This window comes from Lindgomyces ingoldianus (assembly GCF_010093535.1).
Source record: "Lindgomyces ingoldianus strain ATCC 200398 unplaced genomic scaffold BDR25scaffold_27, whole genome shotgun sequence".
NCBI classification, from domain to species: Eukaryota; Fungi; Ascomycota; class Dothideomycetes; order Pleosporales; family Lindgomycetaceae; genus Lindgomyces; species Lindgomyces ingoldianus.
Genome location: NW_022985188.1, coordinates 172,440 through 238,780, shown reverse-complemented (window position 1 = coordinate 238,780; position 66,341 = coordinate 172,440). Strand labels below are relative to the sequence as shown.

Sequence of the window (66,341 nt, the reverse complement as noted above, 5' to 3'; positions counted from 1 at the left end):
TTAGTAGCTACCATGCACTACCACAGCCACTTCTGTCTCTAGCGAGCCAGTAGTAAGTGGGTAGGATGTCAACGGAGGGCAACGTTCGCATATATTGACAGGTCACTAGACCACATTTCGAACAGAATTTCCCTCTTTGAGAATAGTTTTGGATGCAAAATCGCTCTCGGTGGATGCTGGTGCGCCGGAAACGGTCTGAGATGCCGCCGCATGCACCGCGAACGCCTTCTCGCCCGGTCCCCTCCCGAGCGAGATCCCAAATTTGTGAGCTTTTCAGCATGTATGCTTGACGAATTTCGGTGGTAGCGATGAATATACTTAAGGCTAGTATATAGTCGCCCGGTTCCAAGGAGGTCCGTTCCGTCTTTAAGCCCGTCCTGTCCTCCACTTTCCACTCAGCTCATTACCGAAATCGAACAACATTTTTCACAATGTTGGCTCCTATCATTGCGATTATGCTCCCACATTTTGCCGTGGCAGCGGTCGTCTCCTTAGGCGCACTTGAGCCGATGGTGACCCCACTTGCCCTGCTCCCGAGAGCAATATCAACCTTCGGCTGGTACTCTACTGGAAGTAGTGGTGGAACCATTCTCTGTGAGAAGTCACGAATTTGTTCAAAAGAAACAGAGACTGATTCTCTCTAGACAAAGCTGCCACATTCTCTGATGCCTCTTTCCTGACGACATCCGGTGCCTACTTCCGCAGTTGCCCTAGCCAGGGTGCGGTATCATGTACGATGTTCACGGGATGCTCGTCTGGGTATGCTTTGTATCCATCGGGGTCCGTCACCTGGTGGGTTTACGTTCTCTTGGCCTCTTGGAAATCAGCTTGTTAATACGTGTACCTTTAGCGGAGCCTTTTCGAAATGTGGTTGGGATCTTCTATACACTTCATTAGGAGCCTCAAATCCCAAGTCGGGGATCTGGTGTGATGCCTCTGGACAAGCCGGCGTCGTCATCTACCAGGTTTCTCCGACATCCAGTCGTATGGAAACATCACTTTGTATTTTCATCTGTGCTCGAAGTTAACTAATAGACAGGGACATCCACCCCAAGTTCAACGCCGACGCCGACTCCGTCACCCACGTCAACGACACCGAGAAGTACAACGACTTTGCCTGCATCAAGCACGTCTACTATCGTAAGGGTATCGTCCACTCTTACAAGCCCCACCACGTCATCTCAGGCAAGGAGCTCTACAGCAAGTATGTCAGCCCCAAAGGGTTTGAGAATCAACATAGTTCAACTCCATGGGCTCGCTCATCTACGCAAGCTCTAGCAGTGGATTTTACCTCGTTTTCTAACTCAGCTGCAGGCACTTCTTCCTCAGCATCTCCATCCGTCACAGCCACCCCTCAAACACCCAAGACTGGTGTTATTGTTGGGGGAACAGTAGGTGGTATCGCCATCATTGGTGTCGCTGTAGTTGCTGTCGTCTTCTTGTTCCGCCGAAGGTCTACTCAACATTCAACCCAACCCGACACACCACTTTCTCCGTTGCCTGAAAAGCTACCTTCAAATAACGTAGCGCCTTTTGTTTCCGTCGAGGCTGCTAATACTCACCCTTCTTACTACTACCAGCCAGGACCTACAAGCCCGGTACCTGAGTCACCAGCGCCGCAGTATCCGTCAGGTTCTCCAGCGCCTCAGTATCCGTCTAGTCCATCTGCACCTCAGTATCCTAGCCAACCAGTCTACACTAGGGAATTGCCAGCTGGTGCGCCAGCACCACATTATGCCGCGCCACCGCCTGGTAATATGACCGAATTGCCTACTACACGCCCGTGAGGATGCAGCGAAGACTGGCTAGTGGAAATATCCACGATGGGGAGTCAATGGAGCCTTACTCCAGTTGAGTGGTATAATTTTATGACACTCGTCGACGATGGCAATTATGTACGAAATGGAATGCATTGAACTATTCAGGACTTGTCTTCTTCCTCACTTGACGATCGCCTTTCTGTCGTAGATTTCAGAACTCGATCTTCTACCAATGGCAGACCCAGTGCCAATTTCCGGTCTGTGTCCTCAAAGCTGCCAATATTCCAGTTTCTCGAGGTGTGACATTGCTCATTCGACTGATTGGATTGGTTTCACTGCAGATCGCGAACGGTTTCTAATCTGGGAATGATATCGCGGCGCCGAGAACGCCAACCACTAAACATGAGTTAATTAGCGAGGGACGCCACCAGCAACTTGACAAGCAGGCGACAGGTACTCCGTATTCGAAACAAAACAGGAAAAAAATGGTCTGCGTGTCTGGATATAATACCCTCAGGTACAGAATCGAGGTTTCCTTCAGCGTAACAAGAGCGCGATAGAGCTCGATGCTTTTCCATCCCTCCGGATTCTGAGTTGAGCGGCGCCTACAGATAAGGCTGGGCCGCTCTGGAGTTGCTTTTCTTACTCGCCTTTCTTGGGAATGTTTTGGCGAACCAATATCATCGTGGAACGCTGGACACTCAGCCGCAGGAGCTGGAGCTCCAAAGGTCGGGATTGGTACGCTAGATTTGTGTCTGAAGGGGCAAGGAGTTGCGCATCCCTAAGTAGCTGGAGTCCTCTCCCCATCTCCCTTTTCACAGCACACATTCTTTCAAGATGCTGCGATTCATCACACTGGGACTTCTGGCAAAACATGTCTCTACTGCAGTGATATCGGCCCCAGAACCCCTTATCACCGCACGTGCTTTGTTGCCGAGGGTGGATTCTGTGTATGGGTGGTATGCTGGGGGCAGTATAAGCGGGAGTACAATCTGTATGTATGCCCTCCAATATGGATCTCGAAAACAGAGGCAGCTAAATATCAGCAGGGAACGCTGCAACGTACAGCGATGCCTATGTCCTCAGCAGCTCGGGATCTGTGTATGGATTCTGTTCGAAAAACATTCCCTGTAATATCTGGCACGGATGTTCAAGTGGATACGTGCTGTTGGGGAGTACCAGCTCTTACTGGTGAGTTGGCTCTTCATATGTTTGCTTAGGGGCCTCATGCTAATGATATTTGTACTGAATTAGCGGAGTATTTGCATCTGTATGCAGTTACCATTTATTATATTCCTCTTCCGGAGCCTCGAATCCGAAGACAGGTTACTGGTGTAATGCAGTTGGATATACAGGCGTTGCGATCTATGAAAAGACGCCAGGTAGTTGTGTGTTGCCTTTCCTACTCTTCTCCACCCCCTACTGCACAAACGAACCACCTTGACTAACCTAAGGTTGCAGCACCTGCGACCCTTACCCCAACCTCTTCTCCATCCTCGATCCCTCCGACAACTATCCCGATCCCTACTAGCCCGACCTCTCCAACATCTCCCGTCCTGCCTATTTCCACCTCTCCCGCCACATCCAGCGGCGGGGGCAACGCAAAGATCGGCATCATAGTTGGAGGTGCAGTCGGCGGAATCGCTATCATTGGTGTCGTAGCCATTGCCGTTATCGTCCTGCTTCGGCGCAAAGCCAAAACCCCCGACGTCTCTCCTCAACCCATTCCTCCCGCTCCAAATAATTTCCAGCCACCGCCAGCGGGCAATGTAGGAGTTTCTGTCGCTCCACTGCCCCAGGAGAAGATGCCAGCCGTGTATGGAGAAGTCATGACTCAGGCTGCTACGCCAGTGAACCAAGCAGCCGATCCGTTGGTCACGTCATTTTATGGAGCGGCGCCGGGTGCGCAAAGTCCAGTCCAGCCAGGAAGCCCCGCACCGCAGTACCAGCCTGGAAGTCCTGCGCCACAGTATCCGGGACCAGGACCTGTTGGGTTGGTGAACGAGTTGCCGGCCATGAGACATTAAGGAAGTGCACCGGAATTGGTCCAGGAAAGGGTTCTAAAGCGGGCATGTAATTGAAAAGGTTTAATGTGTCGAGATTCATAGTATACTTAAGGTTTGGGTGTGCATTCATATCGCAGAAGAGTGGGTTAATATCTTTTTTGAGAGCAAAGGTCTAAGAAAGCATCCGGGACGAGACTGCTCTCCCTGAATTCTTTAATTAGCTCTGTCAAGGTTTTCCGGAGTTAGCAGTGTTGGTGGAGAGTGCATTGAAGTTTGGACGGGGCATGGAAGATATCAAATATACATAGGTCGCCAGAGATGGGTCAGAGATTGATAGACACTAGCTCAAATTCTGCACTAAATTTTATTCTTGTCCTTCACCAGAGCCGCGCTCTCTCACCTTCCCGAATTTGAATCGAGGGAGCTTGGACCTTTGGGACCAAATAGCAGCCTCCATCACTTGTCATCTGACTAACCTATTTTGTATGCGCCGAAATCGGTGTTTCGTGACACCAGACAGCCAACTACATCTGTACTGACCCGCTCGCTAACGCCATATTTATAGACCTCGCTGCCTTTGACTTTTGCAATGATCCTAGGACGAATGATATCTTATTCGGCATCTTTCACGCCAGAATCCTAATCGGGATGCCAGGTAGTACGACTGTGGTGAGGATCGCAAAGGAGGTACAAAAGCAACAAAGGGGGTTTGATTTAATTAACCAAATGATAGCCAGTGCTCCACAATCGTTTCCTTGCGACTTAGACAATGTGATCTATCGTCATAGAGCATATTGCACGACGTAGCTTAGTCTGTAGACAATCTTGAATCCTATGTACAGCGCTCTCACCTCTAAGGGTGCTTTATGACGTAGTCGCGACAAACTATGGCAAAGCGGAATTCATGTTAGCGATATCAGAGCCAGAGTAGCATTCAGCGTTCCCAACCGTACGTACTACGACTCGTAGATACGTGAACGTAGCAGTCACGTGAGCCGTTGAAACGTAGGAGGAGTGTGAGCCGTAACGTACGTAGGAGCCAGCTCCCATTACAGACTGTAATACGTCTTAGAGAGACAATATTTCCTAGTAATATAAGGTCTTATTAGACAGCTATAAAGACATGTTAGAAAGGTATTTAAAGTTATATTTTTAGAGTAATAATTAAGTAAAAACTCTATAGTTTATACAATAATTAAAAAGCTAGTAAAGAAGGGGATTAAAGCGTAGAATCTTATAATTTTAGTTAAAAATTATAATTACTTATAAACTTACTTATTATAAGCTAGATATTCTAGTTTCTTTAGTGTAGTAAGTGTATAGCTTTATTTTAAGGATCTTTTTAAGCTAGCTTTTTTTACTAAACTAAAGTTACTTATTATGCTAGTTTTTATTAACTTACTTAGTTAAGGTTTTTATTATTAAAGTTCTTAGTTTTTTTTTATAATAGCACACTATCTAATAGTCTTTTAGCTTTTATAAAGAAGTACCTAGACAACTTTACTTTTAATAATAAGGTATTATTTACTATTAAGTAGAATAACATCTAGATAGAAAATAAAAAGTTAAGGCTAAAAAAGCTTAAATACTAAGTAAAGCATAAAAGCTAATTACATAGTAATTATTAGTTATTCTAAATATAGCTTTATAAAGCTAATTTAGTGTATAATAATAAAAAAGATGCTTCTAAAATAAAGTTATAGCTTTATAGAAGGTGCTACACTAAAGGCAATTATAAAAAAGTAAAGAAAGTTAATAGTTACACTTATATTATTTACTACCTTAGAAAAAAGCACTAAATAGACATTAGTAAAAAAAGTAAAAGTGCTTTTTTACTTAATAAGCTAAGAATTTTTTTAAGTTTATTTAAAGTAGCTTATAAAGTTATAGGCTTATTATATATTATTTTTTATAGTGTTTAGTAGAAAAAAGCTTTATAAGTAGTAGTTATTAATTAAGTAATACTTTATAATATTTTTTTTTATATAGTATTATTAGTAAAACTTTAAAGTATTATTACCTAAAATAAAGCTAATCTTCTTACTGCCTTTTTAGCGTCTAACACTACATATTTATCCTATGTGTAGTAGGGATATACACAGTAGAAGTAGGAGATTTAAATAATACTAAGAATAGCCTAAAGTAAAATTATGTTAAGTATTAATATATAAACTTCTCTAAACTACCTCTTCTTTTTAGGTGTAGTGTTACACTTTATTAGTAAGTATATTTTAGCTTATTAGTTTAGTGTCTTAGCATCTTTTATTAAACTAAACACTAACTAATAATACTATGTAAATGTTAACTACTAACACTGCAACATTTTAATTAGCTTCTGCAACCTGTATAGTAACTATACTAGAGTAAATTAAGCGCTAGAGATTATTAAAGTTATTAATAACTTTAAAATTATATTAAAATTTTATTATTTAGTAGCTAATAATATGTTAAATAATAATAATAAAACTATCTTTACTTTTACTTAACATCTTAATATACCCTTTACCTCTAAGCACTGTATACGCTGCGCTAGCTATACAATTTAGCTAGTAGTAAAAGCAGTTATTTATAGTAAAAAGATAAGCGCTTTTAAAGTAAAGCTTACTTAAGTAGCTTTTTAAGAATAATTTAACTTTTATTACTACTATAAAGTTGTTAGAAAACTTTATAATTTTATAAACATAGTACTAGCATTATATAAATAATAAAAGGCTTTTATAACTTTTTAGGCTTCTTTTAATAATAATAACTTTTTTTAGAGCTTTAGGACGCTTAATCTTATACAAGATAGTAGTGTACACTAGTACAGTGTTTATCTTATGCTTCTTTGCTGTTTTAAGCTTAAGAACACTATTACTAAGTTTATATATAAGTAAAAAAGCACTAATAATAACTTTATAAACTTTACTATCTTTAGTAACTCTACTTTTACTAAAGTTATTACTAAAAATAAATAAAAAAAAGTTAATTACTTTTATAAGTTTTTTAAAGTTTTTTACTTTATAATAAAATACTTTAAAAGCAATAGCTTTTATAGCTCTCTTTAAATATCTATTATTAACTTATAACACCTTTATACTAAGCTTCTATGTATAGGTAATAAACTTAAAAGTAAGAGTAATAATTACTACCTTAAATCTAGCGTAGCATTTAGCATAAAAAAGTTGCTTATATACTAAAAAAAGTTTATTATTAAGCTACTTATATTTTATTACTATATAGTAATAATTTTAAACTCTTAACTTTATCTTATTTAGTTTAAGGACTACTAGAGAAAGCACTTTACATAGTATAAAAAAGCTAAGGCTTTAATAAAAGCTATTTTTTAAAAGTATATTAATGTAAAGGCTAAGGCTAAGGCTAATAATAATAACATTACCTAAAAGCCTATGTAATGCAAGTTACCTAGTAGCAACTATTATAGTAAGAGCTTTAAAAAGACTTTTTTTATTAACATAAACCTTCTTACTAGCAGCTGCTTATATAAAAAGTAGTAAAAAATAATAAAGTTACAGCAGTACTATAACAGCTACTATAAAGACATTACTATAGCTAATAATAACAGCCTTTTATTTACTAACTTTTTTACTTAGTAGAAATAAGTTAGACAACTTTTTTACTTTACACTATATAAAATTACTTTTAACTTCTTATTTATCTTTTTTATAAGCTGTAATTATAAGAGGTTTTTTTTTAAGAGTAAAAGAACTATTACTTATAATAAAAATAAGCTTTTTAGCTTAATAATTAAGGCTTTTTAACTGCAAAAAAACTAGCTCTAGTAGGGTTATATTTATAGTAAAATAGGGGACTTAGTAGACTATATACACTATAACGTCTTGCAAGCTGTTAAAATGTAGGAGGATTGTAAGCTGTAACAGTTACGCCCTATAAGTAGATTTAAATTCTCTTTTTACATTAAAACGTACTAACAAACTAAGAAGTTACAGCCTAAAAAACGGCGAGTTGAAACGTATTACGTACGGTTGGGAACGCTGAGTAGCATGTCTGGAATGTAACTCGGGTCGGTCACTATTCTGATTCGGGCTGTCACTCTGACGCCCTCACCATTTTTCATGTTCTAGGATCAGGTATACACTAGCATGATTGCGGCTACGGAGAGAGGTCTCTGAATATGGCCCGGTTGTGTGGACGACTACCCGAATTGTTTGAAAAGTACGAGTATCGTACCGGATGTAGTCGATTATTTTTTCGCCAAGGAGAACAGGGTGTTCAATGATTTCAACTGGGGCTGAATTTGATGTTATCGTTCTATATATGGCTGAGTTTGCCATGAGAGTGAAACGAATGTGCGCTTTTCAGGCGTTCTAATAATCGACCGAGAACGCTAGAAGCTTGGGAGAAGAGTAGAACTCAGGGTAGAGACCAGTTTTTGTCCACGTCGAGCTCGTCCTCCAACTCTTCATATTCCAACATACGGTTAAAATCCCCCACAAACCGGGCCACCTTCTCGCTGTCTCATGCTCGCTTAAACTATTTGGAAATCAGGAAATCAGGAACTCAGGACTACTACGGTGTCAGAAAACATAAAACAAGAAAGTCCCCCCGGCCCTGCCAATGCACCTCTCCATTCAGGTACCTCTTGGAATCCTACCATCGGGAATAACGGATAGAAATTTGCAATACTGCATGTTGGCCCACAATACGTTTCGGTGGAAGGATACGTGCAGACGGCCACCTCCACGAGCCAGTGACAGTCATTCACTTCGAAATCACAGGGTTAGCAAATGGAAAAATGGGTCCGATCCAAACAATTGTGTAACGCCTCGCCAATGGTTGCCTAGAAACGATGTGCGCAAGTTTTTGTGAGCACAAAATCCCTGGAAATCTTTTTTCGTTTCAATTTGCTGTGAATACAAACGGCCACCCGGAACCTTTTTCGAAACTACTATTTCAACTGACTGGTTTCCCCTTTCCTTTTCTCTGGACCCGCTACTCTCACAATCCAAGTAACACCCTGTGCTTTCTATAGCAGCAGATCTTGTTGCTATTGAAGTGTGTTCACGATGGACGTGTTCAACGTTTCCAACACATATGCCCAGTTCATGAGCAACCAGATGCAGGTTTTGCAAAATGCCAAAGGCCGCCAAGGTCTGCCACCTCGCGACCGGAAATCTAGAGAGGATACATCGACCCGGTTCATGACAACTCTCATGCTAACCAAAGGCACAGAAAAAGGACATATGATTCACTCCTCGTTCATCCCGCCAGCATATCATCCATGTATCACGCCGATGGCCGATTTGAGACGCATTGCGATTAGAGATCTTCAGCTTGAGACACACCACCGAGGCACGTATCTACTGTTACGATCCATCACGCCCCCTAGACGCAGGACGGGGATTATGGCTATCATGAAGGATGAGAATCGCGATGCTGTAATGCTACAATTATTCCAGCAGGAGGACGAGGATACCCGGAAGGCCATCGAAATCGTTGACGTTGGTACAATCTTGCTAGTGAAGGAACCGTACTTCAAGGTAATGGCAGACGGCGAGTATGGTCTCCGCGTAGATCATCTCTCCGATGTCATCCATGTCAATAGGGACGATGCCAGGATTCCAGGGCCATGGCAGCCGCGACTCGTTGAGATAGAACATTCAGCCGAATCTTTGAAGACCAAGGGAAATATTGCCCTGGTAGAAGGTAGATATTGGGATGCGATCACAGAGTAAGCATGCCATGTCAGGAAGAGACAAGCGTCCCTGACAACTTGGACAGGTACACGATTGCACTTCGCCAGCCTGCCACACCAAACGAAATCGATATCATCAAACGCAACAGATCGCTTGCTTTCCTTAAAGTCAAGAGGTTTGATTCTGCACTCCTCGACACAGGCTTCCCTACCTTCAACCCCAACGTTCCAGAGAAGGCTCTATTCCGTGCCGCGGAAGCTCTCTATTGCCTCGAACGCTTTGGCGAGAGCTGTGAAGTGCTCGAATTGCTTCGGAAGAACTATCCGCACAACGCCCGAGCCGTAGAAGTCCTTGATCGCGCTCGGGCTCGATACCTGGAGCAAAAGACTGGGTCTTACGATTTCAAACTGCTCCAGGCAAAAGCGAAGAAGCTTCGGCCGCCACACTTGGATCATGCTACGTACATTGGCCCTGTTGAAGTGAGACAGACGGAGTCTAAAGGCCGCGGTCTGTTTGTCACTCGGGCTGTGAAAGCGGGAGAATTACTGCTGTGCGAGAAGGCATTTAGTTATTCTTACGCAGACGAGCGTGAAGGGGGCAGATCCAAAATAACCCTGTTGTTAAACCCTGAGACAAAACATGCCTCTCTGGGCGCAGAGGCTGACCTCATCAAACTCATCGTGCACAAGCTGCATCGGAATCCATCAGTTGCTCCGCCATTCACCACTCTATATCATGGAACCTACGAGAAGGCAAGCACGCATACAGTTGATGCAGAACCGATCGTCGATACGTAAGTGCTCCCTCAGAAAAGCCCGCAAACGGTATCATTTGTACAGCATGTTATCACTTGAATTGGAACATGACCCCCCGCTAGAATAAGGGAGACTGTTGAAAGAATGCAAATCCTTATTCTAGATTACTCGTCCTGTTCTGCATTAAGCACAAGGATACAATACTGACACGCAAACGTATCCAGGTTCTCGTTGATCGAATCATCTCGTTCAATGTCTTTGGCTGTCCAGTCTCCAGTCTGGTGTTTCACAAGGACACTATGGCCAACCAAACAAAAGAGGAACCATCCCATTATTCATGTGGTATCTGGACAAAAGCATCGTATATAAACCACAGTTGTACCAGCAACGCCCACCGCTCATTTATTGGGGACATGATGATCGTACGCGCATGCTGCGACTTGGAGCCAGGCACTGAAATCACATTCTTGTACACCAGCCTCGGCGACAAGAACGCTCAGAAAAAGCTTAGCCATTGGGGGATTGTCTGTGACTGCGCCATCTGCCTCAACGCCAAGACTACGAAAGCTGCTGTTGTGACGGAGCGACGGAAGTTGCTGGAGCAGATGAAGCAAGAGTTCAATATCGCGGCAAATGGTGTCTTCCAGGCGAAGAAGATTGAGCGCCTGCTCGACGCTCTGGATACAACATACGCGCGGCCTGCAGATGGGCTCCCTCGTCTTCTGCTCTGGGACCCACAACTAGCAATGATACGCACGTACAATTCACGGTACAATTAGACCAAGAGCTTGGAGTTTGTTGGGAAGGCCCTGACTTCACTTGGCTTCATTGTCGTTGGTGTGGACCTTTCTCCTACAGCCTTCGCGGTTGTCAAGTGGGGCTTGGTGGTGGACTATTTGGTAGAAATATTCATGCACGCATGCACTGCCTTTGCGGCTAAGGGGGCTATGAAGCACTCAAAGCAGGCGGAGGAGTATGCAAAGGTGGCGTACAAAATCATAGTTGGGGAAGACACTTCTTTCAGTGAGAGCTATGGGAAATAAGGAATTAGTTGATGCTGGGAACATGTTGCCACGGTTGGAATTTATTGAATGGTAAAAGCCTCTAGGCTATTCCCTTTTGGACTATACCACATCATCCCGGACATGTAAGGAGAATTACCTGGGTTATTAGAATTATTTGCAAAATTCGATTCTCATTCGTTCCCCCTTGACCTTCTTCTCCCTTCTCAACCGCCTCTAATATTGTTGCAGGACCTTTACGGTTGGAACTTTGTGAGGCTTGCACTCCAATAACAACCTCATTGGTATGTTGCTACTCTCGAACCTTTGCGGATTTCTTAGAGACGATCATCGAAGCTATATCAAAACCATTAATCTGAGTTTTGCTAAGACTTGCGCTCATTGTTCAAGTGTGTTAACAGCCCACTGTGGTCATACAGAATATTACCTTACATGCATTATACGAATTGAGGCTTCTCAATCATGGTACAATCAGGCTGCATAGAGGATTTGATATACCACCAACTGCAGGTTAGAAGCTACCAAAGGGAAATTAGCAACAGGGTCATAAGATATCAAATTAAAGCTGGGAGGATTAACAACCTAGAGCAAGTTGGCAACTCCCTTATAGCCTGTAGGAGAAGTTTAACGACAACCATCTCAGCCGGGCAGGTGATCTACACTTCCCAATCATACTTCCCTCCCATCCCCATTCACATTCCCGCCGTCCACCGCCTGGCCTTCCGTCACATACCTACTCCTCCTCCTCAACCTCTCCCCCCACCCCCAAACTACTACTGGACAAATTCCCAAGCCTAAACTCGCAAATCCCCAAACACTCGTCGCCCAATCCACATGCAGCCTCTCATACATAGGCCGACTCGCCATCGTAAACCCCGCTGCAAACAAACTCCTCAAAAAGACCGTCGCCGTTAACACGCTATTCCTATACTCGGGCTTATAGATTTCAAGCGTATATGCCTCGCTCTGCTGGGTAATGAGCAGGACGCCTGCGCCGATGAAAATGCAGGATGCGGCTTGTGAAAGCCAGTGCTGGGTGCGGGAGTTCGTCCATGCGAACCAAAATAGTCCTGAGGGGAGGAGGAGGGCGCCTAGGAGGACGGGGAGGAGGCGTGTTTCAGGCTTTTTCATTTTGCCGTATTTTTCAAAGTAGCGAGTGATGAAGGTGAGGATGAAGTAGCTGGTTATTGTTGTGCCACAGAGGATGCCGAGGGTCATGGTAACGTATGGTGGGAGGGAGGAAGTGTCGGGACGCAGCCAGTGTCGGGTTTGGAGGAAGGGAAGCATAAAAGTTTCGAAGGTTATGTACAGGATGCCCAGAGCGAGCGCGGAGTGGAGGGTGTTTAGAAAAAGGAGTGGGTCTGTGAAGAGCATGATGAATGGCCGGTTCAACCATACGTCGATTAGACGTTTGGGTGATGTGCGGTGTCGTTCGGCGGCGCGGTCCGTCATCTCCTCATGATTTGTCGGGTGCATCTTCTTGGCTCGCATATTGTGGAGCCGATGAGGGCAAGTCTCTGGAATGATAAATATGGTGAGGTAGATAATGAAGGACATGATGATCGTCGTGTATTCCGTCCAACGCCAACCGTCATGGTTCCGACGGGTTGCAGGGTGTGTGACAACGAGATAGGCGCCAGCAATTGGACCTAGACAAGCTCCCTGTTTCTCTATCAACCACTACATCCTATAAACACAGTGGTTGAAAATATACTCACAACAAGCAAACTCGTCCCGAAACATAACATCGCCCACTCCCTCTTCCTCACCCCTAATACATCCCCAAAAATCGCATACACCGTTACCAAGGGTACAGAGCCAAAGAATCCCGTAAGAAACCTAGATACAAGAAGTGTCTGGATATTCTTTGCTAATGCGGTAGGGATCTGAAAGACGATGAAGAGGAAGAGACCAGTGGACAAAGGATATTGACGACCGTAGGCTTCCGAAATAGGGCCGAAGAATGCGGTGCCAAAGGACCAGCCCTTTAATTTTGCGTTAAAATATTTTAAATTTTGGGAGGATTGGTGGGGTGAAATGAAAGGGGGGAAATTACCTTCAAAAAGATGGATACGTTCAACAAAGCAAGCGGCGGCACCACATGCCACATCTGGATAATAGGACCAACAAGCGCACTAGTAATACTACTTTCAAAACCCAGTATGAAAGCTACCAGACACAAAGACGTCGCTATGGCGATCTTTCTCCAACCCGGTAGGCTGAGCGTAGGATCGGGGATGAAGGTGGTGGTCGTTGTGTCATCGGGACTGGAGGACGTCTGGGCGACCACCTCGTATATCTTCTCTTCTAGATTTTCAGCCTCCGATTTGAGAGGCTGTTCGTCTTGCGTTGTAATTACGTCCGAGTTGGTGGTCGAGGTTGCGGGGTGGATACTAGTATTGGAATTGGTACTGGTATTCCTAGCCGGAAGACAAAGCTCCTTCGTATCTTCGTCCTGTGGCTCTGGATGGCAGTAAGTAGCAGTTAGCATATATCTATACCCTTCGTTCGTTCTGAGGACTTACTTGATGGTACAATTCCTTCTTCATTGCTTCCTAGCCCTGGATTTTGAGATGTCCGAAGCTCCGCCATTTGACATTGAAACTTCAATACCTTTCTTTCGTATAGAACCAAGTATTGAATTATCAAAGAAACTTCTCGGAAGTCCAATGAAGAGCAGTCTAAACAAGCAATCATAAGGGGCAACCAGCGCTAGTTATATTCTTCCTCGACCTCCCAAGACACCTATGAAAATGAACATTCGAGATTAGCAGTGAACCATCGATCCATCCATCTCCGTGCCCACTTCCCCAAATCCCAATCCCCACATCCGTGCCGGGAGTCAAAAAGTTACAGCTTCAGCCGTTGAGCATCCTTACCCTGGCTCTGTAATGTTCACACGTAAGACGTTTCTCTTGGCGCTAACAGCCGGGAACGGGTCGATCTATATCGCATGCTAGTGATTAGACAAGTTTTTCAGCAGCGTTGACGTAAGATGCTGGGCGGTTTGCCTTAGAGTCGAGCTGAAATAGATATTGAGATTTATGCTAGGTGTTTTGATGGGGTGGTTAGAGAAAGAGAGGGGTTTGTGAGGGAGATGGAGGCTGGCTGAATATGGTGGAACGCCGACAGATGCATGTTGTGGCATGGCATCTTTCTTCTGTAGACGTGGGATGATTAGACTGGTGGGTGGTGTGTTCTTCTAAAGCCATTCGAGCTTCCGCTGAACGAAACCCTGCACAACTGGATGCAGAAACCGCACCACTATTAGTGTTCACTCTCAGTACTTTGTTTGGAAACTGGTGCATTTAGTAGCCATCTCATTGGTATCTAATCACTTGTTTCAAAAAGGTCCATCTCCAATTCTCCTTAAGGTAATCCTTGGGTGTTTAGGATACAGATATCTCACCCTCGCCGTACCTCATATGAGAAACAAGGATATCCTAAGCTGATGCCAGCATTCGTGGAGTATCGATGGCGCTGGCTCCCTCGCTTTCACAAACGTTGCACAGTAGTTCCGGCGTTCGTCTTTGGTTTTGGCCGATGCAGGTGTCTCGGGTAGCGGAGAATTTGCCGGGAGTTGGGAGTGCCGGGAGTAGAAAACGAGGAGATTTACCGAAAGATTCCCCGCACCCGCCGTAGAAAACTGGAGGCGAGATTAGAATTCTTACACTGGAGAAAAGGGCCTAATCAACCGTCCAGATCATGATCATGCATGTAGCAACCTAGATGTCGACGATGGATGAGCGAGTTCTAGGTTGGGGCTGGAAGGTTGAAACAAACTACTGCACTATCCCCGATGTGTTCCCCACGTGCAAACCAATTACGGAGTGTGAAAACGATTGCTGACTTAGAAGAACGCCCGCCTTTGCAAAGACTGGCGAATTATTGAGAATTCAGGATGATTACTCCAATTTGGCAGAGAAGCGGAATCTGGATCGAAGGATAGTAAGAGATAGCGTATCCTAAATTAGTGTCTTGTTTTAGGACGACGAGCCTACGAGAGGATGGGGAGACGACGAATTTTCTAAGGGTAAGAAACTGTAAATAAAAGCTATATGAGATGGGCCTGATGACGATCTCTTGCAAATCAGATCTGCCCAATTTAGAAATGGAACATGAGCGGATACGAGCCTTGCCAATAGTGTAAACGCTCACAATCTCCCCAACCATCATCCCAACCCCTTTCCCCAGCCCCCCGCATCTCAATTCACTCCAAACCGCCTCTATACACACTGCCTCCCCTCTGCAACTCCCTGCACATCCATCAAAAACTCCCACAACTCCCTCCCCTTAACAAAATCTCCCCAAATAACATTGACTAACCAAACGTCCTCTCTCACTGCACCCAACAACCTCGCCGACGGACTCACGGGCGGATAAACCCTCTGCCACTCCTTCCAAATACTAAATGCCTCTTCCCTCCAACTGCTAAAGCTCTCCCTCTCAATAATTGTAGGTGTGATAATCTCCTTCCCCGCAAACGTGCCCCACGTAACCGGATTCACACTACCCTCACCATTCCCCACAAGCTCGCCCTGGGAATTCCCCGCAAAGTATGTGATCTGTTCTTGGGCTTCAAGGCGGGGTTGCAGGACTGCCCAGTCGGATGTTGGGAGGAAGAACTCCACGAAGGGTTTTTGGAAGACGAAGCCGTTGCGAGGACCCCAGCCGAACACGGGGTCGGAGGATTTAAGCCCGTTGACAGCCGGTTGAGATGCTACGCTCCACCAGCCCTTGTTGTTTAGTGCGAGGAGCTCGTCTTTGATGGTGCTCGTTTCTGGACTTAGGCCTTGTTCGGACCAGGGGATTGCGTCGAGTTCGCCGGTGATGTGGCGACGGAAGATAGTTGAGATGTCGGCTTTGTCGACAGGATGGCCCCATAGTTTTAGAGCTTGGGGAGTGGACACGTGGAGAGTTGGGCCGTAACCATCTATTTCGCCGAATGCGGGAGAGCGTGCGTCGCCCCAGCGGCCGTTGGGGAAGTCGTCCCATGTTGCTTCTCTGCCGAGCGAGCCTTCGCCCTCTGAGATGGCGAGCGTGTTGGCTCTAGTGCTGATGGGGCCCTTGAGAATGCCAGCCTCATCTTCAGGTGCCTCGAAGCTGACGTTGCTGGATTTAGCAGGTCGTGAGATGATGACACGGTTGTGCGGGCTAGAGTTAATTGATGAGAGGCGACGACGATCACGATTCATCATGGCACCGTCTGGAGGGGATGGATTGCCAGGAGTCAGGGAGGCAATAGCTTCTTCATCGTCTTCGATTAGCGTTGGCGGGATGAGATGAGTGTTTTCGACAATGTGGGAGACGGCTTTTTCGAGATTTAGCGTATAGAAATGGAAGCCTCGCTGTGTTACGCTAGGGCGCTTTTTGATGTGATCAACCATTTCGCTCAAGATTTGCACTCCGACCTGTTTTACCAACTCGTCGTCGCTTTTGACGGCATCCAGCCTCCCCAAAATATCCGTGGGCAGCTTGGCATGACTGAGCTTTGTCGTCCGTCGTAATATCTGGTAGCTCTGGATCGGCATCAAACCCGGGATGATGGGTATCGTTTTGAAAACGCCAGACTCATGCTCCCTCAACATTTTCTCAAATGTGTCAAAAGCCTTGACATCGAAGAATAGCTGTGTCATAATGAAATCTGCACCAGCCTTTGTCTTATCAACTAGATACGGCAAATCGAATAAAGGATCTTGATGTTCAGGATTCGGGGTTGACTCATCAGAATGACCTTCCGGATATGCCGCGACACCAATGCAGAAGTAATCTCCGTACTGCTTCCGTATATAGCGGACCAAGTCAATGGCCCACGTGAAGTCCTTGTTGGAGTCGCCCTCCAACAACTGCGCTTCGTTGCGATATTCCTCACTGCGGGGTGCGTCCCCGCGTAGCGCCAAGATATTCCGAATCCCTAAGACCTTAGCCTGCTCGAGGGCTTCATCGATAAGCGAGCGGCTCATGTTGGTGCATGTCAGGTGCAGACATGTCGTCAAGCCCAACTGACGCTGGCAGATTTCAGCAAGTTCAAGGGACTTGGCAGCTGTCGAACCGCCGGCACCCCAAGTCACGGTGACGAAGAGCGGACGCAGAGCCTGGGACATACGCTCGAGGCGGGATTGAAGATTCGCAAAGCCCTGCAGACATGTCAATGACGTTGTATTACTTATTTAATGTGCTACACACCATGGATGTTTTCGGAGGGAAGAACTCCAGTGAGAAGTAGTTAGCGCCCTCAGGCAAGGCATTAATCTTATCCGTAACCTTCTCCATGGCAATGAATATGTGCCCAAGCTGGTGGTGCCGGGAAGAGGAGGACAGGTGGGTGTGTCATGGCAGAAAAAGGTGAAGTGAAGGTGGAAGTGTGGGCCGGAGAGGCACGCGGAGCAAAGAAGGAATGTGGGGCATATCGATCAGCGCATTCAAGCCACACCAGCCACATGCTTGTGATGATCTCGTATGTGCAATTCGTCCTCATGTTCGGCCCGATGGGGGTCCGAATACTACTATGAGTGGTCCGCTCCAATCTATTAAAATAGCATATAAACTGAGTCTTGCCGTTCACTATTGTGTCAGCCATCAAGTCCCGCCGAGTGAACAATCTGCCTACTTCCACGCAACCATGACCAACCCACTCCCAAAACGAATAGATGTCCACTCACACTTCCTTCCCCCAAACTACCATGCCGCGCTCATGAATAACGGCCACGAGAAAGTCGACGGGATGCCTGAAATCCCACCCTGGTCCGTCGAAGCCCACCTAGACATGATGTCATCCTGCAACGTCTCCAAATCCATTCTTAGTGTTAGTTCACCCGGAACACACATCGTTCCCGGAGAGGACGAGCTCGGCCGAAATCTAACCCGACACTGCAATTCGTATGCCGCGGGATTGAAAGGCAAGTATCCCGATAAATTCGGATTCTGGGCCTCTCTGCCGCTTCCGGATGTCGAGGCTGCGCTGAAAGAGATTGATGTTGCGATTGATGAAGGTGCTGATGGGTTTGGTTTGATGACGAATTACCATGGGAACTACATCGGGGCGCCGATGTTTGATCCTATCTTTGAGAAGTTGAATCGGGTTGGCGCGACGGTATTTATTCATCCTTCGAAGCCGTGCGTAAATTGCCAGCCAGGAACAAATTCCGCGGAAACGATTGACGCGTTGCCCTTCGGAGATCACTATCCCATTCCAATGTTCGAGTTTCTATTTGATACTGCACGCGCTGTAGTTCACCTATTCCTGAGTGGCACCGTTGAACGTTGTCCGAACATGAGATTCATCATTCCTCATGCTGGGGGCTGCATGCCTCCTCTCTTTACCCGATGTGTACAGTTCTCCCACTTAGTTCCCGGTGGAAAGAAGGTTGAGCCGCGTGATGCTCACAGACAGCTGGTGACTCAATTCTACTTTGACTTGGCCGGTTTGGTTTTTGACGGACCTGAGGGCGGCCAGGGGCAATTGAAGGCGCTGGTCGAGGGCCATCAAATTAGCCACGAAAAGCTATTGTACGGGAGCGACTTTCCTTTCACCCGGACAAGATTCGTGAAGGCGTTTGCGGAGCGAATGAAAGACGGACTGGAAAATTTGTACAAAGAAGAAGAAAAACGAGACTCCATTTACCGACAGAACATAATAAAGCTGCTGGAATCCAGCGGGATGAAGAGGGCTAATGTTTAAATGGTCGACGTAAGAAAGGGAGGAGGAGGTCCGCAGCCTTGTAGATCATTTGACGCTTAAAATGAATTTCTATATATATTTGTACGGGTTCATGATCCCATTCTGCGGGGTATGTTAGCATCGAAAAGGTCAATCTGGGAGAAAGTATAACTAACAGGATCATAGAGATCTTTGATCTGCTTCATTAGCCGAATCATCGTGTCGCTCCTGCTGTATCCAATAAAGGGTTTCTTTGCGATTCCTAATCCGTGTTCCGCGCTAATACTACCATTCTTCATCTGCACCCACTCATACACAAACGGCTCCAGCTGCTTCTCCACCTCTTTATCATATCTTCTAGTAGGGACATTGAGATGAAGGTTCGCATCACCCATATGCCCGTAGCCTACAACATCCACCACTGGGTGGAAATCCTCGTCTCCGACTAGCCCTGCCTTCATGAGTCGATCCCGGACGTCGTTAACAAGATCGTACATATCCGAAATTGGCAGCGATAGATCGTATTTATAGACGCCACCCCAGTGGCCAAGACATTCAGGGATCCCTTCTCGACAAGACCAGAGCTCCTGGATCTGGGTTTGATCTTGCGCCAGCACGCCGTCGGAAACTATCGAGGTTTCCATGACATGCTCGAGGAACGATTGGAGTTTCTGCATTTGTCAGCGAAACGGTCACCTCAAAAATGGCTCACAAACCTCATTATCGTGATCAGTGTTCGATCCACTAGTCTCAATTAGGCAGAAGAAGGGATGTTCTCCTTCAAGAGGAAGCTTCTTGCCTGTTGCCCTATTGATTAGTTTCTGGGTCCGTCCATCCATCAGCTCAAAGGCAGAGAGGATTTCAGACAATTGGTTTTTTGCTTCTTTGAAGGCTTCCTGACACTTCTCGTAGCTCTCAAGTCCGAAGTATGCAACATTAATGGCGGGAGAGCGCTGAGGGCAGAGAATTGAGATTCCCGTGATAATTCCGATCGTGCCCTCGCCTCCGATGAAGAGTTGCTTGATATCGTATCCAGTGTTGTTTTTCCTGAGTTTCGAGAGATCGTCCACGATGGTGCCATCGGGCAGAACCACCTCGATTCCCAGGACATTGCCGTGAAGACTGCCGTAGCGAAGAAGGCGAAGTCCACCTGCGTTTGTTGCAACATTACCGCCAATCTGGCAAGATCCTTTTGCTCCAAGATCTAATGGAAAGATATGCCTCCTCTCGGCAAGGAAGTTGTCTGCGACTTCTAGGATAACTCCAGCATCAGCAACAAGTATGCCAGACACCTCATCAAACGATCTGATATTGTTCATCTTCTGGAGATTTATCACGATCTCGTCGAAGACCGGGACAGAGCCCCCAACAAGGCCAGTATTACCACCTTGCGGAACTACAGCAAGCAGATTGTCATTGCAATACTTCAAGATCTTGCTCACTTCGTCGGTGGATTGAGGTTTTAGTACAAGTTGGGCATGACCACGATACTTGCGCATCCAGTCGCTGTTGAACGGCTCGATGTCCTCTGATGCATCCTTTGACAAACCATCAATAATTGCAGATTCCGCACCAAGAAGATTTTGGAAATAGTCCACATGTTCCTGGGTAAGCTTGGCAAACCTAGAATTTCTTTGAAGTTCGGGATACCTAAACGAAGGTAAGTTCTGGGTATGACGAAGGTGCTCATTAAGGGCGCCTTACGCTTCGGATGTGAATTTGATCACCTTCGCGGGAGCAGCCCCACCTTTCCCAATTCCCTTTTCAACCGGCTGGTGAGGTTCAGAAGTCGCCGATGTACTTCCGGTCCATCGTACTTGGACTGTCGATCTAAAGCGTGAAAGACAAGGTGCAGGCCGAGGCGATTGTGATGCTCGCCGCAGTGAGGCCGCGAACCTAAATGAAGTCGCCATTGACACAAGGCAAATGCGATAGTGGGGTAGCGAATTTCGAAGTCGACATTCACGATAAATGTCAAAATCTTAGTCATCAGCGACTGGGATGGCACAGGCCCAGTTAGCTTGGCATTCCAGGCTCACCAACGACGCGGAAGCTCCAACAGCTCCGACCGCCAGCTTTGCCTACCATTTTCCACCCACATTACCGCGCCGTCTCTTCTCCGCCCTCTATCCTATATAGCAGCTCCTCTTTGGTCCCCAGAACTCCTCAATTCTCGCTTTTCGCTATGGCCTCGGGATACGATCGAGCTCTGTCAGGTACAAGCAACAATCTCTAGCCTCTCCAACGCAAGCTAATGCTTAATTTACGACAGTCTTCAGTCCCGATGGACACGTTTTCCAGGTCGAGTATGCCCTGGAGGCCGTGAAGCGAGGTATGCTGACAACTCTCTCGGTCGAGATTCAAAGGTGCTGACCTGTGCCAGGTACCTGCGCTGTCGGCGTGAAGGGCCACGATATTGTCGTGCTCGGATGCGAAAAGCGATCTGCAATGAAGCTCCAGGATACCCGAATCACGCCGTCGAAAATCTGCCTCGTCGATACCCATGTCGCCCTTGCCTTCGCTGGCCTGAACGCTGATGCCCGCATTCTGGTTGACAAGGCCCGCTTAGAAGCCCAGTCGCATCGTCTGACCGTCGAGGACCCCGTTTCGATAGAATACATCACAAAATATGTGGCCGGTGTGCAGCAGCGATATACGCAGAGTGGTGGTGTGCGGCCGTTCGGAATCAGCACTCTGATTGTTGGCTTCGACCCCAATGATGAGACCCCTCGCCTGTACCAAACCGAACCCTCTGGTATCTATTCTGCATGGTGAGCGCTCATGTAACTACGTGCTATGGACATGATTTAATATTGATACAGGAAAGCAAATGCCATCGGCAGATCCAGTAAGACGGTCCGCGAGTTCCTCGAGCGAAACCACAAGAGTGATATGGACCGAGAGGAGACCATCAAACTCACCGTCAAGTCACTGCTGGAGGTTGTGCAGACTGGTGCTAAAAACATAGAGATCGCGGTCATGGCCCCGGGCAAGACCCTGGAAATGCTGCCCGTGGAGGACATTGAGAAGTACGTGGAGAGCATCAACACGGAGAAGCAGGAGGAGGCTGCAAGCAGGAGGCCAGGGCGCACCCCCGGCACTGGCACTGCCGCAATTCTCACGCGGCCATCTGGCGAGGCATCTGGGTCATAGAGGGCGGTGTTCGGGGATGGGAAGGCACATGAGTAGCATCGGCGTCCAGGTGATGTAGACCTCTTGGGATCTGTACAATACCAGACGTACTGGCCAGTCAATATACTGCATATCTGGCGCACTCCCGGGCCTGGTTCTAAAAGTGTAGTCGGATCTGATTCTGGAGCGCAGCCCTTGTTTCGCAGGTCTTTCTCGCCGCCAAGTCTATTAATGTGATACACTCTCGTGGGTTTGGTAACGTCATCCCAAGCGGTCCGCCGCGTCCTTGACATTAAATATTGTCCTTAACTCCTCACCTTTAATCCGGTCGTCCTTGAGCATCCTTGAATCTACCCGGACATCCTCTCCCTCGACCTGCAGCGAGGCCTTTGGCGTTTTCGCCTCGAGGACAAAGTGGTTATCGCAATGCGGGCAGTACTCGTCGCTTACCAATTGTCAATATGCAGCTGATGAAGATATGTTGGGCATGATGGCGCACCTCTCCTCAAACTCGCGCGTATCTTTCCGGAAGCACTTTTTGCACTTTTTGCAGGCGAAGGTCATATCAAAGCTCTGCAGCAGGGGATGGTCGGCGGATTCCTGGTGGCATTCTGCGCAGTCAAACCATTTTTTGCCTTGGCAGACAGTGAGCCAAATTCTGAAGAAGGGTGTTTCTATATCTGCTTACAGCACGGCGAGCGGATAGCGACCTGGGCGTTGAGGATGTGTTTACTGCGGAGCATCAGCGCGGAGGTCTTCGCGGGGTCTCGCACTCCTTCTCGCACTCCTCTCGCACTCACCACATGCTGTCGCGAATATGATTGCTTGGGGGGATTGCAGCGCTGACTGCAGTAGTTTTAACAAACAGCGCGTGTGCCTGGCGTGCCTGCGTCTGCGGCTTGGCTGGTGTTATTGCGGACAGGGTCCTGCAAGGAGTGGGTGGGTTGTTGCAGCGGCGGGATGGGTCAAGCCAAGGCCGAGCGTGGTCATAATGTGAATGCGGACGTCAGCCCCATATCCAGGCCTCGCTGGAACTCCCGCCTGCGCCCATTCTTTAGTCTCCAGCTGGCCTTTGCCCTCCCTCGTCGTCGCAACACTCCCTCCCTGCCCTCGGTGCGACCTTCGACCCTCCTGGACTGTGGCAGGTGCTCCCCCCGGACCACCACGCGCTGAAACACTCCTGCTCGGCTGCTAATAGACATTCCCCGCCGAATCCGGTATCCAGTCCTGTCAAGCATTCTTAACATATCGCACGCCTTCACAACGCTCTTCACGGTCGCTTTGCTGTCTGGACAGGCGTGGCGCATCTTTCACTGCTATTCTTCCTCGGACATTCGCTGCATCTTCACCGCCGCGGACCCCCCGCGCTACATGTCCTCTTCGTGGCCCAAGATACCCGTCATTCTTTCACACTTCTGCGCTGGCCTCAATGGTGCTTGCTTCTGGCCGGTCGGTGAGCATATATAAACTCGAGCCTGGAGTTGGTTGACGAGGAGGCTTCCAACATGGACCGCCCCACCGAGGAGAGCACCGATGGCTCCTCGATCGTGAGTGGCCAGTTCCCCCTACAAATATGAATTCTCACAGAAGACATAGAAGCCCGTCTCCTCTCTCCGGAGCCATTTCGAGAATATGCTAAACGCAAACAAATCCCCCGTCGCAGCTTCTCCAAGACAGGCCTCGCCGTGCGCCGCTGACCGCCTCACCATGCCCGAGGACCACCGGAGGACGGAGGGGAGGACGTCGCTTGACATCCCAAGGGAGAATGGGTCACGGGCCTCAACACCTCAGAATGCAGACTTCAGCGGGGCTGGTCTGGCAACCCCGCGGGGAAGAACCCTCCGCACCCCGTGGAGCAACCCACGATCACGACCTACTTCAATGGTGGCCCTCTCTCCCCCGAGGTCGCCCACCAGCAGATCGCCCCCAAAGGTCATGGTGCAGTCTCCGCGATCTCCGCCTAAGCATTCTGAATCGCACATCCACTCCCCCACTCCTTCCCGGACTTTCTCTCATACGGCCCTGGATCCCGCCGGACACGGAGCGTCGCCGCAGTCCAATGGAGCGAAGACTTTTAAGATCCCCAGTCGGAATGCTACTCCTGCAATCGAGTCAAAACAAATCCCATTTCTGCCCCCTAATGCTGTGGCTGCCACGCCTGCCGAACCCCGCAAAAGCAGCGCCTTGGACCGTGAGCTTAGTCCCAGGTCACTGCCAGTGAATTCTACCCCCTCAGCTCCTCCGCCTATAAACCGTGCTGGCAAACCTAAGATATTAGGCAAATATCCGGCTGTTGAGTCCGGAACACGGTCAACACTAGCCCCGGACTCTACCACAGATGGGCTGGATGAGAGAGTTTCGCCTTTCAGCACTCCACCAAGCAGCAGTGATAGCAGCATCAAAGGAGAGTCATCCCCGCCAGGCATTCCAGAGCACTCAAAGCCGAAGTTCAATGGTTCAAGTCGGGACGGTTACTTCCCTCCCCCCCCTAAGCACCATTCCATAGCTGAAAAACTCCCCCCTACAGATGCCCGCGCCATAGGAACCCAACCTCTGAAGAAGTCTCTGCCGGTCCACACGCAGCCGGTAGGGGACCTGCCCGAAGATCGCCCTGGCCTACCTCCGCGGCGGGACAATGTCAGTCTTCGTAAGAGTATGGTAATTTCAAGGCCTGTACCTCCCGAACCACCTGTACGACGATCCATGGACACCTTCCGACCCACTGCACTTGGCCCGGATACCAACAGCAAGTTCATGCCACCTCCCAAACGAACTCAGACGTTCGCAGGTACCAGTGTATCCACCCTTCAACCCACTCAACAGACCCTACAGCCTCCGAAGCCACCTCCTCCTCGCAATTCTGGCGAGATGAAAAGACCCACGCCTGCACAACTCTCCACCCCCTATAGTTATGACTCCGATGAGGAGACTCTTGTGGATAAACCAGGGCCAGCTCTTGCCGACTATCCAGATTCGTCCCAGGCGAATCGCAGACCGCCGATTTTTAAGGATGGGGCCCGCGAAATTCCAACAAAATACGAGACGAAACTGTTTGCGATATGTGGAGAGTACATATGTACAACTGGCTATGTGACGCGAGTATGGAGTCTTCTGAACGGCGAATTGCTGATGAGTTTAAGTCATGGAGACACCACCAAAGCTACATCGGTAGCTTTTAGGCCGGCAAAAGATGTCGAAGACGAGGGCAAGCGGTTATGGCTTGGTACGAACATCGGTGAAATGCACGAGATCGACATACCAACACAAAGCGTGGCGTACACGAAAACAAATGCACATCCCCGATGTTCTATCATCAAGATATATCGATATGCGTCTGAGATGTGGTCATTAGACGATGAAGGGAAGATCCACATATGGTCTCCCGATGAAACAGGATCGCCGACTCTTTCGCAAACACCAAATACATTCCGCGTTCCTAAGGGCCATACATTCTCCATAATATCGGGTACGCAGCTATGGATGGCATTTGGGAAGGAGATTCGAGTCTTCCAGCGCACTGGGGACAACAGCTTCTTCCAACAAGGAACTCAAGGCGCTCTATCACAATTAAACGTTGGTGAAGTCACCTCTGGAGCAATAATCAGCAGTCAGCCCGATAGAATTTACTTTGGACACATTGATGGGAAGGTCTCTATCTATGCTAAGAAGGGATTCAACTGCTTAGGCGTTGTCAACGTCAGTTTATACAAGATCAGCTCACTGGTCGGTGTTGGAGACCATCTCTGGGCAGGCTATATAACGGGGATGATCTATGTATATGACACAAGCAGCACGCCGTGGAAGGTAATGAAAGACTGGCGGGCGCATGAGAGTGCGATCGCCGGAATCAATGTCGACCGGACGAGCATCTGGAAACTGGATCGGTTGCAGGTGGCATCGCTAGGCATGGACAATACGTTACGCATTTGGGACGGGATGTTAAGAGATGATTGGCTAGGTACGTTTGCTTCATTCGTCTTTGCCGTGCATTTAACTTACAGTCTTAGAATCCCAAATGCAGGAACACGATGCAGACTATTGCGATTTCCGAGAAATTTCCGCCGTCGTTATGACATGGAATGCAGGTGCATCAAAACCGACCAGTCTACAGAAGGATGAACAAAATCGCAACTTCTTCCGAGATCTTCTGCAACCTCAAGATCCGGCGGATGTTCTTGTCTTTGGGTTCCAGGAGTTGGTGGACCTAGAAGACAAGAAAGTCACAGCCAGTATGTTAGCAGAGCTACTAGAGTTCCAGCCAAGCTAACGAGCCATAGGGAGCTTCTTTAAGAAAGCTAAAAAGAAGGATGCGACAGACCACGAGCACATGAGCCACCAGTATCGAGCATGGAGAGACTACCTTGTCCGGTCTCTCGAGGAACGCATTCCCAAAGAGAACTACACCCTCCTACACACCGCAAATCTAGTCGGACTATTCACCTGTATCTTCATCAAGACCTCCGAACACCTAAAGGTTCGAGACGTATGCGCCGCCCAAGTCAAGCTTGGGATGGGCGGTCTGCACGGCAATAAAGGCGCTCTTATCGTCCGGTTTTTCCTCGACGACTCCTCCATCTGCTTCATTAACTGCCATCTAGCAGCAGGCCAAACCCAGACAGTTCATCGTAACAACGATATCGCTGCCATCATGGAGGCGGAAGCTTTACCTCGCAACCGCTCTCCATCTGACCGCGCCGACTTCTTCGTTGGAGGTGGCGATGGGTCAATGATCCTCGACCATGAAATATGCATCTTAAACGGCGACCTAAACTACCGCATTGATGCCATGCCTCGCAATACCGTCATCGATGCAGTAAAACAAGGTAACCTAGCAAAACTCCTCGATCGCGACCAGCTCCTCCTCTCTCGAAAACGCAACCCCGGATTCAGACTCCGCGCCTTCAATGAAGCTTCAATCAACTTCGCACCGACGTACAAATACGACGTCGGAACCGATAACTACGACACGAGCGACAAGAAGCGGTCGCCGGCGTGGTGCGATCGACTTTTATACCGCGGTCTAGGTAGGATCAAACAAGTTGACTACCGTCGACACGACGCTGTTCGAGTTTCGGATCACAGGCCTGTGAGTGGACGGTTTAAGATCAGAGTTAAGACGATAAGTACGAAAAGGCAGATCATAGCAAGGGAGAAGTGTGAAGAGGAGTTTGAGAAGGTGAAGCGGAGGATTGCTATGGATATCAAGTAAGTCGCAACCCCACCCCCGCCTCACTCCATCCCACACACCCGAATCCCGGATCGTGGGGTGTGTGTCAAGATCTGGTCTGATCTCAATGCATCTGATCTGAGCTGGTTTGGGGTAAGCGCACGGAAGCTAATGCATGAAGCACAGGCTCGATTATCTGATCAATGTCTTTGGACTGGGTACGAAGGAGGCGCAGAGATTACTTAAGGTCTGACACGGTTGTCCTACGCGATTGGTTGAGCGATTGATTATAGGTTGAGGTTTCCCTGCGCTGCATTGAATGCGTGTGTCTGTGTGTGTGTGTGTGTGTGTGTGTGCGTGTATGTGTTAGTGTCGTGCTGTATCTGAATAGCCAGCGATCTTTTGTCATCGTTTGCGCACGAAGGACGGAAGGAAGAGATGTTGCAAGCCAGAGTCGTGACTAGCTGAACTGCTGATGTCGGGATTTGGGGTTGGTGTCGTGCATTTCAACCCGCCATCGACCCGGTCTCGAATGGAATGGAATCGGCATGCATGCCATGTCAGGTGTTGACGAGCGATCATGGTGACGTCAAAACGCGTATCCCAACACTAGTGGATAAATACCTGGCGATGGGGTGGAAAGCGTGATCGCTGTCTAGAAAGCATCGATGAAATAAAGAGCTTTTGAGAGAGAGATTAATGTTCTTTCCACGAATTGATTTCCATAGTCTCCAGTTCCCGACAACTTCGATTCGTCCCCAAGCCTACACATCAAGCTGTGCAGCTTTCCTGCTCACGCGACACCACCCAGCTTACTCTCCCGCCCTATCACCATCACCATCACGAATGGACAGGTCCCAATCCCGCGGGGAAAGCACCACTGGGCTCAGCGAATGGAAGAAACGAGCTCCATACCGCATCCACGAAAAAAAAGACAACTTCGATGTCAAGTACGAGGCTAATTGCCATTGTGGACGCGTGCGGTATCAGTTGAGTAGACAGGAGCCCCTAGATTCGAAGCTTTGCCATTGTACGACTTGTCAAACGCAGCACGGTAGGTTGGCCTTGTTCTGTTGTGCTTGCTACTTGTATTGTGTTGGGGGGGGGGGTTCTGGAGTTGGGTTCTGGAGAGCGATTTTCTGCCTCAGTGAAGCTTACTAGCTGAGCTACCTCGAATCTGTTCTATTTCTTCTAACTAAAACCATCAGCGGCACCCTTCCAATGGGCCGCCATCTTCCACAAATCCGACATCAACTTCTACAACGGCCACCACGATCTTGAATGGTACGATCCCACAGAAAAATCCATCGAACACAAACTCCCGTGTAAAGTTCGGTGTTCGTTTTGCCACTCCCCGATTATGGATGAGGGCAGGAATATGATATTACTGTTTCCGAGTTTGATCCACTTGAAAACGGATCGGGATAAGGCGCTTTTTAAACCAAGGTGAGCCGTAATATGTCTCTTTGGATATTGCATTTGCTAGGAATTTTGGGGTTAGGCGGATTTGAGGCGAAGAGAAGCTAATGGATGGGATTCTTAGATGCCACATGTTCTATAGTCAGCGTGTCATGGATATTCCAGATGGACTGCCAAAGTGGAGTGGATTGAGTCAGGACAGCGAACTTATCGAAGATAGCCCGCCCGAGCTAGTTAGAGAGGTGGAGAGGAAGAGGGAGGAAGAGAGAAGGAAGAGGTTTAAGAAGGGGGAGAATGAGTAGGGGAGTTTGCCGACATGGCTGTGTTGGATACGGAAATTTTCTGAAGGGGTGGGTTCTTGAGGTATAGATTTGGAGGGATAGGGTTCTGATGGATAGAAGTGGGGTGGGTGGATAAAGGAGCTACGGAGGGGTTAGGGATGCGACATTAGAGAATCGGTGTGCATGCGTGGTGTTTAGGGGGGAGATTAGCACCTGATCAGGATACAGAATGAAGGGAGCCTCAGATTCAGCCTCCCGAATGACCATTGTCATGTAATGAAGGAAGTCTGGCTTGGTCGAACCATGACATGATGGCGTTGGAGCTATGACTCTTCCCCTTCCCCTCTTCCCCTCCCCGCTACGACAGATTTTGCACAGCCAAACACAGGAACAATTGAATTGGAAAAACATAGAACTCGACTATTGCGGACAAGCTCACAATATCTCCAAGCGAACACTAGCCGCAATGATTTTTGTCAAAGTACTCCCAAGGTGTCAATTTGAATGGCAAGCTGGCTTCACCGCTCCGTATCCCGAATTCGTCATCCTTCGGAACACTCCGTGAACACGCCACTCCTGACTTACACCTGATCGCCGCACCACCGCAATTCAACCGCTCAGCCATGGTCAATCCATGGTCTCACCGCGCCGCAGGTACCGACTTACGAACCTCCCAACATGAGCGTGACCTGAGCAGATTGTGGTGAACCACTGCGGAACCAGCCGCAAACAGTGTGGTAGCACGCGAGGGGTTTGAGTCCGGCAGTCACGATGAGATCACATAAAGAGCGCTATTGACCCCTCACAATTGCTTACCTTTCAGTTCAGCCCAGCTTCACATATACCTTCAATTGAGTTTCCTTTATTGAGTTCGATATCAGACCCTCGGATACAAAGCTACCTAACTTCCTCTCTCTTTCCTTTCTTGACTTTCACACTAGGCCGTCAAGATGAGTGTATCAGTGGAAACCTCCCTCCCCGCCACCACCGCCACCACCGCCACCACCTCCACTTCTCCAACAGTCAAATCCCCACTCTCTCCCTCTGCTCTCCCAGAGTTTGCTCTCCTCCCTGCTCCCCTCGCCGCAGATTCCACCCCCGTCGGCCAACTCATTTCCCACACCGGCACGCTTGACCCCACAGCCCTCTCAGACCGCGACTACGATGATATCGGCACCCGCTGGTACAAAGACGTCGTGACATTCCGCACCGCCACCGACCTGTTCACTTCTTCTCTCGGCGCAACGCTATTCGTCAATAAACCCGCCGAAGGTGAAGAAATCGGCACCATCGAGGCCGAAGAAATGCGTGTGCGGATGCTGAAGAACCCAGACGATGCACTCCAAAAAGTGCTCCATGGAAATGGGGGGAACGGGACGTTGATGTGGCTAGGGCTGGAGCGCGGGGAGATCGGTTTCGTGACGGCGGTGCGAGAGGTGAGCAATGCGAGTTACAAGCGTGCGGGGTTGGTGGAAGCTGGAAATGGGCTATGGGAGGTTGTGAGGGAGGTGGAAGCTAGGGAGAAGGGGGATGGGATGAGGAGGGATAGTGGGTTGGAGGTGCAGACGGGGAGTAAGAGGGATGTTGTTGGTGTGGTGGTCAGAAAGGTGATACATGGGGGTGAAGATGGGGTTGTGAGGTTGGGGGAGGAGATGGGGGTTGAGTTTTGGCTGTGAGGGAATGGGGTTATGAGAATTTGCTAAGGTAATGGAGCGAGAGGGTGAAGACTGATAAACTTGAACAATGGGAGTTCTGGTGCTTGGGCGGGCATTCAATGGACGAATGTAAGGGCAAAAACTCGATTTGGTGGCTTCTATTATGGTGTATTATAGTATGGGCATGCGTATATCCGACTCCGAATCAATACGGGAACAAATCTCTTCATCACTTCAAACTCCCTCAGCAAAATCTCAGCATTCCTGGGCCCCCTCTCTAACTACCCTTCCGCAAATAACCCATACCTAAGTTCCAGAAACCGTACTAAAGACGCGAGAAACCAAGCCACCATCCATTACTAGAGCAACTCCTCTCTATTCACGTAACATAGCACGATCAACTAAGCCGTTTCGAAGTCTTCGCAAGAAGCGCATGCACGTTGAAGCACATCCCCTCATCACAGGTCTATGTTGCTCTAAACTTTTAAAATACCAACCCACAAGAGAGAAATAGCGACGGTAATGTCGAGCTACCACCCCGGTGTCGGAAGGGAAAATGCTGCATCCTAAAGTATTCATTTAGAGCTCCCCTCTCTCTTATCACATTCCGTTCTATCACATAAACTATGCTCAGGTTGAGAGGTGGATCTTGACATAAATTTACGTCTTGTCGTCGTTGTCGCTGATTTGGAGTCCTGCCACGTTTCTCGGAAACCTGACAAATACATAGCACAGATCCGGCCAAGTTCAAGCCTCGCAATGTCCATGTTAAGACCATGCGGGGGTATTCGGTGGGCGCATTGGCGTCGCTTTAGATACTGTAAGACGGAATAATGCGTCAAAACAACCTCACAGGATCCATCCGAATCTTCTTCGTATTAGGTCGACTCAGACAGAGTGACGAGACCACATCTAGCTTTCAAACCCCCAAAAAGGAGAAAGGATTTCGTTTTTCTCGACATGTCCGGTTTCAATGTCAATAGATAGAGACTCCACGAGCGGTCGGGCTTGAAAAGGTCTAATGGCAGCCGACAATAAACGAAGAATCTTGGGGCCCCATAGGCAATATCAGGGACTTGCGCTCATACACGTTAGGAAGCGGTCGTATGTCTCATTAAGATCTTTCGGGAGGGTCTTCAGCGCACGACGAATTTCATCTGCTGAGCAAGGGCTGTTGGGACTGTTCCAGAGTGCATCAATTTGGAGGCGCGCCTAGAGCATCTTGGAAATCGATCAACATGATGGGCCTTTCAAAGTGTAGACTATTGCTTTACATCCGATCCACCTTCGCGTTCAATTCGGATTTGACTTCCTGCAGTAGTTATTCCTCTTCAATCACTTTCTCCTGTTGGTTTAGTCGACGGAGATACTAGTCAATGAAGGTTCTGATATCGTCTCTGCTTGTATCAGTACCTATCTGTATTTTGGCTATGTTGGAGATCGTGCGATCGATGCGGAGATGCTCGCGACTAGATATAAGAAATCTCACCCCAGTTAGTTGCTCAGCTTCGTGAAACTACCCGAGAATTTCTACAATATCCACGGGTAAGCACTCGTCAAGCCCATCCACAATGTAAGTGATGTCGTGAACGTGGCCTACTAGGTGTTCAAGCAAGGGAAAAGACCAATGTAAAAAGCTCGTCGAAAGCCGGCAAAAGGGGGTATAATCGAAAAGTCGAGTTACTTCTGCAATCACTGCTCTCGGTTAGTCGAGGCTAACAGCATAAAGCACACTAATCATCTGTTCGATAAAGCTGCTGAATAAAGGTATGGCGCCAAATCCAGATTTCTCGGATGAAGCAATGAAGTAATAAGCCACAACTTCTTGGCGAGAAAGAATATGCTTAATGATACTAGCCCTGTGTAGGGTTACCATCGGGAACACTTGCTCACCCAAACGGGCCACTTAACGTCCGAATAGTTCTCCTGAACCAACTGTAGTCCTTAGTTAGGGGAATGGATCAAACTAGGTAAGGTGCTGGGCGATATACTCACGGGTTCCAGAGAGCCAAAGCCACGGGGATTCTGAATCACTATGCCATGAAATAAAGCGCGCATCATTCAATATCCAGGTGGTTGTATTTGGGCACTTATTTTGCTTCATCCTACAGTATAACGTTGGGGCTTGTACCTGGACATTCGACTGAATATATCATCGTGTATGCCATTTTCTGGAAGTTAGATCAGATTCAATGAATATTAATAAAGTTTGTTACCAAATGTAACAGCCCAGTCACGCCGTATCCGATGAAATAGGGACGGATGAAATGCTTGTAGCGCTGTTGAGGTTGACTCGAGGTTTGCACGCCCTACTCGCAAGTAGCCAATCGTGTGCTGTCAGTAATGATGGCAGGAAGGAGGCACGGGTTTTATGGCGATGGAATGGTGGAAGTTGAAGTGATCATGAGCTAACCGTACGAGACCTAAATTCAGAAGGGTTAAATGTCAAAACGCCAACCATTTTGGCTCTATTTCTGCATCACCCTTTGGAAAAACTTACGCTCTCTAGGGTGGAGGGAAATCAGTGGGGTAGCGGTATCGCAAACGGAAGACCGAATGATTGGGACTCGATTCATCTAGCTGAACAATGCAGGATGAGTGCACATAGTTAATGGTGACAGACCCAATCATGTTTAAGGCTTGCTAGTCGCAATTTGGTGTGTTTCAACTTGCATTGATAGTCACACTGGCTGTAGAAATGCCACAGGAAGCAGATTAGTTTCGTCCTGAGTGTGGCGTCGTATGAGTTGATTAACGGGATGATGGGGAGAACAAGTGGTCTGTGCATACCCCACACTTTCACACCTCGGCCTAAGTTCGTTCAGACGACTGGCGTCGACACCAAGCTTCACGCCTTCCGATCGGCAGAGCTTGGGTAGCATATTCACTGCTGTCTTCAATATGCCTTCTCCCCTCTCCCAGTCCTCACCCTCACGTGTCTTGTCTAGCCGTCGCGATGCCGTCACAGTCCCCATTCCAGATTAACATTCCCGCAACCGACCTCCTGACTTACCTCTTCCCCTCCTCCCAGCCCGCATCCGACGTGACAATATGGATAGACGCCGATGATCCTTCCAATGCCCTCTCCCCGCGGGACCTACTGCTATGGGTGAAGAGATTAGGCGCTGGACTGCAGGGTCTGGGTCTCAAGAAGCAGGATGTGGTGCTCTTGTATTCACACAACCACATATTTGTGCCTGTCGCATATTTAGGTATTTCCGGATGCGGGTGTATATTTAGCGGATGCAATCCGGCGTATGGGGTGGATGGTGCGTAAAGAAAACATATAGAGAATACGAGAATACGAGAATAGGGTGCTGATGCTGTGCAGAGACAGTGTACCAGATACAGAACACTGAAGCGAAGGCCATCCTCGTTGAGCCGTCTCTCCTTCCAACACTGCTCAAGGCAGCTTCGAAGGTAAAATTCCCCAAGGATAGAATATATCTTTTCTCCGACAAGGAAGCGGACACATGGGATCATGGCGTACGCGATTGGCGCTCATTCCTACCGTCAGCCTCAGAAGCCCATGCCTGGAATTGGGTGTCACTAGATGCACGCCAGTCGCGAACCACTATCGCAGCACTCAATTACAGCTCTGGCACCACAGGCCTGCCTAAGGGCGTCATGATTAGCCATCAAAATGTCATTGCAAACGTGGAGCAGAGTATCTATATGCGCAATCTTGAGCAGCCGTACCAGCCCGATTCTCGACCACAAGAACGCTGGCTAGGTTTCCTACCCCTGTATCACGCGTACGGTCAACTTTGGTCTATTGTCGCCGCGGCTCGCACACTGAGCCCATGCTACTTCATGCGCTCGTTCAACTATGTCAAGTTCCTCGAGAATATCCAGAAGCACCGCGTCACTCATATTCAGACCGCACCCCCAGTCCTTGTCATGCTCGCTAAGCGTCCAGAAACTAAAGAGTACGACCTTAGCTCCTTAAAAAACATCCTCTGTGGCGCTGCACCCCTATCAAAAGAACTGCAGAACGAAGTCTCCACAAAATGCGATCTGAAAGTTGTGCAAACGTGGGGCATGACTGAAGTTACATGCTCTTGCCTCCATGTGCCTGGGGGAAGGGATGACCGAAGCGGCAGTGTAGGCTACATCGACCCGAATGCAACTATCAAGCTCATTGATGATGAAGGGAAAGAAGTAAATCCTGGTGAGAGGGGCGAGATCCATGTCAAGGGTCCGAATGTGTGCTTGGGATATTGGCGGAATGCCCAAGCAACACGAGAGTCCTTCGATGAGGACGGCTTCTTAAAAACCGGCGATATCGCAATCACAGACCGGAATGGGTTGTATTGGATCGTTGACCGCAAGAAGGAATTAATCAAAGTCAAAGGATTCCAAGTCGCACCGGCGGAACTAGAAGCTTTACTTCTAGAACACGAGCATGTCGCAGATGCCGCGGTCTGCGCCCTGCAACTGTATGATCACCTCTAAACATTCTAGCTCCCTACTTCTAATCATTGCCCATTAGTGAATACGAAGAACTTCCTCGAGCATATATTGTCCTCAAATCCGAGCACAGAGAAGCATCCACCGAGTGGGATATCGAGCGCTGGATGAGCGATCGTGTCGCAAAACACAAGCAACTATCAGGCGGTGTCGTCTTCATCCAAGAAGTCCCGAAATCTCCGAGTGGGAAAATCCAACGCAAAGTTCTACGCGAATGGGCAAAAGAGGATGCGCAAGGCTGGAACAAAAAGAAGGAAGGAGCGAAATTATAGCGTATCGCGTTCTTTTAAGTATGCACAATCAATCTAACTAATTTATCTAAGCCCTTACCTTCCCGTGTCATCTGCATTACGGACACTAGCGATTATATATCCGCCCAGTCGTCCACATGGTGGTTGGCTTCCCTCATCGTTTGTTCGTTCTTGTTTCCACACCTGATCTCTCCTATCCCTTACTAGCCCGATTGCTCTCTACATCATTCTAAACTCAATCAGTAGCTCCCTTGGCTGGTACACATTCCAACTCCCGCCGCAGTTTCAACCATACATATTATGTGCTACCAAACTTCTTCTACAACATAGTCCTCGACCCCCATTAACACATTAGATCTCTCGAAGCAAGCATACTTAGCTTTACTGCTGTAGACGTGCTGGCTATCTTAGAAGTGGAACGCATAGATCATGATTCGTAACCTTAACCGCAGGTTTGAGAAAGCTTTCTCTTTCTCTCTTATTTTCTGGAAACTTTAGTCTAGGATTATTGATCAAAGGAAAGAACACAATTGCTTTTAGATACCACTAATCTCAATTCCTGATCTTTTACTACCTTGAAGCGTGGGATTTGAGGTGTGCGAGCATCTGTCCGGTGCGGATGGCATGTTGGTGGCATTGACAAGTTAGTCTCTTTGGTCAAGAGGCAAAGGTACAGAAGGACGATATATGCATATTACATGTGCTTTGTATGCTGATTTCCCTTCTCTAGTCTGAAAAGTTTATCTTTTGCAGCAAAGCGTTCCCAAAATTGGATCTCTATTGCTTTTATAGCCACGTTGAAGCAATTCCTGGCATGCTTGGAAAACCCTTCTTAGGTCTCGTCCACTCACATAGCTACCCGAAACTCCTCAACACTGGGCATGGTTGGTTGAAGTACCTCATCCCCGACGCCTCGTGTTATTGGTCTCTAGGTGCTTCTTCTAGTCCGTCATCAACCTTCTCTATGAGGCGCTTGATCAACCAATTCGGTTCTGGCGATTGCTTAAGCGCCTATAGAATGACTCATAAATCGTAATCACCGAAACGATTCTCAAGTCCCGTTTTAACCTGATCGTCACTATCTTTATCTTCGTCGCAACTTTCCTCATCATGGTAATCCCCTCCAGAAAGGGCTTCGAAGCTGTCAACAAACTCTGAAGTGAAGAATGTCTAGAACGGAAACCTCATTTTTAACGGAGCTTAAGGCAGAGCCTGACAGCCCCGAGCAATCTCTTCTCTCAATTAGAATTCGTTGACAGGTCTTTGCTGAGCCGGCTTATCACCAACGCAAATGCCTATAGGTGACCTTAGTTCCATGTATTGAAGGCCGAATGAATAACAGAAGCCCCTTATTCCAGTGCTCTGTCGGCCTATTTCAGGTCCCGGAAGCGATTATCCCATTGTTTGGTTTGATAATGATCGCTACCCATACAACTCATACATTACACCTCCGGCCTTCTCCTCCGTGATTTTGTGGCCAGTTATAGAGGCGTACATCTTGCACCAACTGAAAATGTCCGGATGTTGATGCTACAGGCGTGTGCAGCCAGAATCGGGTGTGCGTCGAAATTGTGCCTCCACGTGTAAGCAATCAATCCGCAAGATACAAGTGACAGCACTGGAGGTGCTGGTGAAAGCTGCATCGGTCTTTGATGGCAACTTCATTTCTGGTTTCTGGGAGAAGAGTGAGGATTATATATATATATATATATATAGTCCTCCGTAATGTCCGTGTCGATCGAGCAGGAATTCGTGATATCCTTCCAGTCCTTCCTCTACAGATCTTTGCCTCTCTCGTTTCATTACCAATCTCTTCCGAAGAACGAGAATCTGACTAATATTTTTTTTATGAAGTCCCGTAATCCAAGGTGGGAGCTCTTGCCTGACCCTCTCGAGTGATCCTCAGCTATCAAAGTGCTTGAAGTATTCGAGAAAGACCTTGTTCAACATCAAGATGGATTGATCGAGGGTTGAAGCACTATATTTTTCTTTTCCTTTCCGTGCATGCTTATGCAACAATTGAGTATGGCATTTTAATACTCTGAATTCGATTTCATCCTGTGGCCTGTACCTGAACCATTCGTTGCGATATGTTGTACCCTCAGTTTCTCTCTCCACTTTTGCCGTCTGGAGGCACTCCTTTTGCCACTTTGATAGGAATAATGAGCGAGATGCTTTGAAAAAACACGATGTATCAGGTTAGAGTCTATTTGTGATCTCTTAGGATAATATCAGCGGCCTGCTCTGCAATCGCATAAACCGCAACCTGGTAATGGGACGCCAACGGCTTCGGAATCTAGAAACGTCAGTGAAAAAATCCACTAAATCCTTCTTCTCACCCATGGGAGATACTCACAACACTTGCGTCTACAACCCTCAAGCTCTCTACTCCTCTCACCTTTAAGCTTCCATCAACAACTTTTCCCATGCTGGCTGTTCCAGCAGGATGAAACGCTGTCACACCACCGATCTTCAATCTTGCGTCAATTGCTCCATCTGTTTCCTCGTCGTCAACTCCATAGCCCTCTGGGACAATCTCGTTTGATACGATCCCCTTCCCTTGCGGGGTTTTCTGCATCAACTGGGAAAGAGTCCTCCAACCTTCCCGTGCAACATACCGATCCGTTTCCGTAGCATAGTAGTTTGGATCAATGACCGGCGAATCTTCCGGGTGAGCCGAGCGGAGGGTAACTGAGCCCCTGGATGTTGGCAAGAAAGGCATGAGAAAGGTCATAATAGCGGTCCCGTCAACCGGAAGTTTCAACCCAACTTGTTCTCCCCCGAAGACCGCATACAACACGCTCAACTCCACGTGAGTTCTCGGACCCTTGACGAGTGGATGTTGATCCAACACTTCAGCAGAATTTCCCTCATCTCTCGCAATTGCAGTTCGCAATCCTTCGGCTGAAACGGGAATCGAAACAAGCCAATCTAGGGGACCACCCTTAATGTATGCTGGGTCGTTGAATAGCGGACTCCCAGCTGCTAGCCCTCGGTCCGGGTTTCGGAGTTTCCAGTATCTGTATGCGATCATATGGTCATGAAAATTCTTGCCGACATCCGGGAGCTCGACTTCAGTTTTAATCCCGTGCTTATCTAGCTCCGCTGGTTCGCCAATCCCAGAGAGTAGAAGAATTTGCGGCGTTCGATACGCACCCGCAGACACAACGACTTCTCCACCAGGCTTGAGGAGATATGTCGCTCCATCTGCGCATTCAACCCCAACCGCTTTCCGCTGTGCACTTGTCCCCTCAACCTCAGACGAAAGCATAACCCTCCTCACTAATACATCTGTAACAACCTCCACCCCCTCCAACCCATACGCCTGACTAGCAATCTGCCTCCTCCCCTCCCTCCAATTCTCCACTAACTCGGCAATCCCTTGCGGATTCCCATCATTCCCATCCCTCTTCTCCTCAAAGCCTAAACTCTTCCACGCCTCCAGAATCTCCTCTCTAAGCGGATACTTCCTGCCCGAAGAACTCGGAGAAGAATTATAAATCGGGCCTTCGAAACCATGCTGTCCGGCATCAACACTACTATCCCAATGCCTCTCGCTCCGTTTAAAATACTTCAACATCCCTTCATAACTCCACCGCTCATCTCCCACCACTCTAGCCCAGTCATCGTAATCTCGTCGATCTCCTCTAATCCACCCACCGGAATTTATCACGGTGCCGCCGCCCAGACCTTTAACGGCGCAATTGTACCGCGGTTTTCCGTCGAGATGGACTTGCGGCACAGTCCGATAGTTCCAGTCTAACTTCGAGCCATGGAGAGCGGCGGACTCCCAGGGGATGGCGGTGTGTGGGTGGTTGGCGGTATTGGGACCTGCTTCGAGGATGAGGATGTGGAAGGGGCTAGTGGAGGGGTTGGAGTTGTGGGGTTTGGCGAGTCGGGATGCAAGGACGGACCCTGCGGTGCCGCCGCCTATGATTATGAAGTCATACATGGGGATGTATTATATGTTAGAGAGGCGGGAACTGTTGGCTTAGACGAATAGAAAGAGGAGCCTTCTAGATGGGGAGAATCTCAGCCAGGACCGCGATGACTGATTGCCTCTCAGTAACTGCGGAATACTTAGAGAGGCTCGCAAATATTGCTAGGACCGTCCCAGTCTAGTTAATCTTTGCAGGTTTCAATAAGTGCATGCATCGCTCTTTTAATCCCTCTACGCTTACATCCCGCATCCTGTGCCACAATCCCGCATTTCAGGCCCCCGGTTGAGCAATGCGGAGTGCACACTCCAGGAAATGTATTAACATACAACTGTCAGACAAACTAATAAAATTTTGTTCTCGTGCGGCAATGATGACTTTACTGTGTAATTATTTGCCTTAGCTGGGCCTCTAGTACGTGAAAGCGGAGTGACGACTGTTAAGACCGGGGAAATGTCCGGTCTTGTCCGCCCTTGGAAGCATCCGTAGCTTTACGATGTGCGTTGAAGGATGTTATTTGCTGAGGAATGAGGATGAATATTTTACAGCCATGAGGAAGTATGGAGAGCGCAAATTTCATCCTAAACCACTCTACGTTATTGGCATATTCTACAGTATCTAATGAAGTTTCCGTATGTATGTACAAGAAAGTCTAAAATTCAAAGTCAGATATTCTACCCAACTACTAAATCCTTTGCTCCACTTCAATAATATAATCATCGCCCTCCTGTCCCGTGACGGTAACTACCACACCTAACCCGGTATTAAAGGAAGTTCCGACGGCCAACGGAGCATCATTCAGCTCTCCACCGTTGTTGTTACCACAGCCATTAGAATTTGGCTTGGAATCGATAACGCGAATGGGTCCGCTGCCACCAGAAACCGCGGTATTAGCCGTGTACAGAAGCACACCGGTACCGCAAGCGCCAGCATCGATGCCCAGGCCAGAACGGACTTCAGCAAGAAGGTAGGCGGTGCCGTTGAGTGGCACGGCGATGGCCTTTGTCGTCTCGCCTGCGACTTCGATTGGGCTGAGGCGGTGCGTGGTCTTACCGGCACTGGCGATGCACTCGACCTGGTTGTCCGCGACCCAGCCCAGCTGCCACTTGTGCCATGCGAGGTAGTCTGGAGACTGTCCACCAATCAGGCCCATGAGGTCGAAACCGCCGACCCACTGAGGCACAGTGCCGCCAACATAGGGATACAAATCGGGCAATCCTAAGGTGTGGCCTGTCTCATGGTTTACTGTCTTGTATCCCCAGCTGAAGTACAAGTCCTGTCCGAACGTGACTGAGTTTCCGATGACTGTACCGTCTAGTGCAGTGACGTCGGCACTGGTGGCAGTGGACGTAGAAATCTCAGATGCATACTTGGCGGGAAGCACGTAGAGGACGTCGATCCCGGCAAAGCTCACTGACGGGCCGACAGCAGTCAGCGCGTCGTTGATGTACTTGAGGTGGGCTTCGGTCGTGAGCGCGCGGCTGTAGTTGTACGACGACGACGCTGCGGGCATGCGGTAGAATTTATCGAGCAGTGGTACTAGTTCGAGTTCCAGTTTGCCGTACGACATCTGCTTGTACAATTCAGCGGGAGCAGTTTCGACGAGCGAGTATAGCTCTGAGACACTGGTGTTGGCGGGCATGTCCGGGAAATCCACAAAAATGAGTGCAGCCCGAAGCTTGCCTACAGAAGGTGCGTGGCCCTCTCTGGTCCATGATGTTGGACGACAGCTAGCGCTCGGCCCGGGTGTCGAGGTAGAGCTTGATGCGGGTAGCGAAGTCGAGCTTGATACGGGTATTGAGGTAAAGCTCGATGTGGAGCTCGATTCTGGTGGAGAAATGGATGTGGTTGCGGTAGGAGGAAGTGAGGTCGATACCGGGGGGGAGATAGACGTGGTCGGAGGCTCGGGGGGAGGAGTATAATGCGATTCAGTCACGTAGGTAGTGACTTTAGCAGGTAGGCCACATGCAGCACCGTTGTTGAACGGGGCTGCAGAGACACCGGAGAGGAGAGCGGGAGCTAGGAAAGACAATATGGATACTGAACGCATGATTGCAGGAATTAAGTGGTCGCCGTAAATAAAGACTTCAAGAGAAAGCGAACGTCTGTATGAAATGCTTTGAGAAACTGTTAAAGAAAATTGCGAACTGAGGAAATGAGGAATGTAGGAAATGATGGGGATGATAGATAGTTAGAGGGTGAAGATGGACATCCTTATTATATGTTGAGTGCATTTCATGCCTAGTAGGCCTTCAAATCTTGACCCTCTATTTCCGTACACGGCGATGGCGACAGCTTGCGGTGGCTTGCTGCAATGAGACACTGTTCTCTGCGCTGTTGTCTGTGGACGGCTGGGAGGAGGCTGGATGCCAAGCGGCACCCTGCAACTTCGAAATTTTAAACATCGTATAAAGCCCTGTAAGGGAAGTTAATGAGCCAATCCGCAGCAAGCAAGGTACCGGAGGGGAGAAGTCATGGAGGTGAGCTTCTAGAATTTCAGGCCGCAGCAGATGGTGGCTGACTTTAGCTCTACTTGGCATCGCGACATTCAGGTCGAGCGCTGCTGCAACGGCGGCTTCGCCTCATCTCAGACCCACTTCAGTCGGCGATTACACCCCGGTCAACCCCATCTCCGATTATCTTCCTATTCGGGTAGCATTGTCAAGCCGCCTTGTTTTTGGGGCGTGGAATTGCAGGTGCTGGGCCAGAGACTTGTATAAATCAAGGCAAATAAAATTGCGATTTAATACCAGCAGGTAAGGACAAGGGAACGGCGCTTTGCGAAGAACGAGACTTTGAAATAATTATAACTTCCGGCACTTGTCGCAGAAACATCGCGATTCGAAACTTAGTTAGAATTCATTTCCTTTCCGAATACCACGAAGCGTCTAACAGTGGTTATCAGGGGGGGCGTATTCACCTACTACTAAAGCATGGAGGGCCTTTCCAGACATAGAGGGAAGAGAATATTAATAAGTGCGAATTCTAATTCGCCGTTCCTCTTTTGCATGCCTCTTGAAGCTAGAGCTAAAAGTAGCCTTTCAGCTATGAGAAGTGTACTATCATGGGTACCTTGTCTTGGCTAATTGCAAGGGCCCTTTTCCTCCTCCAATTTCTAGATCCCTCTATGGAGGTGGAGGATCCTCCCTCCAAGAACACCACTGGTATTTAATTGCCCCCGCCTCGAAACCTAGCCATAAGGGTTAAAAAATACCCCTCATCCGATAGCTTGACCGCCTCCTTCGTGAACTCATCCAAATCCTCCTTCGGCAACCCGAGCTTGTCGTTATCCAGCCCGTGGGTTGCCTCAAAGTGCCCCGGCTCATCTGGGAAGAACATACGCGAGTACAGCATCAAACCGAAAGCTGTGCGGTCGCCTGCCATGACCTTCGCTTTGCTCGATTCGAAAAGCTCTTTCACAGGCGTAGAGGAAATCTTCCAGTCGGAATCTGAAGTTCCAGTGGCGCGCTTGATTGCTTCAAACATCTCTCGTTGGGTGAGAGCGAAGGAAGAGACGTAGACGAATTCATTGCGGTAACTGGAGAGCGTGACGCTCTTGTCGTTTTCATCCTTTGGAAGAATGGGTAAGCTGAGGACTTCTGCGACGGCACGGCCGGTTTGAGGCCAGGTGCTCGTGTTGATGCGCTGATTGCCGTCCCCGAAGTAATTGACTTCCTTTGTCGCAATATTGATGCCGTAGAATCCTGGAGTAGACAGAGAGTATTCATACCAGAAGGAGCACGCGATACCAACCCACGAACTTACGCCAAGTTGCTCGATGAGATCACGGTCATTCTTCTTGGCAATACCGATCATAGTATCGCTGCGCACTTGTTCATTCGCTCCGTCGGTGCCGAATTCGTTTGGGAGAACCCAGGGAACTCCCGCTTCTGCGGCTGCCTTGATGATCACGGCGGATTGTTGAGGAGGGGCGGTCACTGCCATGGTAATGATAAGAGCATCTTGGCCTTTGAGGGCCGTGACGATGGTAGATGGGTTGTCGTAATTTACGGTCTTGACATGGACGCCAGGAGCGGGAGTATTGGTGCTGCCTTCGCGGGAAATGGCTGTGATTTTGAAGCTGCCTTTCTCGAGGAGCTTGTCGACTATGAATTTGCCGACTTGTCCGCCTGCCTATTGCTGGTCAGTTTTTGGGGCAGAAAAATTGAACTAGAAATGAACATACACCAACGATTGCGATATTCTCAATGCGATTCTTAAAGTTAGAGGGTTGTTGGCTTGCGTATTGGGCCATGGTGAAATAGGGAATGTCTCTGGTTTGACAGTAGAGGAAAGTTGGTGAGTGGGTACTAGAGACGAGTTTGTATGAAAACTGATAGAGTTCTGGTTTAGAAGACTAAGTAACAAGACCGCGCCGTCAGACTTTATATCCTGACTTTCCACCGCTCATACCATGATCGCGGTCATTGGCGTTAAGTCCGACTCGAAAATTGGTGCATCAACGGTGCGATATACATCATTGCGTTGCAAAAAGCGGACTTAACAGTGGACGCGTTTGTTCGAAGGACTGAAGCTGTGCCCTGTGTAGGCAGCGGTGATTGGAAGTTGGAGGGGCAAACACCTCCGAGGAATACGAACCAAGGTTAGCGTGTGATGATGACACGATCCAATGGTGCTTTTGTCAGGGCCGGTGGGTGACAATATTCCGAACGCCGACCGGATCATCGTTCGTCCTGGTGTGGTGAATCCGCAAGATATCGGATTCGTCCGTCTGGGTAACCTGAGTTTTGTCCATGGGGTTTGAAATCAACTTTCGGGTCCGAAACGAGGTGTCTCAGTTTCATTTACCAATTCTCATATTGCGACTCAGTCCTGCTCAAGCTAATCGTGCTGCTCAAGCCGACCACGCGCCCAGCATCTCATTCAGTCACTAGAATCACTGACAAGATTATCAGAGTACCATGAGTAGTCTATAGCCAAGGGTCAGTCCCTTGTCCACGCGGATGGACACAACTATCTCTTACCTGCGTTTGAGCTCCACTGCCGAAGGACATCCTGCACCCCCTTCCAAGTTGCTTTCCTCCCATCTTCCCTCTCCATTCCATTGTCCAGCAGCTGATCATACTGAGTATGGACGTGCCTGATATGAGCGATGACAGCCAGCTGCACCTTCTTCCTCATGCTAATCTGCGTTGTCCTACCGACCCTCCCGGAGTTTTTTCGGAATGCTCGCTTCAATACGACCTCGGTCTCGTTCTTCGGCATCTTCGGGAACAGGATGGTTAACTCGGCTTGGGCTTGATGTATGAGGTTGGCATCGCGTCTCTCGGTTGCAGCGATGCGGGAGGACAGCGTCTGGCGGGCGAGCGACTGAACATGGAAGAAGATGGACTTGGGCACCCGGATTCCGACGGCTTTCCTACCATCTTCGACAACGAAGAGCGTCTTTCCTGCTTCGTGGGTTAGACGACGGCAGTGTAGGGTCTTGTACTGGTTCCCCTTGGGGAGGAACGAGTAGCCTTTGGGCATGGGCGTCTTTAGAGAAACTGTAATTTCTCTCTTTGGTGCCATGGCTGATAGCGATGCGATGACGAGGATGAGCAATATCCTAGTGAGTAAAATTTAACAGTCGTGAGCGACGGCGAATAGAATAGAATGTAATAGGGTCATGGGGAGCGAGAAATGTCGGGGGATTCCGCGAATTTGATTTACAACATTCTCCTATTTTCCTCCATAACCCTTTGTTTGACCCTTGTCCTTCCTTGTAGTCCTTTTAGCGGTAACCAAGAAAGTCGAGCTGGTGAATGCTGGAAAAAGGTGGGAGACGAGCAAACAGAGAGTGCAAGGATGGAGACGTGAAGCGTCCCAAGGCCCCCTCACGCTAGAGGCTTGGCAGAACGCGTTTCATGTGACAGCGTGATGCACATTTTCCAACGGCTCAATTTCACCCCCCCAAGTTTGAAGGTTTACTTATTTTTTATCTGCCTAGAAGTCGAACGCGAATCTCCGAATCTGATTCTAGCCTATGCTTCTCGGGGCTGGCATCGACCTCTGTCTAGCGACAAAAGGCGAAGCTCGGCCCGAAGTTTTTTTCAATTTTTTCCACACCGCAACTTCCTTCATCCATTCATCAAGCACATTTCACCCTCCTCACCAAATTTGATCTGAAACATATCATCCCCAATTGTCATTGTCACCACGAATCTAATCACGCAAATATCTACTTTAAAAGGCCTTTAGCAATTATGTTACCTGGATTCGTGCTGGGCTTCGCCTTGTTCTCGTATATGGACTACCAGGTGAAACGAGACCGAAAGGAGCTCAGGGCTCACACTCTTTATGGACTGAGAGCAGACACTCGACGCGATAATCCTGAGCGAAGAGGAGCTTTTGGCAGTAGGTGGTTTTGGGCCGAGTTGCCTGAGGAAAAGAAGGAATCGTTCTGGTAGTCGAACACACCCAACTGAGCAATCGACTATTGGTCTGATGTTTCTTATGGTCTCTCAAGACGTAGAGCGGCGATTCCGGCGACATTCTGCCTTATCTCACGATTGGCTGGTCGATGATTCCCATGGGAAATTTTGGGACGGCCCTGAATGTTTCTTGCCCGCCTTCTGGAAATCCACCTTAACAACCCATCTCCCGGATCCAGGAGCGGCGTTTACTCCTTGCCATCGAAAATGGGACCCCAACGCTTGAAGCCTTGATGCTCCATAGTTCTTTTCTTTCGCCATTCGTATCACGTTTACTTTCAAATGCCAGCCTGGCCAACTACCATCCTCAACCCAATCTTTCAGAATCCAGCTCTCATCTTCAACAAACATCTTTGCCACCCGGACGAGTTCTTGATGCACCAATGGAACTGCGATGGTATACGCTCTTAATACTGACGCAAATATGTCCGAGGTTTCGCAATTCCGCAATTTAGAATCCATTAGGATAAACTGCACACGCTCAAATTGCAGTCTAAAGGCCTCGAGATAGGACAATTCGCAGCTCCATGTCTGTGTGGCGTTTGGATCGGGAAAATGCTCGTACCTATTGCCAAGCTTCCTGAAATCATCCTCGAAGAGGATAATGTTGATTGCTATATCGTTGAGAGCGTACGTCTCCAGCGCTTGAATATGTCTCAGCAACGGCCTTGAGCCCTGCCACCACATCTTGTCCCTCCGCTCCGTGAGCACAGCGTCGAAGTTGTAAGCGCTATATGTGCTCTCTTCAATATAAGGAATTAGAATCATCGGTATCCGAACTCTTTCAACACTACCAAAAAGTTCAAGATCGGAAAGAACGGTTCCTGTTTTTCATCCCAAGGAAATATCATTTCGCAAATAGGCCTATTCAAAATTGCTCGAATACCTCTGGATGAACTTGCTTTAAGGCGAATATCCACCTTACTAGCTTATCATGAATCCACAAAGGAAAGCCAGTTGTTACTGGATAGCAGACGCAGAAGCGTAGCTCAAGCTCTCGGAATCCAAATATTTCAGCAGAGAGTGCATGGTGGTATACCTCGACTCGGGGTTCTCTAGGGAGGTTGCCAAAGGTGAATTTTGTGCGCCTTTTTCAGGTTGTATTTTTGAAGGTGATAGAGTGTAGAGGAGGAAATCAGTGCGGAGAGGACAGTGCTTTTAACCCTGCTGCTCTGCTGCGTAGGCTGGGAAGACCGCACAGCTAAGGATGGGTCTAGGCAGCAACCAATCGATAAAATAATTTATCTTCCCACTACCCGCCTTCTTTTTAACCTGAGACAATCACCAATATTTGATTTTATCTCCCCTCCCACCGCTGCACCACGCTCAGTAGGCTATTCTCTCATTTCATAACCGCAGTCGATTTTAATCCGAATCGTATGCTTTCTCATAGGTGTCGCAAGAGCGTATTTGCATATCGTTCTCGGTAGAATATTCCCCGTTCGTAGACATAGAATGCTAGAGCTAGAAATTGCCTCGGACTGGATCTGCGTGCAACCCCAAGTCATCTAAATCTTCTACAAATTTTCTGAGGTATTAGGGGCGTCCTCATCGAGTATAGGATTGACCTAGAAGGGACTAGTGCAGCATAGGAGTAAAAGTTAACAGCGCGCGGGGCACAAGTATGTCTAAATTCCTTTAAAGTCTTTGTCTTTTAACACAACATTAAAGTATAATTTTGTGCACAAAAGCCGCAAAAGGAGAGCCTATAAGTGTAGGATAGAAGAACACTGTAATTCTGTGTAGATATCTTAGTCTTTCTTAGAAACTCAAGCCATTTGCAAGATAGAAGTTGGGGGTCGATTGGAGCTTGGTGTTGGGAGAGTGATGCTTGATAAGTTCGGACGAGATGAGAATGCATGGCATTCAGCATCCTACTAGTCTATACTATTACATGTCTTCGTCGCTGGAGATAAAGGTTTTGTCATCCTGGACGTGGACAAAACCCTATAAATTCATAGCCGCGCTCCCCCCGGGGTATTGTGGAACCCAACTAGTTCGACCGGACGAAGAGGGCGGACAGGGATGGAAGGGAGGGCTTTAGGGCAAGTACTTGTGGAGGATTTGGCGTTCCCATCTTCAACCGCAAACGTTGTTGCATTAGACCACAATCCAAAGAAATCATTTCTGTCTCGAATCCAGTGGTGCTCATTTGTACAGTTGCGGACGAAACCAGTCTCCCCTTTAAATGCAGCTGGGGCAAAAGTTTTATCCCACTAGCGAAAGAAGGTATTTGCTCCCTACCTTCTATATCAGGTAGAGTGCTACTACTTTAGGTACCTAATTTTAGTGTTTAGAATCGGTAGGCCGAGTACTGGTAGGTGGTGCGGTGATATGGAGTGCTAAATGACTTTAACTACCGTTAAATATTACTTGTAAGCATACTGGCGCAGCTTTAACCATTGCGCATCTGCGCCAGTTTTTATATTCCACAAACGTACCATTAAAGTCAACGTCTAATTTCTCTACTTGAACACTTTAACAGCTTCAAGCAAAAACACTGTGTTAGGAATATGATTCTGTAGCAAGAAGCGCTTTTCCGTTAATATTATTGCCCCATCATTCTGGCATTAGAACTACTATATATATGCTGGGCAAGCCATTCTAGTTAGCGTAGAAGGATGCTCCTCCCTTAGCCCCCTCTTTATCATCTCCCTTACTTGCACCTCCAGCTCTTTAGCACCCTTCCACCGCCTTTAATTCGTGTACGTAGACGCTAGGTTGGCCATGCGAGTTAGCTTATCCAGATGCCCCTTCCTAAGCACCCTCTTTCTTGTCTCTATTACTTGCATCCCAGGCTCTTGAGCCTCCTCCCACCGCTTTTAGTTCTAAAACATTAACGCTAGGTTAACTATGCTGCCAACAGGTTCCTATTACTTCTGTTAAGACTTTTCTATCTTCCTTTAATAAAGCCTTATATAGTTTCTCTAATTTGTTATATTTTCACTTTTTTTATGTAAAACTTTGTAAATAAATTTGTCACTTTTCTTATTTCTGCGCATCTAAGGGAGATAGTAAGCATTATATGCTGCAAACTAGTTTAATAGAAGTTTAAATGTGCTAGCAATTCCTGTCTTCTAAACCTTTCTACTACTTCTGTAAAAAACAATCTTATAGCTACGCTTATTAGTGCTATGGCCTCTTTTAATATCCTTTTGTTTTTAAATTAAATTGCTTCTATTCTAATATTCTTTAACTAGTCTTTATTTACTTGATAGATATAGAACTAGACTATAAGCCTTTTTTAACGCCCTACACAAGAGAGAGTAAATAAAGACGCTTTAACATACACTACAAGCAAGTTGCTTACACACCTAAGTTGCTTACTTTTACTAAGACCCTACTAAACTACTCTTTTTATACTAATAAATTTCTAATAACACTATTTAGACATGCTAAAAAATGTTAAATATAGCTTACACTTTAAGCTTTTAAATAAAATATAACACTTTTTAAGTAATATGCTGTAGCTATATATAAGGTTTTTAAAAAATAATAAATAACTAACACACTAGATAACTTTTATACGCTAATTTTATAGCTAACTTATAAAAGCTAAATTATAATAAAAAGTAAGTAATTATTAAGCATATACTTAAGATATAGATGTAAGAATTTTCTTTTAGCTAGTAACTATAGCTAATATAGCTAATTCTTTACACACTAAGTGTAATTTAGGTTATATTAGCATAAACTAGCCTAGTATATTTATAAAGTGTTATTTAAAGCTTAAAGTTAAGTTTAAGTATAAGTATAACTATATAAAAGCTTTCTATTAAATCTTTAAAGTAATTTAAAGCTAGTTTAGCCTTAACTAATATAGCTTAAATTATACTTAGCATATAAAAAATTAGCTATATTAGCTATAGCTACTAGCTAAAAGAAAAATTCTTATATAAATAGCTTAAGTATATACTTAATAATTACTTACTTTTTATTATTATTTAGCTTTTATAAGTTAGCTATAGAATTAGCTTATAAAAGTTATTTAGTATATTCGTTATTTATTTATTTTTAAACTTTATATATATGTTACAATTAGCATACTTAAGCTACAAGCAAGAGGTGGTGTAAACTAACTAGATTAAACTAAGGAGCAGAGGAGCTGCTCTGCGAGTTTAAGATATACCTGTGTGCCCCCTGCTAAGGCGCTACTTGTTGCGCAAGCAAGGGAGCTAAAGCCGCAGATCATGTAACGCGGTACGCGCTGTCAAAATATAGCTATAGCATATTACTTTAAAAGTGTTATATTTTATTTAAAAGCGTAAAGTATAAGCTATATTTAATATTCTTTTAGCGCGTTTAAGTGTAACGATTCTCACGAATCGTTCCATCTTGGGTCGCTCAGAACCTATCCGAAGGGTCCCCGTATCGGCCCCGACCATGACTTGATCCTGTCCCCCACAGTTACCCCTATTCCCTCTAAGTATTTAGTCGCACCTCTCCTCTTAGCTAGCTTAGTAGTTTTCTAATATCCTTTGTACAAGGCCTATAGATGTTAATGGCAATTCCCAGGTTCTGAGTCCCCACGCACTCCCATATGCTTCTAAGTGGATTCCCACCGCATTCAGACCCATTGTCTTGCCTGTGCTGTTACATTAAGTAGTGTTATTAGGAATGTATTAGTGTAAAAAAGTAGTTTAGTAGAGTTATAGTAAAAGTAAGCAACTTAGGTGCGTAAGTAACTTACTTGTAGTGTACGTTATAAAAAATAATGTTAAAAAAAATAAATAAATAAAGTAAAAGTAATAAGTAAGTAGCTTAAGTTATAAAAAAAAGGTTACTAGTATTTATATAAAAGTATAACTGTTGAATAGGCTCCAACAGCTAGCTGCTTATAGTATAAGCACTTAAGTAGCAAGAGTAAGAGTAGTGTACAGTGTGCACAGCGTATAAGGTAGGTAAGGTAAGGGCAACATGTTTTTAGTTTTATTACTCTTATCTTTCCTCTATATAGAGAAAAAGGGGGATATCTAAATGTTTACGCACAGAGGTTCGCGCACAAGCATTATGTAACATAGATATGTGGTCCTGCTTGTGCGTAATTACTTATATCTAGATTGTAACGCTGCTGCTGTGTACAGACACTAGCAACTTTTCTTTTTATCTAAAAAGTTACCTTTTATATGCGTTACCTCTCTTTTATCTATGTAAGTTTATTTAATTATATTTTACTTTTACTCTACTTTATTTATTAAAACTTGCCTTAGTAATGCTATATATTAAAATAAGCTAGTTACGCTATGTAAATAGCTTTATAAATAGTATAAAGTGTTTTAAGCTATTATTATCTAGCTTTTATACACTTACTTTATAAGTAATTTAGTAGTGTATAAACTATTTTATGTAGAGTTTTATGCTAGAATAGTGTAGGATCTTTGTATAGGCAGGTGCGTAGGGAGGTGTATATAATAAAGTCTTTTTTTTTTTTTTACCTTTTTTTTTATTCTTTACTTTCTAAGCCTTACTGTATAATTCTCTAGCTCTTTTCTCTTTTTATACAGTACTAACAGTGACAGATACCCCCGCCTGCACACACACACACACAGAGAGAGATGTCTCTCTAGCCTTCCTTCTCTACCTTTAGCGCTGTTAGTGCGGGCGTCTTTAACGTCCTTGTGCAGTCTAGCAGCCTAGGGTGCATCTGTGTTACCCTTTTAACTAGTTCTACTACTAATTAGTAGTTTATTTAGTGTTTTAGCATAAATATATAAATCTTTTAGCTTTTCTACTTTTTTTTTATATAAAATGCTAATTATAAATAGGCTAAAAAGCAGTATGTAGCAGCTTTACTATTTTATAATATTAATATTATTTTACTTACTAGCACTAATTTGCAGCTGTAGGCAGCAAAAGTTGTGCGTTATAAAAAGTACTTCTATGCAGTTCTAGTCTAGAGTTATAGTTAAGTCTTAGCAACTTTATATGCTTATTATTATAGCAGCACTACTAGTGCCTTTTTTTTTATTAAGTGTTATATGTTAGCTAACTTCTAGGCTAATGCCTACGCCTTATGTATATAGTAGAGCTGTGGTCTGCATTATAACTACTATATGTAAGGGGTAGTAGCTTTTTCTTTTCTTGTATACTAGATAAATAGACTATCTTTCTTACATATTCTTCTCTTCTAATCTTATAATAAGAAAAATAAGTGCGTACAATAAAAAAAACAAAAAAAATAGGCCTTATATAAAGGCGTTGTTAGTCTAGTTAGTCTAGAGCATCTTTGCGCACAGGATCTAGCTAGTCTACAGATGCTTCTATCTAGACAAAGAGGTAGTTAGTTAGAACTAATAATTAAAAAGCTTAGTTTAGTGTTTTCTTTATATATACATTTACTAAGTTGTCTTTACTATTAATCTACTTAATTTTAGTAATTTCCCTTTTCTTATATAATTTATAGAGTAATATAATGTTAATTATAAGTTACTTTTTTACTAGTAGTGCCTAGCTTAATAAAGTAATTATATAGAAACTTTAAATCTATATAGATTACTACTAAGATTAGTAGTAGTTTAAGTGTTTATATAATTTACTATAAAGTTATACTAAAAGTAATTACATTATTAAACTTTTTAACTATTTTATATAGTTTACTAGTAAAGACACTCCTAGTTACTTTTTTACACTTAGTAGAATTCTAGTGTATAATGTTGCCTAGTATTTTAAAGTAGTTACTTTACTTTATATAGTTCTTATTATTTAATATAATTAAGAATTTTAGCTATAAGCTAAGGTTTTTATTATTAGTAAATAATTTATTTATAAAAATAAACAGCTTTATATAATTAAGCTATAATAGTAGAAAGGTAAGACTACACTTACTATTATCTATTTACTATTAAATTTATGCGTTAAGTGTGTTAATGTTATTATATAAAAAGTCTATAGTTTATGCAGTAATAAATAGGTTAAATGCTGCTTCTAGTTAACACATAAATGTAATATATGCCTTTTTTACATGTTACTTAATATATTATTATGCAGCATCCTTATTTTTTAAGTTAATTATATAAAAGTAGCTTACTTATTTTTTCTAAGTAAAAACTACTATATTATGTGTAAGTTTAATTTTTTTACTATTAAACTTAATAAGTTGCTTCTCTGCTAAAATAGTTTTACTTTTTATATAGAACTTTACTTTCTACAGTTTCTTTTTTTCTTTTTATGTAAAATTCTTTGTTATAATACTTAAAGTGTTGTCTATCTATAAGCTAGTAATACTAAAGGTGTGCTCTTCTTTATTAGTAATTAAGAGGTAGAGGTTGTATAAAAAGATATGCATACACAGCTTTTTTTTATAGTAGTTATAGTATGTCTTAAACTAATATAGTTCTAATTTAGCAGCTTTATATAAGAGTTGTATAACCTAGAGTATTATATTTAGTAAAAAGCTCTAGCGTATCTCTTTTAGTAGCTTTATGTACAGCGTGTGTATAAGCTTATCTATTAATTAAATATATACTTATGTAATATTACATAGTTTAAAATGCATTCTGTATGTAGCTCTTAGGCTTACTTTTATAGCTAAGAGTAGTCTCTAGCTTATTCTCTAGATAGTTAGTAACTAGGTAAAAATTTCTCCTTTTTTTTTATCTAAGTAGCTAGCAAATACTAGGCAGGATTTTTTATATAGTTAGGTTGTTTTGCCTTTTACTTTTTATATAAAGTAAAGGTTAAAAATCTAACCTTTATACTTTATTAAGTTATATGCTATAACTTTAAAAGTGCTATTAGTAATTAAAGTGTTTATCTTTATATAGTTTAATTTCTTAAATAGTTTTCTAAGTATAGTAATTACACTATCTATATAAAGCTTAATAAATAAGGCTTAATTATTCTTTTTTTTCTAGGTTAGAAATACCTAGTCTAGACTTTATGTAGGTTTTCTTTACCTTTTACTTCTTCTAGTATCTATATCTTCCCTTTGCACTAGTGCGGCATTGCTATCTTAAAGGGCTTAGTCTATAGTAAGCTTTAGTTCTGCTTTTGTAATATTTTTATAAAGCTATTCTTTTTTCCTTTTCTTTAGAAGATCCCTTTATATAAGAATTAGTTTATCTAGGTTATCTATTATAAGTAGGTTATTTTTTTTCTTTTCTTTATAGTATAGTTTAACCTGTGTATATTAGAGCTTTAGTAGGCTATTTTTTTTAATAATAATATCTCTTTTTTTAATGCTCTTAATCTTATATAGGCTAGTCTAGCCTTTTTTCTCCCTCTATGCTATAATTTTTAAGCTAAGGGGAAAGTTAAAAACTTTATATATTATAAAGCTATTATAAGTGTTAATTACATAATTAATATTTACTTTTACATAGTTTTTTTAAAGTATCTTTATTACTTTTTATATAGCACTTGCTTATGTAATAATGTCTAGTAATAGTAAAAAGTTTAGGTTAATTCTTAGGTATACTTTAAAGACTAGCAGCGTAGGTACTAGACTGTGTAGGCTAGCTGTGTTGTTTAGAGCCTTAACTGCTATCTATAGAATAGCCTTATTATCTGTACAGTTACCTAGCTTAGTCTTTAGGATGTTAAACACTTGTTAAAAAGGTGTATGCGCGCGCTTAACTTTTCTAACTACTTAATATACTTCTATAGGCATCTACCTGCATATAGCTTCTATAATCTTTACATAAGCTTAAAAATCCTCTAAAGTAAAGTTTATACTAGAGTTATATATAATGTAGTCTAGAGGTTCTTAATAAGTGTTAATCTAGCATTTACATAGTGCATTCTAGGTATTTTATGTAGACATAGATTTTAGAAATGTAGCAGCCTAAAATAATGTGTTTATATTAATAATATATAAAACATTTTTATTATTAATTTATATAATATTAATAATAACTTTATAGTTAAAGTAGGTGTTATTCTTAATTATAAACTTAAATCTTTATAGAGCCTAGTTATATAATTAGTAGAGGTAGTAAAACTTCTTAATCTCTTCTAGCACTGCAGTATTAACATTATAGCTAGCGCTAGTTAGCATCTTCTAGAGTCTCTCTATGTAGAGGTGTCTAAATTAGTAGTAGAGGCAGTAAAGTTTTAATTTAGTAAAGAAAGATATAAATTCTTCTTTACTAATATTAAAAAAAAAGTGTCTTTATTTTTATATAATAAAAATAGTAGTTTTGTCTTTATATATAATAACATTTAAAATATTATTAAAGTATACCCTAAGTTAGTTAGCATCTACTAGTAATAGTAAAAATAGTGTTAAAGTCTTTAAAATATAGTATGTAACTAGACTAATTAAGTTTTAGATTTATATAGTACTAATTAATCTTTTTAGTGTCTAGCTTTTAAAGCTAATATTTATTTAGCTAAGTGTCTAATTAATTTTTATACATAGGTTCTCTTATATGTACGCCTTAAGTTAGGACTTACTAATAGTAGAGATTTTTACTGCGCCTGTGTCTTATAGTTTACCTTAGTATACTATATAGTATTAGTTATTAAGGATAAACTGCTTAGCATATTTCTTAGGTTTAATGCTGTAGATGTCCTTTTCTGTTACACAGTATAAATAAGTAGTAAAGGTAAAGTAGTTAATAGCTTTTTTAGCATTTTTACTTTTTTTTTTTTTTTTTTAAGGTAACCTTTAAAGTCTTAGATATATAAAGTAATAGCTTTATATAATAAAGTCTTATTATAAAAATTTTTATATAAGGCAACATACTAGTTCTTTGCTTATGTATAGTTATTATAAAGGTAGTTTAATAACTAATATTTTTTTTATAGCAGACAAAGCACTTCTTTGTCTGCGTGTAGTTGTCTTTAGATTGTAGCCTAAACCTAGATAAAGATCTTCTATATTGTCCTTTTTTACACAGAGAGAGGCTTTCTTCTTGTTATGTAGAGTTGTATTAGTAGTTTATGTAGTATGCATTAGGCAGTTTCTAGAGGTATTAGTTTACCCTTTAGTCTATAGTAACTTAGAGTAATGCCTGTAAGTTACTAAATAAAGCTTTACATAAGGGCTTAATAGTAAACATAGCATGTTCTAGTTTTAGTTATCCTTAATAAGCTTATATAATAGCAGTGTACAGTAAAACATCTTTTTAAAATTCTATTTTTAGTGCTTTTTATATAAGCATAAGTTTTTTAATTATTATTTTAAAGACTTTATATAAACTTTTATTAAAGTTCTTTTATTAGTATTATATAAAAGTTATTATTGTCTAGTCTATCTAGTACTAGCTATAGTTTACATTAGTGTTAAAGTAACTACTTAAGGTGTTATATAAATGCTTCTAGTTATGTCTAAAGCTTATGTTATGTATATAGTACATATTTGCCTAACCTTTTAAGATATCTAGAAAGATGTTTGTGTACTAAGTTTTCTAAATATTTAGCTATTAACATAAATTAATACAATTTTTTATTTTATTTATAAAAATGTTATATAGTTAACTTATATAGTTATTATTTTTTTTATACTTTTTAAAATTATATAATTTTATCTACTAACGTACTTCATGGGCGAGTTGCTCACACACCTAAGTTGCTTACTTTTGCTAAGACCCCACTAAACTACCCTTCCTACACTAATGCATTCCCCACAACACTACTTAGACGCGCTAAAAGAATGTTAGATACAGCTTACACTCTAAGCTTTTAAATAAAACATAAAACTCTTAAAAAAATGTGCTATAGCTATGTGTAAAGTCCTATAAAAAACAATAAATAACTATAGCGCTAGATAACCTTTACAAGCTAATTCTACAGCTAAATTATAAAGGCTAGGCAATAAAAAGAAGCAGGTAATTATTAAGACTATACTTAAGCTATATGCACAAGGAATTTCCCCTTAGATAGCATTTATAGCTAATATAGCTAATTCTTTGCGCGCTAAGCGTAATCTAGGCTATGTTTGCATAAACTAGCCTAGTACGTTTGTAAAGCGTTATTTAGAGCTTAAAGTAACATTTAAGCGTAAGTACAACTATAAAAGAGCTTTCTATAAGAGTCCTAGAGTAATTTAGAGCAGGTTTAGCCTTATAGAGAATATTAAAGCTAAGTATAGCATCTAGAATAATAACATGTACAACTTTAGTAAGATAGGGTTTATAATTAGCTAGATATTTTTTAACTATACTTACGCTTAAAACTTTACTTTAAGCTTTAAATAACACTTTATAAATGTACTAGGCTAGTTTATGCAAACATAGCCTAGATTACGCTTAGCGCGTAAAGAATTAGCTATATTAGCTATAAATGCTATCTAAGGGGAAATTCCTTGCGCATATAGCTTAAGTATAGTCTTAATAATCACCTGCTCCTTTTTATTACCTAGCCTTTATAATTTAGCTGTAGAATTAGCTTATAAAAGTTGTCTAGCGCTGTAGTTATTTATTATCTTTTATAGAACTTTACACATAGCTATAGCATATTTCTTTAAAAGTTTTATGTCTTATTTAAAAGCTTAGAGCGTAAGCTGTATCTAATGTTCTTTTAGCGCGTCTAAGTAGTGTTGTGGGGAATGCATTAGTGTAGAAAGGGTAGTTTAGTAGGGTCTTAGCAAAAGTAAGCAACTTAGGTGTGTGAGCAACTTGCCTATAAAGTACGTTAAAAGTTTTTTTTTAGTAGTTTCCCTCTAGAGTAGAAGTTTATACAGGTTGTAATGTAGTATAGATTGTGCAGGTGGTATTAGTGGTGCATACACTACTGCAGGCGGTGGTGTGTACGATTAAGGGTGTGGAGCAGGCGTTAGGTAGGGTAGCATGTATTGTTTATACAGTAATTAGTGTAGTGCTAGCTAAAGTGTAGGAGTAAGTAATGCTAGTATGTTTAGTGTTAATAGCAGCATTATGTTTAGTCTACTTCTATGCAGAGCCTTATATAGTAATAAAGGTTATGTATAAAGCTTTTCTAGTATAATTACTTTTTTTTATACTATATTATACAGCTTTTAGGCTTAGGTACCTTTAGTGCTTAGCTATAGTGTGATTTCTTTGTTCTTTAGCACTTATATAAGCTCTCTTTTAAACGCATAGCTAAGTGCTAAGAAGTCTTATAGTGTCTATTTTTTAAAATTCTCTATGTACGCACTTAAAAGGGTAGCGCCCTTTTAAGTTGTTATATGTAGATTAGTAATTATATAACTTACATATAATTAAGTCTATAAGCTTGTTAAAGCTTTTAACATATTAATTTTATTATTTTAGTACTTTAGGCTAGTTTTATTTTATAGTGTTGCCTCTAATATTTCTATGTCCTTTATAAGTTATTTATATAATAAAAATTATTTCTTATTTTTTTTATTATTATATAAAGTTGTTAGTTACTAATAAGATTTTATTATAATAGTATAGTTAATTACTTTTCTAGTAGATTGTGTAGGTACTGCTGTTATCTAGCTGCTAGGTTGTGCAGCTTTAATAGCTTTAGTGTGCGCCTTATACTATCTTCTCTTTACTTTGTACAGTAGCAGAGCTTACTATATAATGTAAAGGATTAATCTACTATTCTAAAAAATAAGTAACTAAATAAAGTACCTTATAAAGTATAAGTGCTTTGTTATTACTCTTTCTAAAAGATAAGTAATAAAACAAAGTGCCTTACAAGGCGTAGAGTTAATTGCTTATGCAGTAAATTGCGCAGGTACTGCTGTTGTCTAGCTGCTAGGTTGTGCAGCTTTAATAGCTTTAGTGTGCGCCTTGCACTATCTCCTCCTTACTTTGTACAGTAGCAGAGCTTGCTGTATAATGTAAAGAATTAATGTGCTATTGTCTAGCTACTAGGTTGTGCAGCTTTAGTAGCTTTAGTGTATGTCTTACACTATCTTCTTCTTACTTTATATAGTAGTAGAGCTTACTGTATAATGTAAAGAATTAATCTGCTATCCTAAGAAATAAGTAACTAAATAAAGTACCTTATAAAGTGTAAGTGCTCTATTATTACTTTTTTTAAGAGATAAGTAATAAAATAAAGTACTTTATAAAGCATAAGTACTTTATTATTACTCTTACTAATTTATAGTTAATTAAATTAACTACTAATTAGTGTTAAATAGGCTCTAATAGCTAGCTACTTATAGTATAAGCACTTAAGTAGTAAGAGTAAGAGTAGTGTATAGTGTGCACAGTGTATAAGGTAGGTAAAGTAAGAGTAATATGTTTCTAGTTTTATTGCTCTTGTCTTTTCTTTATATAGAGGAAAAGGGGGATATCTAGATGTTTGCGCACAGAGGTTCGCGCACAAGCATCATGTGACATAGATACGTGGTCCTGCTCGTGCGCGATCGCTCGTATCCAGATCGTGACGCTGCTGCTGCGTACGGACAATAACTATGTTTATATATTAGTATAGCTAAATTAAGTTCTTTAAAGTAGTTAGTTATCTAGCTTATATATTAAAAGCTATATATATTTAATAACTTTTTTTCTTTATATAGAAAAAGAGAGTAGTAGTTAATTTAAAAAAGATCTTTACCTACTTACTCTTATTACAGGCTGTACGCTTAGCGTACAGCTGCCCACCACCTACCGCGTGCGTAGCTACATAGAGAAGGGACCTACTACTAGATGCGTAGCTATCTAGAGGAGTGAGCCAACTAACAGATTAGCTTACTACTATTAAAATTCTAACTTTTTACTAAAGTCTAATGCCTTAATTTAGCGCACACTAGATAGCTATCTAAAATTATTAGATAATTATCTAGTGTTTTTATAGGCAGTTTAGCGTCTAGCTTTATAATTAATTATATATTTATATACTTTTACATATTTTAAACTAGGCAAGATAGACTTTAGCATAATTAATATTACTACTACTAGTGCTAGCACTAGAGCTAGGTTAGCCTCCTCTCTCTAGCGTAAATAAAAGAATATAAGTAAATATATATTCTATAGTTTAACAGCTTACTAAGTATAAAACTATTCTAATCTTTTAGCAGTTATTAAGTAAGTTATAAAGCTAGTAGCTTAAAAACTAAAGCTAGTACTATTATTAGCCTTACATTAAAGAAAATAATAATAATAATAATAACTAAGTAAGCCTACCTTAACTAGTAACTTTAAAAAGTATGTTTTAATTCTCTATTTCTTTTTTAGCTTAATTTAAGCTCTTTTATATATATATATATAAAATTAATCTTTAGAGAGGGGTAATATAATAATGTGTTATGCTATATTCTAAAGGCTAGTTCTCTATTTAGGCCTAGGGCTTTGCCTAGGCCTTAGTAGGGGTATGTCTTTCTTTAAAGCAGCACCTTTAGTTCTTAGTTTAAGGTATTTAAGTTACACCACCTCTTGCTTGTAGCTTGAGCATGCTAATTGTAACAGCTTCTAGTACTTCTAAAGTTATGTATATATTTTTATTTCTCTACTTTTTTAGTTTTATGTTGATTAATAAAATTAGCTAAAGTAAATTAGTAAAAGTAAAAGTAAATAGTAGTCTGTTTAATAGCTTAAGCTAGCCTCTTAAGTTTATAAATAAGATTCTTTCTATTAGTTTAGATGTTTCCTATCTTCTTATCTAATAGGCGTTACAGTTATGCTACAGGTATCTTACCTCTAAGTACTCTAAGGGCTTATTATTAGGTATATAGGCTTTTTAGCCTCTATAAATTTGCCTCTAACTCTAAAGATTACTCTGTCTTTCTACTTCTATCCTGCATTCTCTTTCTGTGCTCGTGCTTCCTGCTTAATACTTCTTTTAACAGGTATCTAAGAAGCATCTAGCAGTGTTTTGTTTCCTCGTGGCCGCGATGAATGTTACAAAGTGAATTATAGCTCCTCCTCTTGATGCATGGCAAAGTTCTTCAACTCCAAATTGTCACCTGATAAATTACCATCTCCAATGTTTGCGTTTCTTTGCTCCTCTTGAGAGAGCAAACCCTGTGGATAGTTTAAGGCTGAACTGAGACTCGTAGTCTGCATTCATTCGGCGTTCGAGATCCCTGGGATGGATAGCGAGGGGATTTCGCATAAGCGGGTGGGGCTGGGAACCGTGGCGGATATGTAGGATGGGTGAACCGATGGAGTACATCGTTGGCTTTGTGGGCCGTCTGAGGATGTAATGGATCCCAATCTACAGAGATCGGGTTACAGAAAGGGCCTAGCGCCTTCCCGAATGAAAGAGGGTCCGCAGAGCTCGACCCTCAATAATGCGCATTCTTTCCTACGTCCCACTATTCCACTTGGTGGGGTAGACCTTGAAGCTGAATGGTATTAGGTGCGATGCTGAGTGCGCAATCCCTCCTTAGGTAGGTAGAGGAGCCTACAACAAGCTCACATTCTCACTCGGACCTTCCCCGCAATTCTCAATCCATTTCGTATAGAGAATAGCTGAGACTCTATTTTTAAATTTGGCAGGCATTTGGCAGGTAATGTTGTTTGTACTGTTCCTGGAGTACTCTGTACTACGCTGAATATCGGTCCCGCCAATTGAGCTCTTCTTCTTGCGTGGGGCCCTCGAGCCTCTCGCGGTGTAGAAACATCATCCTAACGACTACCTGGATAATTAAAGGCTCAATCGCTCTTTTCCCTGGGAAGTGTAGACTTCATATTGCTGAGAGACCGGCAGCCATGCCTCATCGTTTCCGCCTAGCCGCTAAATGGTTCCATGGCGAATTCACTCGTGAAGGGGCGTTGGATTTGAGTGCACGCTGAAATTCCACGAATACCGACCCGCCCCAAAGATATCGATATTGTGAAAACATGAGATGAAGTTCCTCTCAATATAAAACCGAGGAAGCTTGGCTGTTCACCTGACCGGGTGTGGTTTGGTCCTTATTAGCCGGTAGAACCAAGCTCATCTAAGGAATTACGCCGAGCGTGTCATTATTCGCGAAACCGCTCCTCGCATAGATTGTTTGTCTGTCCGTCTTCATGGCACACTATATATCGCCTCGTCTTGTCATCACCGGCACAAAAGAGCCGTCCACCTTAATCAATGCTAGAATTCGACTGTCCCTATCCTATTCCCCGCAATGAATCTACATTGACTGAGAAGGTACGGGTATTCTCGAAGCCATCATCTGCTATAAACGGAATGCCTTGTCCGGCCATAGGATGGTTGGTAGTATAAGAGGAATGCGGCTCAGCCTTCGCGAATCTCTTTTTCTTCTGACATCCACAACAATCCACGATTGATACGGCTCACTTACCCGTCGTCGCCATGAAGTTCGTCCTCGCATCGGTCCTCTGCACCGCCCTGGTGTCTGCCTTCCCAATGGCAGATCCAGAGCCGGTTCTGGATTGGCGACAGGCTGCTGAGAGCATCAACGACAAGTTCGTCGCCAAGGGCAAGAAGTACTTTGGCACCTGCGCAGACCAAAGCCGCCTTGGTGCTGGATCCAATGCTGCCATTATCAAGGCCAATTTTGGTCAGGTCACCCCTGAGAACAGGTAAGCAGAGAACTGGAGCCCACCAGAGTCGCATTCCTGCTAATATGCGCACATAGCATGAAATGGGACTCCACGGAAGCATCCAAGGGTAGCTTCAAATTCGATGGCGCAGACTACCTTGTCAAGTTCGCCACAGAGAACAACAAGCTCATCCGTGGTCACACAACGGTCTGGCACTCGCAGCTTCCGGGATGGGTCTCGTCGATCCGTGACAAGACACAGTTGACGGAAGCCATGAAGAACCATATTACGACCGTCATTGGGCGCTACAAGGGCAAGATTTACGCTTGGGATGTTGTCAACGAGATCTTCGATGAGAATGGCGGCTTCCGTTCTTCCGTCTTCTACAATGTCCTTGGACAGGACTTTGTTAAGATTGCGTTTGAGACTGCGAAAGCCGCGGATCCAGATGCTAAGTTGTATATCAATGATTACAAGTAAGTTTCTAGGGATTTACTTTTCGCAGATCTTGGGCTAAACAGATTCCCAGCCTGGACACTGCCACCTACGCCAAAACCCAAGGTATGATCAAGAACGTTAAAGCCTGGATCGCCGCAGGAGTTCCTATCGACGGCATTGGATCTCAATCTCATCTTAACGGAAACCAAGCCGCCGGCACCGCCGCTGCCATGGCCGCTCTTTGCGCTGCGGCGCCGGAGTGTGGTATCACCGAGCTCGACATACAGAGTGGCAGCAACCAGAACTGGATAGACGTGGTTAATGCCTGTGTGAAGGTTTCCAATTGTGTGGGCATCACCGTTTGGGGCGTCCGTGATCCGGATTCGTGGAGACCAAGTGGGAACCCATTGCTGTTTGATTCGAGCTACAAGGCGAAGGCAAACTACAATGCAATTGTTCAGGCACTATCCTGAGAGGATGTCGGAGTAGTTAGGGGGAATTCCTAAAATTAGCATGTATGTACATAGTTTAGATAAGAACGTCCCGATACCCATCACCAGAGATCCCACCGTCGCCTCCCAGAACTAATCGTACACATTTCCTTTCGGCTACGGCAATTTCGCTCAAATTCTCTCACCAAAGAAATAAAACACGAACGGAACAGGAATCAACGACGTCGCGGGCCCTCTCATGATGCTGCTTACAGGTCCAATACAAATGTTATGGCATAGCAGACCCACCGCTAGCAGAAATTCACCTGCGAAGCAAGGCGTGAAACTTTTGGAGAAGATTTTAGTAGGCGCAGAGGTGAGGAAGTGGATTGATTGCTAAAGGAGTTTGCCTAAGGGTCTATATATGCAAAGATTGAGCGAGACAGCAGGAGACTTATAAATAGATGACTTGTAGGAGGTGAAATTACGTCATCATATAACTAAATTGTAGAGATATCTGTAACTGCAGACAAATATCCCTAGCTTAAGTAGATTAAATTAAAAGCTGCATAAGACTCAAACACATTAATAGGCAGTTTTTATTAGTTATAAACAGTTAAAGAGATGTGTAAAGCGCATACGTAGCAATTCTAAACAATTTCAAGTAAGCGGGATTGCATAGAGAGGAGTCTCTAAGTAGATAATTAAGTTTGCGCATAACTACAGAGCCGTCTAAGAAGTTAATTATAACAAGGTTAGAAGATATATCTCTAAATCTAATTAGAATACAATCTTTTAATATTTAGCTTCTACTATTCTTACACCCCTTTTTAGTTGCTATTCTTACACTCTCTTTAATTAGAACCAGGGCTTTACAAAGACTATGCACATAGTAATTGCTAAACTGTTAAAGTTTTACTAGAACATAAAGATTTTCTTACTCTCTACATTTTTCTTTACTATAATATAAAATAATTACACTAAATTTAAAAGCTATTTAAAAATATTTAAATAAAACTTGTTTTAATTTTTCTAGCTTTTATTAAAGTTTTAAAAACTAGTAATAGAGAGAGTAACTAAATGTAGTAGTATTAAAATAATTTTTTAAAATTTTTATATAAAATTAACTTAGAGTTATAAAAGTATTAAACAAAGTATATTTAGAAAGGTAAAATGCTATAAAAGCTTATCTTTTTAAAAACTAATAGCTAGCTATATTAATACCTTGCTTTTTAATAATTAAATTAAAAGTTTTAATTACTATTTTCTATAATATATAAATGTTTTATAGTATTGCTGTTGCAATAAGATTTAATAGAGTTAAACTTTAAGTTTTTTCTATAAATGTGTTATTATACCTAGCGCTTACTTTTATTAAAATAGTATAGAAACTATAAAGTTTTTATATTTTTATCTATAAGTATTAATATAGTAGGGTTCTAGTTAACATGTACTCTACTAGCAAAAAATGTTCTAATATAACTAGCTTTAATATATATTAAAATATATAAACTTAGTTTAAAATTTTTAAAGTATTTTAATTTTAATTTCTATTAGTTCTCTACTAATTATTACACTAGATAGAAGAAAATTAATTATTAAAAGCTGAATGCGTATTAAAAATAGCTTCTACTATTCAATATTAATAAAGTTATTAGTTTATAAAGCATCTAAAACATTTACTTTAATAGTTAATTTAGCAACTATATAGTATATAGTAGTTTTCTAGTCAACTATAAAACTAAAAAGCTTTACTAAATTACTAAATAATATATATATATATACATATAGTGTCTAAAGCTGTATAATAATAAATAAGTAAAGTATATAATATACAAGAAGATACAGTAGACTTACTTTTTAGTAAAAGAATTAAGTTTATTATTTAAATTTAAATAAATTACTACTTTTCTAGATAGAGTTTTACTATTATTATATAGACAGTATCTATTCTTTTCTATGCTTTACTCTATTTAGCTATCTATTAGTTATTTATATATTTAAGTTTAGTCTAAACGCATCTAGTTAAGCTTAAGCCTAGCTAGCAATTTTGTGGTGCCTAGGCGCCTTGTTTTTTGTAATCGTGCCGCTAAATTCACGCTGCTTGTTAGTAGCTACATGAGGTTATATATCAGCCTTCTATTTTGTTAATACTGGTTTCTAATCTAGCAGAGCATGATGCAATAACCTCATTTAGTATTAGCTTAACTCTAGCGCATTGAATTCGCTCGAGACGTTGCCAGGCAAAAGGCAGCATATCCCGCAAAAAGCTTTATTCTTACCTTCTTTCTGACTGGCGATATGTGCCATTAACGACGCTGCTGTAGACCGCAGCTATGGTCAGAACATAACCATGTTCTCACCCTACCTAAGCGGCGTTGTTGGTAGGACTACCTATTTCTTTAAACTCCGTAGCAAGAGTATAGGTGCCGGTAAGATTCGCGCGCACATATGCATGCCGTGACCTATGCTTTTTAAAGAAGTCATAATCATACTTAATTGTTCTGTCCTTAGGCACCACTATTATCTTACGAAAGACAACTTCTAGACTCTAGATGTCAAACGACGTGTTCTAAGGCTTATAGTCAGCCATCTTAGGCGTGTAATACTTCGGCGTTGTTCCATTCACCTAACTGTAGTGCTACCATCTTGATCTGTACAATTGAATGGCAGCCCAAAACTAGCACACAGGACGTTGCCGCCATGGTTGGTTTGATATCTTTATGCTGAATGCTTTCCCCGTGCAGAAACTCAAGTGTTCTAGCCAGACAGCTAAAGGAGGTACGCAAATCTCTATATCTAGGCCTGTCGGCAAGCGCAAGGTAGGTAGACAGGTCCATGTCAGCTATAACGGACATTATCAGGCTTATATATCTTTACCCAGTGTATCTTCAAACAAACTCTACTATGCAGTGGTGCTTTCAATGCTTCAGAATTCCAGTCTCAGCAATAAACCGTTTAGTGTGTTTTCTCGTTCGATCACTAAATATAGTGCCCTAAGATACCGGCTTTAACGAAGACTGTCAGAAGCTGATTGTGCTAACGACCTAGTCAACCTGTCTGAATCCTCCAGGGCCGAGGACTCCTTTCACCTCAAGCTGAAGGATCTCATCCATTGGAAAGTAGCAATGCTAGCCTTGTTCGCCCTTCTCTCGGTTTATTGAATTAGTCGTCACCGGGTTCTAGGCAGCCACAAACTGAGCGATTGCTAGGCCGAAGACATAGCGGTAGGCCTTGTTTAGTAAAAGGAAGCCATGATCAGAGTATCTAAGGTCAACAAAGGTGTCAAGAAGGTCTATGCAGTTAATCGTCAAGGATAATATATATACTCAGAATTTTGCTCTATTACACATTGTCTTGACCTAACAAGAGCGAGACCTGTTAAATATCAGAGTCGTTGTACGCTGTTTGCCTTTAGTCGCTATTGGCAGGGAGGTTGCTTCGTTAACTAATAACGGGTTGCGCAAGAACGTTTGTAAGGACAGACGGCGTTATTGCCACCATTATATTCCGTAAAAGTTCTTTACGTGCAAGTGTCTTCTTGTG

At 43.9% G+C, this 66,341-nt stretch overlaps 20 protein-coding genes across 20 annotated transcripts; 11 read left to right on the top strand and 9 right to left on the bottom strand.

Moving 5' to 3' along the window:
• Positions 1-431: 431 nt before the first annotated feature.
• On the top strand, positions 432-1,787 carry BDR25DRAFT_316431 (uncharacterized protein; the record flags this gene model as incomplete). Its single annotated transcript, XM_033691599.1, has 4 exons — positions 432-594; positions 645-792; positions 851-984; positions 1,036-1,787. The coding sequence occupies 4 exons, from the start codon at positions 432-434 to the stop codon at positions 1,785-1,787; spliced, it is 1,197 nt and encodes a 398-aa protein (XP_033544635.1).
• Positions 1,788-2,830: 1,043 nt separating this feature from the next.
• Positions 2,831-4,043, top strand: BDR25DRAFT_374019 (uncharacterized protein; the record flags this gene model as incomplete). The annotated part of the gene is made up of 3 exons (XM_033697307.1): positions 2,831-2,951; positions 3,039-3,142; positions 3,215-4,043. 3 exons carry the CDS (start codon positions 2,831-2,833, stop codon positions 3,785-3,787), a joined length of 798 nt encoding a protein of 265 aa, XP_033544634.1. The 3' UTR covers positions 3,788-4,043.
• Positions 4,044-8,793: 4,750 nt separating this feature from the next.
• On the top strand, positions 8,794-11,221 carry BDR25DRAFT_374016 (uncharacterized protein; the record flags this gene model as incomplete). Its single annotated transcript, XM_033697306.1, has 4 exons — positions 8,794-9,458; positions 9,509-10,208; positions 10,403-10,935; positions 10,966-11,221. The coding sequence occupies 4 exons, from the start codon at positions 8,794-8,796 to the stop codon at positions 11,219-11,221; spliced, it is 2,154 nt and encodes a 717-aa protein (XP_033544633.1).
• A 648-nt stretch (positions 11,222-11,869) lies between these two features.
• Positions 11,870-13,691, bottom strand: BDR25DRAFT_374015 (MFS general substrate transporter; the record flags this gene model as incomplete). The annotated part of the gene is made up of 3 exons (XM_033697305.1): positions 11,870-12,862; positions 12,919-13,185; positions 13,257-13,691. 3 exons carry the CDS (start codon positions 13,689-13,691, stop codon positions 11,870-11,872), a joined length of 1,695 nt encoding a protein of 564 aa, XP_033544632.1.
• A 1,552-nt stretch (positions 13,692-15,243) lies between these two features.
• BDR25DRAFT_266164 (methylenetetrahydrofolate reduct) lies at positions 15,244-17,548 on the bottom strand. The gene is made up of 2 exons (XM_033686962.1): positions 17,387-17,548; positions 15,244-17,337 (listed from the first exon to the last, which is right to left on the bottom strand). The coding sequence occupies exons 1-2, from the start codon at positions 17,471-17,473 to the stop codon at positions 15,427-15,429; spliced, it is 1,998 nt and encodes a 665-aa protein (XP_033544631.1). The 5' UTR covers positions 17,474-17,548; the 3' UTR covers positions 15,244-15,426.
• Positions 17,549-17,795: 247 nt separating this feature from the next.
• BDR25DRAFT_266163 (amidohydrolase 2) lies at positions 17,796-18,904 on the top strand. Its single transcript, XM_033686961.1, has one exon. The coding sequence runs from the start codon at positions 17,823-17,825 to the stop codon at positions 18,879-18,881; it is 1,059 nt and encodes a 352-aa protein (XP_033544630.1). The 5' UTR covers positions 17,796-17,822; the 3' UTR covers positions 18,882-18,904.
• A 46-nt stretch (positions 18,905-18,950) lies between these two features.
• BDR25DRAFT_291144 (D-lactate dehydrogenase-like protein 2) lies at positions 18,951-20,791 on the bottom strand (the record flags this gene model as incomplete). The annotated part of the gene is made up of 4 exons (XM_033688572.1): positions 20,565-20,791; positions 19,577-20,510; positions 19,037-19,531; positions 18,951-18,983 (listed from the first exon to the last, which is right to left on the bottom strand). Exons 1-4 carry the CDS (start codon positions 20,771-20,773, stop codon positions 18,951-18,953), a joined length of 1,671 nt encoding a protein of 556 aa, XP_033544629.1. The 5' UTR covers positions 20,774-20,791.
• A 131-nt stretch (positions 20,792-20,922) lies between these two features.
• BDR25DRAFT_291142 (N-terminal nucleophile aminohydrolase) lies at positions 20,923-22,180 on the top strand. Its single transcript, XM_033688571.1, has 4 exons — positions 20,923-21,076; positions 21,133-21,192; positions 21,244-21,631; positions 21,683-22,180. The coding sequence occupies exons 1-4, from the start codon at positions 21,046-21,048 to the stop codon at positions 22,011-22,013; spliced, it is 810 nt and encodes a 269-aa protein (XP_033544628.1). The 5' UTR covers positions 20,923-21,045; the 3' UTR covers positions 22,014-22,180.
• BDR25DRAFT_291139 (uncharacterized protein) lies at positions 22,171-22,942 on the bottom strand. Its single transcript, XM_033688570.1, has 4 exons — positions 22,793-22,942; positions 22,681-22,724; positions 22,492-22,627; positions 22,171-22,437 (listed from the first exon to the last, which is right to left on the bottom strand). The coding sequence occupies exons 1-4, from the start codon at positions 22,795-22,797 to the stop codon at positions 22,254-22,256; spliced, it is 369 nt and encodes a 122-aa protein (XP_033544627.1). The 5' UTR covers positions 22,798-22,942; the 3' UTR covers positions 22,171-22,253.
• Positions 22,943-23,044: 102 nt separating this feature from the next.
• BDR25DRAFT_266149 (DNase I-like protein) lies at positions 23,045-27,838 on the top strand. The gene is made up of 5 exons (XM_033686960.1): positions 23,045-23,539; positions 23,589-25,950; positions 26,000-26,221; positions 26,270-27,197; positions 27,346-27,838. The coding sequence occupies exons 1-5, from the start codon at positions 23,498-23,500 to the stop codon at positions 27,410-27,412; spliced, it is 3,621 nt and encodes a 1,206-aa protein (XP_033544626.1). The 5' UTR covers positions 23,045-23,497; the 3' UTR covers positions 27,413-27,838.
• Positions 27,839-28,005: 167 nt separating this feature from the next.
• BDR25DRAFT_233373 (uncharacterized protein) lies at positions 28,006-28,880 on the top strand (the record flags this gene model as incomplete). The annotated part of the gene is made up of 3 exons (XM_033685436.1): positions 28,006-28,213; positions 28,368-28,605; positions 28,703-28,880. The coding sequence occupies 3 exons, from the start codon at positions 28,006-28,008 to the stop codon at positions 28,878-28,880; spliced, it is 624 nt and encodes a 207-aa protein (XP_033544625.1).
• A 767-nt stretch (positions 28,881-29,647) lies between these two features.
• BDR25DRAFT_59598 (uncharacterized protein) lies at positions 29,648-30,712 on the top strand. Its single transcript, XM_033698792.1, has one exon. The coding sequence runs from the start codon at positions 29,810-29,812 to the stop codon at positions 30,533-30,535; it is 726 nt and encodes a 241-aa protein (XP_033544624.1). The 5' UTR covers positions 29,648-29,809; the 3' UTR covers positions 30,536-30,712.
• Positions 30,713-33,355: 2,643 nt separating this feature from the next.
• BDR25DRAFT_344570 (acetyl-CoA synthetase-like protein) lies at positions 33,356-35,256 on the top strand (the record flags this gene model as incomplete). The annotated part of the gene is made up of 3 exons (XM_033693951.1): positions 33,356-33,783; positions 33,846-34,953; positions 35,007-35,256. Exons 1-3 carry the CDS (start codon positions 33,471-33,473, stop codon positions 35,254-35,256), a joined length of 1,671 nt encoding a protein of 556 aa, XP_033544623.1. The 5' UTR covers positions 33,356-33,470.
• Positions 35,257-37,441: 2,185 nt separating this feature from the next.
• BDR25DRAFT_344569 (putative glucose dehydrogenase) lies at positions 37,442-39,187 on the bottom strand (the record flags this gene model as incomplete). Its single annotated transcript, XM_033693950.1, has 2 exons — positions 37,442-37,531; positions 37,634-39,187. 2 exons carry the CDS (start codon positions 39,185-39,187, stop codon positions 37,442-37,444), a joined length of 1,644 nt encoding a protein of 547 aa, XP_033544622.1.
• Positions 39,188-39,793: 606 nt separating this feature from the next.
• BDR25DRAFT_305269 (M6 metalloprotease) lies at positions 39,794-41,637 on the bottom strand. The gene has a single exon (XM_033690379.1). It carries the CDS (start codon positions 41,221-41,223, stop codon positions 39,859-39,861), a length of 1,365 nt encoding a protein of 454 aa, XP_033544621.1. The 5' UTR covers positions 41,224-41,637; the 3' UTR covers positions 39,794-39,858.
• Positions 41,605-42,129, top strand: BDR25DRAFT_358059 (uncharacterized protein; the record flags this gene model as incomplete). Its single annotated transcript, XM_033695881.1, has 3 exons — positions 41,605-41,653; positions 41,701-41,929; positions 42,003-42,129. 3 exons carry the CDS (start codon positions 41,605-41,607, stop codon positions 42,127-42,129), a joined length of 405 nt encoding a protein of 134 aa, XP_033544620.1.
• Positions 42,130-42,341: 212 nt separating this feature from the next.
• BDR25DRAFT_233520 (putative oxidoreductase CipA) lies at positions 42,342-43,428 on the bottom strand (the record flags this gene model as incomplete). The annotated part of the gene is made up of 2 exons (XM_033685442.1): positions 42,342-43,307; positions 43,360-43,428. The coding sequence occupies 2 exons, from the start codon at positions 43,426-43,428 to the stop codon at positions 42,342-42,344; spliced, it is 1,035 nt and encodes a 344-aa protein (XP_033544619.1).
• Positions 43,429-44,003: 575 nt separating this feature from the next.
• On the bottom strand, positions 44,004-45,114 carry BDR25DRAFT_59551 (uncharacterized protein). Its single transcript, XM_033698791.1, has one exon. The coding sequence runs from the start codon at positions 44,703-44,705 to the stop codon at positions 44,148-44,150; it is 558 nt and encodes a 185-aa protein (XP_033544618.1). The 5' UTR covers positions 44,706-45,114; the 3' UTR covers positions 44,004-44,147.
• Positions 45,115-45,669: 555 nt separating this feature from the next.
• BDR25DRAFT_305266 (uncharacterized protein) lies at positions 45,670-46,641 on the bottom strand. The gene has a single exon (XM_033690378.1). The coding sequence runs from the start codon at positions 46,373-46,375 to the stop codon at positions 45,680-45,682; it is 696 nt and encodes a 231-aa protein (XP_033544617.1). The 5' UTR covers positions 46,376-46,641; the 3' UTR covers positions 45,670-45,679.
• Positions 46,642-61,735: 15,094 nt separating this feature from the next.
• On the top strand, positions 61,736-62,837 carry BDR25DRAFT_374002 (glycoside hydrolase; the record flags this gene model as incomplete). The annotated part of the gene is made up of 3 exons (XM_033697304.1): positions 61,736-61,965; positions 62,022-62,402; positions 62,456-62,837. The coding sequence occupies 3 exons, from the start codon at positions 61,736-61,738 to the stop codon at positions 62,835-62,837; spliced, it is 993 nt and encodes a 330-aa protein (XP_033544616.1).
• Between the last annotated feature and the right edge of the window lie 3,504 nt (positions 62,838-66,341).

Excerpts from the sequence above, each read along its gene's own strand:
- BDR25DRAFT_266149 (XM_033686960.1), top strand. The coding sequence starts at position 23,498 with ATGGACCGCCCCACCGAGGAGAGCACCGATGGCTCCTCGATC. Across the intron at positions 23,540-23,588 it reads GCACCGATGGCTCCTCGATC|AAGCCCGTCTCCTCTCTCCG; the intron begins GTGAGTGGCCAG and ends CAGAAGACATAG. Across the intron at positions 25,951-25,999 it reads GTTAAGAGATGATTGGCTAG|AATCCCAAATGCAGGAACAC; the intron begins GTACGTTTGCTT and ends TTACAGTCTTAG.
- BDR25DRAFT_305269 (XM_033690379.1), bottom strand. The coding sequence starts at position 41,223 with ATGCGTTCAGTATCCATATTGTCTTTCCTAGCTCCCGCTCTCCTCTCC.
- BDR25DRAFT_266163 (XM_033686961.1), top strand. The coding sequence starts at position 17,823 with ATGACCAACCCACTCCCAAAACGAATAGATGTCCACTCACACTTCCTT.
- BDR25DRAFT_291139 (XM_033688570.1), bottom strand. Across the intron at positions 22,628-22,680 it reads CGCTATCCGCTCGCCGTGCT|GCAAAAAATGGTTTGACTGC; the intron begins GTAAGCAGATAT and ends CTGTCTGCCAAG. Across the intron at positions 22,438-22,491 it reads ACGCGCGAGTTTGAGGAGAG|CGACGAGTACTGCCCGCATT; the intron begins GTGCGCCATCAT and ends ACAATTGGTAAG.
- BDR25DRAFT_59551 (XM_033698791.1), bottom strand. The coding sequence starts at position 44,705 with ATGGCACCAAAGAGAGAAATTACAGTTTCTCTAAAGACGCCCATGCCC.
- BDR25DRAFT_291142 (XM_033688571.1), top strand. The coding sequence starts at position 21,046 with ATGGCCTCGGGATACGATCGAGCTCTGTCAG. Across the intron at positions 21,193-21,243 it reads CCTGGAGGCCGTGAAGCGAG|GTACCTGCGCTGTCGGCGTG; the intron begins GTATGCTGACAA and ends GACCTGTGCCAG. Across the intron at positions 21,632-21,682 it reads TCTGGTATCTATTCTGCATG|GAAAGCAAATGCCATCGGCA; the intron begins GTGAGCGCTCAT and ends ATATTGATACAG.
- BDR25DRAFT_266164 (XM_033686962.1), bottom strand. The coding sequence starts at position 17,473 with ATGGAGAAGGTTACGGATAAGATTAATGCCTTGCCTGAGGGCGCTAAC. Across the intron at positions 17,338-17,386 it reads TCCCTCCGAAAACATCCATG|GGCTTTGCGAATCTTCAATC; the intron begins GTGTGTAGCACA and ends ACATGTCTGCAG.
- BDR25DRAFT_59598 (XM_033698792.1), top strand. The coding sequence starts at position 29,810 with ATGAGTGTATCAGTGGAAACCTCCCTCCCCGCCACCACCGCCACCACC.
- BDR25DRAFT_305266 (XM_033690378.1), bottom strand. The coding sequence starts at position 46,375 with ATGATTCTAATTCCTTATATTGAAGAGAGCACATATAGCGCTTACAAC.